Here is a 72,089-nt window from a genome sequence, read left to right on the forward strand (position 1 = left end):
CGTAATTATGTGAGGATTAATTACATAATAGATTTTAAGAGTCACAAAGAACATATGGGAAAGCAAATGTGAGGCCTATACAATAATAACATATATTTTGTGTTATAATATTTTTATTGTAAACCATTTAATGGAGTGTAAAAAAAAAGCTAAATATATTTTATTTTTATTTTTTCTGAATATTTAGAAAAACAAAATAATTTATGTTCATAAGAAATGAGTATTTTCTCGCATTAGTATTGTATTTTTTTCAGATTTTATTGTTTTTATTCCTGACAAATAAAAAAATAAAGTAATAGTTTTTAATCACATACAAATCAGGATTTCATTCTAAAGTGGGTACATCTGTGCATTAATTTTTTGTATAATTAAAAGTTCTCTTTTTTATGATTAATAGTATTTAATTCTAGAACTGAAAAATACAAATATTAAAAAAAAACATATTCACTTTCAAATTGTTTATTTTTTCCTTATTGGATTTTATTTTATTTTCACACATATTGTAAATTTTTTAGAAACAGTAAATCCCTTTTACAGTTTAAGATTTTTAATTTTCTTTTCTTCCCCTGATTTAACTGTATTTAATATCTCGTGAATGGAAAAATTAAAACAGCTTTCGAAACAGAAAAATGATGAATGACATCTCTTAATGGAGATGCCCTTCTTTTGGCCTTTCCTCATGTTCCAACAATATTAATTTTTATGGATTTATGTATCAGGTTCATGCTCGGAGGAAAGTGGGTCACTTTAATCTTCGAGAAAAGAGACCAACGGGGCACCTGGCTCATGTGGATCGGAGTTCAACTCCACTCCCGTGTGCTTTTTCTTCTGCATCCACCGTCACTTGTGATTAATCCGCTAATGTGCGCATGCAAATTCTCCAAATGGGCCTCCTCGGATTGTTTAGTAGCCCTCACCATGCATATGTATGAGCCCCTATATTTAGTTACTTCTCATCAGGGCGCAACGAATGAGAGAGTTGGGGTGAATGGTGGTTCAGAGCTTGGCTTCAGCCCATTTTCACAATGAACACAAATAACAGATGGACCAACAAACCTGCAACACTTCAACCCAAATGCAAAGTAGTCAAATGTTTCAATATGTGAGGCTTCCAAAACTAGAGTGTAGGGGTTCGCAAACTTATTGGGGCAAAGGGCACCAAACAGACCAAGCATTCTCTTATAATCGAAAGGCAATTAAACTTCCATGTGTACCTCTAAATATCATTTAAAAGGTTATCCTATTTTCAAGAGATTAAGTCCTAATGTTGCACTGACAAGAAGGTGGGTTTTTTTTTGTTGTTTTTTGCAAGAAAAAGTCATTAGAATAAAGTCGTAGAAAAAAAGATTATAAAGGAACACAATGTATTTTGTGATGATTGAAAACTACCACACGCTGTGGAAATGTCTTAACAATGTCAGTTTGGCAAAATGCTAACAAACAATGCAAAACCCCATTGACAGGTTAATGAATAGCATCACAGTCACACAACGGAATCCCAACAAAAACCTTAGAGCGATACATAAATAAACAAAATATAACTACGAAGTAGCATATTTTCTTTTTCCTTTGTGAAAAATAACTAATATTGCGGCAGCTTACTGAGTCACTTGTGAAGGAGCAGCACAATGTTCACTGAAGAGAAGCAGAAAATGTGGCATAATGGTTTAATTTTATTTATTCTATTTAGTTATTACCTTACTGTATTTTTTAATAAAGTATTTTAGTAGTATAAAAGAATTCCAATATTTATTATTTTAACTTATTAAAAAGCACAAAATATTTTTGTTGCTTGTTGGGGCAGGTTAAAAAGTATACATGGCATTTCCATTCATTTTATCGTATCTCATGGTATTATGATATTGAAATCAAAGTCACATATTTCGAATAAGTGCATTTCAAAAAGACAACATGAGCACTATATTCTATTGTTCTCTGAGAAAACAACTTTATTCATGCAGAGATGTCAGATTTATGGGGTGATACGTCACAATCATATAAGAGCTTCACTAGCTCTTCACTCACCTTTATATTGTGTCATTGTCAAAGACTATTTAGCCTATTTCGACCAAGTATGTATAGTAGAAATTACAGATATATTTTTTCAAACGTAGGGAATAAAAAAACAAAAACAAGAAAACGCAATACTCAATCAAAATACAAATACTTGATTGAAAAAAAAAAAAAAAACACTGAAAGAGATCAAGCAAAAGTCCACTATATAAAGCCCTTGTACGTTGTCCCGTGGTAATGCCGGGACACATCTGGAGTATGACGTTTGGTGGCTGCTATGAAGCAATCCTTCGATTAGAAGTAGGAAATTGCTTCTGTCAAGACCACTCAAGAGTTGGGGGGAGTGATGCTAGCTAGCTCTCTGGCTCCAATTGCGTCTCAATTTGAGAAAAGAGGGTTAATCTAATGTGACATCTTGATCACGTTGATCATGGCAGAAGAAGGCAGCGAGAGGGTGTTTTTTTTTCCAAAGGATTTTCTACATTCTACAACACACAACGGAATGGTTGTCGTGGATCCACTCGTTCCAAATCTCTGCTAACATGATAATGCGCAAAAACAATTTTTGTTTCGACACAATCTAACGAAGTGACAACGATGACGTAATGTTACTGTGTCGGGCGCTACATTAGTGTAGCAATTGAGCTAACCCAAGAGCCCACACCTCAAAATAACAATATAAACAATGGCGCTATATATCACACAGCTCTCCTTCCTTTAATGGCCTTCGGAAGAGATTCCATGATTCAATGCCTCTAACAAATAACAAACAAATACAGCCAAGTGATTTTATAAAACACTTGCGGACTTGAACTGACCAAGCCGACTCAAAAGAGAGGCAAACGTTCTCTAAGATAACCAGAACCGTACAGTTGCAATTGAGTGAATGCTCTGAGTGTATTTTGGAGAAAATCAACAACTGATACAAACTGGACAAAACAAATAAACTTGCCAGAACATTGAGAAGGACTTGCACAACACTGTGGGATGGTCATAAATTCAAATTTAAGACTTTTTAATGATCTGCTGACACCCTGCCTACGCTTCTCCGGCCGGAAAATAATCCCTGCACAAGCTCCAATTAGTCTCTCTGGAAGTTTAATAAGTAATGTCCAGAAAAAGGGGTTTTGCCGCATGGGGCCGAACTCTCTGTGGGTCACCTTTTACCTTAAGGACAGGGAGGAGTGAAAGCCTTTTGTTGAGGACTCAGGCATTCCGTTTGTAACCGTTTTAATGGCCACGGCCTCCTAGACGAGTGGTGCTCGCTGAAGGCACTAATCTACGGGATTAGTCCGCCGTGTCGGCCAAACAAACCTGACCTGACTGTGAAGAATCCGTGCATGTGCAAGTATACATTGACTCCATAGGAGAGCAAAGGCATAAGGGATGAGGAGAAGAGAGTATGCTGGGGTATGGTGTGGGGGGTTGTCCATCAAGAGATTAGCAGGGATCAAGCATTCAGGCCTACTTTTAGACTTTGAAAGGCTCTCCAAACAAGAGTCAGCCTCAGAAGGGGCGATTGATAGCAGCCAAGAATGAAAAGGTATCGGCAGGAAAGCTTAACAAATGCATAATGTTGACCACTGTGAAATGAAAATAAAAGGACGGCTTGAAGAGGGAACTAAAAGATATTTGGCAATCAATAGTCATTTAGCTAACAGAGCCAAATGAGGTGGCTCGGGCATCTGATTAGCCTCCTCTACACCTCCCTGGTTAGGTGTCGTGGGCAAGTCCCAATGGGAGGGGGACACTGGGTTGAACCAGGGGCAAGAATCCCTCCAGAAAAGTTGGATGAAGTGGCTGGGGAGAGGAAAGCTTGTGTGACGCCAGCTATTCTGAAGTCTCGACCAACCACAAATTTCCTTTCACCATTGAGTTATGGGATAAACGTTTGATTGTTTACATGTTTTGTCAGGGATAGACAAGAGTCCACTATATGGAATGCTCATTAACATTCGAGGCCGGTGTTTCCCCGGATAATCGATTATTCACAAGAAAAGATGGAGGTATGTGAGGAATCATTGCAGAAAATTAAACTCCACTCTTTGAGAGGTATCGTATTTTCCTTCAGCAGGGTTCTCTCTCCCCTGCTGCTGCGCACGTGATTTCCCCAACTCGGATACATGGGCAAACAAACCAATCAACCAATCAATAAACAAAGTCAGCCCCCTGGTGGTGCTGCATTTAGAAAACAGCGAATGATGAAGAGTGGAGTCCTCACAATGCAATCACTCTGATTAGAAGTGTGAAAGGACAACAAATGTGTTGCCAATTACAAAACAGCAAGCTATCAAATGCATGGGCGCAGACAACAATGTGGAGTGATCACGTCCATGTGAACTTGAACGCTAATCATCATTAAAAGGTGTCGTCTTCACTGTGGAGGCATATATATATATATATATATATATATATATATATATATATATATATGCACACACACATCTATATTTAGTGGCTTTGAAATGGGACTATTACACTTCTGATGACCAGGACGCGGTCTCACTACTTCGCAGTGACAAAATCATGACAGCCTACATGAAACTGGCTGACATTAAACAGCCATCAGCCTTGAGGTCTTGAACCGCAGGGGGTGTTCACATCGCCGGCTTTATGACAAGACTGCTAAAGCTCAGGGGCATTCCTATGGTTTAAACTCCAGTGAGTGTCCACTAATGCGCACACCATTTAAAAGCATTTACGAATGCAGTGACCGCAATGGGCTCAACAGGTTTGTCATTGCCACGCTGCTTTTGTTAGCTGATTCACAGTGAAACTTGCTTGCTAACTGATGAATAACAACAAGAAAAGACAACAGGGAACTTTTCATGCTGAGGAACTTTTTGACAGGTGGGTCCAATGGAGAGGCATTAAGATGTTGTTGCTCCTCTTCTCAATTGGGAAATGTGACCAAGAGTCCAATAGATATCATGTCTCAATTAGATTCCGGTTGCATTGTCCCTGCAAGAAGAAATACATACCTCCCTCAAATGGACACGTCCACTTTTCCATCAAGAAAAGCAGATAATATCAAATGGGGTAAAATTATAATCTCAGTTCATCAACACTATTGATCACACACTGACAATCAAAAATCCACTGCTGCAAACCAAAAGAGCAGCACCTACCAAAGTATGTGAATTAGCGTCCGACTCATTGATCAGACAGCCAATTTAATCTGACGATATTTTCTCTATAAATAATTTTGACAAATGTTTATTTTTTTTCTACATCTACACATTAATGTACAACAGAAGACAATGATAGTAACATTCAAATATTGCAATCACTCCCCCATCAAAAAAAAATAAATACTGAATTTTCTTTCTGTTGTAAAGTTAAACAAATATGTAATGACGAAGTATAGTAAAACTGTCAAATGTTATGCCACTAATACATATATTTTTGTTTTCAGCATGAAGGGTCCAAATAATAAGTTCTTTCATCTGTTTGATACTTTTTGATGAATTGGTTATCGGAAGTTTACTCTGCCAAATATCATAATCTGTCTAAAAAATATATGAATGGGTGGGCCCCAACGTAAAAATTCTCTTAGATAAAGTGAGAAGACACAACTACTCAGTCGTTAATAAGGTTATAATACCAACGCATTGATGCTAATTGCGTTAGCATTAAGCTAGCCTACTTTCAAAGAAAGAAAATAGGTGGTTATCTTTAATACACAATGCTTAATTCTTTATTTTATGTTTAGCTTGACAGCAAACTTCAAACCTTCTCATGAAGAATTGTCCCAAAGTTTGCTGCCACCATCTGGCACTCGGAACTCAAATTTTTAACTTCAAACTTTTATGTCGAAGTACCATATACCATATACTTTTTGTGTGGTGATGTGCTCTGACATTTCTCCCATATAAATGATGTGCCTTGGCTCAATAAAGGTCAGAAAACAGTGTTTTAGCCTATATTGTGCAAACGCAAGAGGATAAACTGGGAACAAAGGACTGAGCCAGTTGACCACCGTTATAAGGCAATAAACATGCCGCAATAACAGCCTCCACCCTCCCGGGAAGAAGGCTTTCCACAAGATTTGGGGTTCTGCCCACAGGGATTTGTTCCCATTCAGCAGCGTGAGCTTTAGCAAGCTTGGCTTCTGATGTTGGCTGATAAAGAGCCGCCGGTGTTCCAGCTCATCGCATGTGCGCAAGATGAGGTCCGAGCTCGCCGCGGGCCACTTAGCTTCTTCAGAATCAAAGAGCAGGCAAGCAAAACACCTCTAAGAGCCCGGCTTGTGTTCAATCTGAGAATGTGATTGAACGTCCGATATGGGTCAGGGGGGGGGGGGACAGTTTGATATATTTTTTTCTACTTCTACCAACCCAAACATGAAAGAGGTGATGTGCCCTCGGAGCGCAAACCTTAGCAATGAACCCAAACATACAGAATGTATTGAAATGAAATGTCAGCCAGGTGCGGGTAAACAGCACAGCCTGGGGTTACCATGGTGATGCTAACTGCCTCGCCACCACAGGGAGAGACGCAAGGGCTTGCCTTTAAACAACCGATGAAAACATGTTTCATAATGTCAAATGACAAAAATGAGTTTGACATCAAACAAATTAAGTTTGGATTAAAAACAACAACAGCAACAAGAACAACAGGTAGCTTGCTTACCTCAAATCCTGCATTGTGATTCCAGGTGTTGTAGACATGCCTTTCGAGAAGTTCATGAGTTTGAATGTAAATAACAAATAACCAACAGTATTGCGTTCCCTAATTACACATGATAATCTTATGACAGTGTTACATTTTTATAATTTAGTTTTTCATATCAATAAACTGTATTTATTTACCTAAAAAAAAATGCAGCATGTGGCTTGAAAATGGCCAAGCCAGGAAGTGAAACCTGGGAAGAGGAAGTGGATAAAGGCGGAGCCAAAATCGAGTCCGTCTGGTAATGACAAAGAGACAAATAATATCCGTTTCTCAAATTGCGTTCTTGTCCATTCTTATGTCCTTGTGATCGCGTGAAATGTCATCAGGTGCAGCCCAAGTCCTTCTTTAATTGAAAGTACAAAGAACGTGGAAGACCTGTATGTTCTTCTTGTCTGCTTGCTTAACCCAAGGGTGGAAACGGTTGATTACATGTAAAGACTTGACTAAGAAAATTTCCCAAAGTTAATTTTGTGTTGCTGTCAAAATTTCTGAGGAGGGAACTCACATTTTTATGTTATTTTTTTTGTTTTGTTTTTGCTCCCTTTTATCATTTTCCAGAAATAGATTTTTAGGAAGACCATACTCTTTGTTCTTGATATTGAGAATCAGCCAGTAGCCAGGATAAACAAGGATGGGCTGCCATCTTGGCTCTAACCTTCACACATTTAAAAACTAACCTTGCATTTAATAAAATTAAGGATGCGTTTAAAAATGCATTCCAAATCATTCCGAATGTTTCTGGGATGTATTGGAACTCTCGCACTCTCAGACGAGAGTTAGGACATCAGATTAAATTTCCAAATGCACCCAGTATTAAAGATAGCTGCATCAGATGCACCAAAGGATTGCTTCAATGGCTGTGATGTTTGTAACATTAGTAACTCCTGCCCTAAGGTTTTGTATATTCCGACAATAATCTTGTGGCAGCAATTTAAAAAAAGCATGGTAAATGTCTTAAAAATGTCAGAACCAGGAAGCAAAAAGCAGGAAGAGATAGGAGGAAACTAGTTGGAACCAAAATGGAGTCGAGTGTCTAAAAAGAAACGCTAACCAGAAGGGTTGAATTGGTTAATTTGTGTGTGAGGGTTTTGGGATCTAAAAAAAAAAAAAAAACCTCCTCTTTTCCTCAAACTTGTTTGGAATGTGGACATCTCTCAACATCAAAACTGAGTACAAAGACTCCTTGTATGTCCTCTCAACTACACACTTGCATTTATACAGACGGTGTGGCAGCCATTTTGGCTCCCACCACCTTCTCACACTTTGTTGACTTTGTTGTTGTTTTCATTAAATAAGGTTATTATTTGTTGCTGTTATTAATAAAATGGGACTATAAATCCTTTTCTTTTTTTTAACTCATGTTAGCATTTTTCTTTCTGTACGCATACATTGATGTTAGTTTTCTTATTAGTCAACTGCTAATCGAAAGGGTTTGACTTCAATATAGAAGTCTTAAATATCACATCAGTCACAACAGTGGACAGCAGTTCAAATGCACATAAAAAGTTAGCTTTTAAATAGCCCCTTTGGTGACTGATTCGAAACTTTGACAGAGAGTTTTACACCTTTTAGAAGATGTATAAATTGCACAGATGTGTTCAGTCTGCTGGCTGTGCTACAAAGGACACCCTAAAGTCATAATAACGGTTTAAATTACAGCGAGGGAGAAATCCGAGAAGATGACAATGTAATTTGGAGACGAGTCCAACCTATTTGCATAGCCGCTTTAAATATCATTTACCATCCCGCGGCTGATTGTGAATCAGGGATCTGGTTTCCTTTCTATATCTAAATATTAATAGTCTCCATTACACAGCAATGCCTTTCATCTCCGACTGCGCGTGGAGGGGATTAGATTTTAATCAAGGTTTTAAATATGACTTTCTATTCCTGCTGCCTGCAGATGGCAGCTAGTCAATTAATATCACGCTCTGGTTGCACTCCGACTTCGAAGCCCGATAACGTCAGTGTCATCCGAACTAGAAACAGTTTTTGGTGAGGAGTACTTTCATTACAATAGTCCCTCAGTTCTGAATGAAAATCCGCAGCGACCACATACGTTTGTTGTTGTATTTACTGATTATTCAATTAATCACATAAAAAGTTTATTTCAGAATACCAGTAAAAACATGTGAGCATGTGAGTACCATGCAGGTATTATATTTGTCCACTTGGGGTCGCCATACTTACTTGCAACACTGTCATATCTGTGATTTTGAATGTGTGTGGTTTTAAAAGGTGGGCCTGGTCTAGTTAGTGACTTTGGAATCACTGGGAATGAGAGTCTAGTTGAATGTTGTTAGCGCAGGTTAGCCATTTTGCGCATTGAGTCCCTGGGCGTCAGTTGTGGCTGTCGCTGTGATATAAAATGTATCGTCCGTGAAAAATGAACCTCGAAATGGCAAGGGAAAGGCAAAGGGAAGACTATATGTGCATTTTTGTTGTTCTTTGTTTTGAAGACCTAAAAAAAGTTGAATATCTTACTGCAGGAGTTCTCAAACTTTTAGGTCTGAAAATGTTCCATGACCCCTCTTATAAGACTAATGCCACAAATAATTCTCGTCGCAAATCCTAACCGTTTCGCATTTGAAATGAGTGGAAATACCATTAATCCATTCCCGCCGAAACTCAATAAAAAATTGTCATGTGTTTTATATAACAGTCAATAATAGTTTATTCATATTGCAGATGATAAAGAATATGTGCCAATTGTTTGATCGGTACGTCACAATATGTCAATAATTGATTGTAAATCATGCTATGATTCACACACCAAGGGCGGCCGCTGCCTTACTCTTCAGGCATGTAAACCGAACCATTACCTTAAAACCAATTATGGTGTGTACCAAATCTTTGTTGTTGTTGTTGTTGTACACTCCTTATGTACATACATATAAGGTAATGTGTTCTGTGGCTGCTCTTTGTTTGCGGTATTAAAACCGCATTGACCTCCCTGGTTGACTGACACACTTTAATCGTTTCAGTGCCGTCACGCTTCTCGAATAACATTGGGTGTAATCGCCAGTTATCTAGCGTGGCACACGCACAACAATAACCTCCTTGGAGTTTAGGCGCAATTATGAAGAGCCTGTTTTTGTCCTGCCTGTCGGCCCGGGGAACAAAAGAAAATGCAGCAATTAGATATTTGCTGGATGGCGCTGTGAGTATGCATCAATTGGAACTGCAGTGCTTTCCACTGATATGGAAATAATTCCCATTAAGTGCAGCTCCTCTGGGGAGGCCGGAGCATAATAAAAAATGTACAGCCACTGGTAATGTCAAGCCTGCACACCTCTTAAGCTTTTAGAGCCTTATAAAGTCAGAGAGGAGGCCCGATTTGGGGGTGCTCGGGCCACGGACATCACATCCCTACGGCGGTTAATCAAATCTGATTTAATTTCCTGCGTCTTTACTCATTTGCATAATGACAAACAGAGCTCTAATGGTTGCCAGTTAAAGCACATGCTATAAGCTCAGAGACCCAAAATTGAAGTGAACAGAAGAAAAAGATTCTCTTTGCATTGAACTGACTTTTTAGAAAAAAAATCACTTTCAATCTCTATTTGGAATTGATGGAGATTTAAAGTGATATTATTATATTATGGCTATATGAGTTTCAGCTGTTATGTACTATCATCGCTGCGTAAATACACAAAAAAAATTATAAAGTGTGGTAATATGGATTACATAAATCCACTTCGACGTTAAAACAAACATTTCACGTAGAACAACAGTGCAAAAAATTTTGAAGACTGACAAAAGTGTGTTGTCTATTCTATAGATGGATTTTCCTGCAATGTACAGTAAGTCCATCGATTCTGTTGCCGTATTGTGACATTATCAGTGATCAATTTAATTGGCTCAAATTTCCCCATTGTGGGACTAATAAAGGACATCTTTATCTTTATCTTTAAATATCCTGACAATAATTCCACCAATTATGTGTTTATGCTGGTTTGTCAAAATAGCTCGATGAGAAAATCTAGAATACTGTAAGCACACCCCCCTCTTCTATTGACGGACCTTCAAACACTGTCCTAAACAGAGTAGAGCGATGAATTTGGGATGGGAGCCAAAGACTACGGCTTCGGTTTTATCTGAGTACACTTTGTATAATAATAAGAAATAACTGATCATCCAACTCTTAATTTCTTTATGGCATGCCTGAAGGTTAATGAGATCGAGTACAGTTATGTGTCTGTATAACAGTGGAAGTTAACAGAATTATTTTATTTTATGAATAAAACCCAAGGGAAGCATGTAAAGATCAAACAGTGTTGGTCCAAGTGCGGACCCCTGTGGGATGCCACGGCTGGCTTTGTCAGCGAATTGAAATACATGCTAAAAACATGATCGGACATCGACATTTGGTTGCCTTTCAACTTTTTGCCTTTTTGAGAGTCTTTACTCACCTTCGATACAAAGTGAATGTGGTTTACTAAAAGTGCCGGGACATGCGGTCGAGACTGATGCTTTTGCCATAAAGCGCTTTGATTAGGGAAAATAATGCTCAGAATGCCTGCAAATGCAAGTCAGATTTATTGGAATAAAATGGGCATGTATGTGTGAATTTAATAGCAAGTCAAATGCTAGCAGGCACTGGCCAATGCACAGGGGGTCTTGATTCAGCATTCATCTTCATTACAGCAATCAATATAGCCAAATAGATTTTTCAAGCAATTCCTGAAACCCCATTATGTATTGTCTGAGTGATCAATATTGCTCTCTGTAAACATGGAGATGGAGGGAATACATAAAAAATGCATCAACATGGCTTTTTTTGTGAGTCTGCGTGGTGCCAAGGCTTCCATTATTATTGGTTTAAACAGAGTTGGAGAGATGCGTCAGTGTCAATAAGCCAATAGAAGGGGAGGCCTTTATTTGCACAAACTGACTATTATGGAGAGAGAAACGAGGCAGACTGGGCAGAACAAATCCGTTTTGTAGCTCCCCCGGAACATAAACATGGACACACACAAGATTGTGGAGCGACTACGCGGCAGAGTCGACCGGAACGTTAATCGGCGTAAAAGATGTCATCCCTCCATGTAACGGGAGGAAGTTAACATTAATTTGAAAGGCCTGTTGATGTGCTTTGGTAGGTGCTGCTGATTTGGTTAGCATTGAGGAGCATAGGTGGGAGGAGGTCACACATGAGAGTCTTAAATGTTAACCTTTATGTTTCAAGCAATTACGAAGTTACTGTTGGCGACTTTCGAGCTAAATTGTGACTCTAACGAAGCTTTGCAATGTTTTGCAAAGCTGTTGTTGCAGGTTCCATTGGTTTTGATGTCAAGGCAGACATGGGCATCGCTGTCTTAATCAATCCTGAATCTCACACGCCTGCTGTTATATTTGTTATTCTGTCTTTCGCCACGGAAGTTTGGTTCAGCTAAGAACTACTTTGGTGTTTTTTATGTGGTGGTTATGGTCAACATTAACCGCCTGTTGTCTCAATCCAATTAGACACGCGCATGCATTAAAACATACACACTGTAGACATTATTTTCTTGCAAAATGAGAGACTTTTTTTTTTCAGAAAATTGCATATTAGCGAGTCTTCCATGAATAAACAAGAATACAAAAATGGCAAAAAGGGGAATTCATAAATTATTTCTGCAATCAAAATTTACATTTTCCAGAGTTGCTTAGTTTTGCACAACTCTATTTTTGTCTAAATGGTGCTTGTCATCTCATGTGTTTAAACTCTTTATAACATCCATAACTTCCACTAACAACCCAAGCTAAACTCAGATCCTCCATGGCACACTAAGCTTGTCTCTCAGTCGTGACCAATTAATTGCACTAATTTCCGATTCAGACATGGTTTAACGATTAATTGGCTCGCAGGCTAAATCAGTCGATTAGAACTCTTCTAAAATTGGCCAATAGTTTTTTTTTTGCTGATATGTTTGTTTGTTTTGACACCAAAAGCCCAAACTTTTCTCTCCCCAGCCACATCTTCCGGAGAGATCCTCATGGTCACATGGTCTCTCCTGCGTGTTGTCCTCGGGGCCTCCTGCTGTTGGAACATGCCTGAAACACCTCACCAAGGAGGGGTCCAGGAGGCATCCTAATCAGAAGCTCGAGCCACCTCATCTGGCTCCCCTCAACGTTGAGGAGCAGCGGCTCCACTTATGAACTTATTTCAGTCACAACCCACATCCGATCCTTCTTTCAGCTCAGGTCCTTCTTCACTACGAGAAACCGGTACAAGTTTTGTGGACATCTGCCTCAAAACATCCATATCAGTTGGGCCCTAGTTTTCCATCATAAGGAGTTAAAAGGAGTTCCAGAAAGAACAAAAACCTGAAATAGGTGAGAATAGCTGGGGATGTGTTATTCAGAAAAAAATGCAAAAAAAAGTGAATTCATGAATAGTGAACCGTGGGGTATTATTATACTGTGTGGCGTTCCACAATATTATGCATCATTCCACCGCAAATTCCGTTTCCTCATTCCAATATAGTCACAGGGACTCCAGGGGACGGCCCACGGAATTATTATTACGAGTATTATTAATCCCTCTTAGTCTCAACAATTACAAGAATAATGCGGGCCATGAATATTTCAGACAGCGCTAAGGCGGGAATCGACTTGCACGCTTACACACACATGCAGACACACACACTAAAGAAAAAGCAATGCATGCAATATTAATGTTTCCATCATAAAATCTGGGCCCCATCTGAGCATGAGTGAGAATCCAATGAGGAGTCAATACTTCACAGGGAGAAAGTCCAATGAAGCGCGCTTGCGTGTCTTATTAGATCACTGGCAGGCACATATGAGAAGTCAGTGAGTTCCTTCCTGGGAGTTTTAATTAGAACACCAGTCACTCGACTTTATCTTTGTTTGAAGGGGGGCTTCCAGCATTCCTCAGCAGGAAGACAGAGGCCTGATTCCACCTGACATTACCGCTGGATTGTACCGCAAGCAAGATTCATAGTGATGAAAATTTTAAGGCCTGTAAACAAGATACAGATGCACTTGACTTAATCCTGCAAATATGCCAATGATATTTTTGTGTCCAAAAATATTCCTTGGCAAAGATAATAATACTCATTTCTCATTCACATTATCAGAGAGTCCAAAAATCTCTGCCACGGAAGCTTTGATTCCTCTCGTCTTGCCTCTCTTTGTTTACGTTCACTGGAGATTGCACTCTGCTGCCCCCTGTTGAAAGCTTCCCAGCATGACAAAATTGTTTTCATTATGTATATGGGGGTCACTCTTATTTTTTGCACATAATAATAATATCCATCCATCCAGGCACTAAACATTACAACAAACAACTAAATACCAAAACTTTTAGGACTCGTGAGAATTTGTGTCCAAACTTTTGACATGTGTCAACTCCATTTTCACAATGTTGTGTGTCCATGTTTGTTCCGTGGTGCTTGGCAATTTGCTGCATTTCTCCTTCAGTCATTCATTTTTTTAAATGTCTTTTGAACGCCATTCCCACTCAGAGACTCCTCCGCCGCTTCCACTTGATGAGCAACAATACAAATAGGCGACATATAACCTACTTTCTCGACAGTATATGTGCCTTACTGCATAATTTAGTCTTGTCATCGAGTAGTTTTATCTTATTTATTTTGGAAAACAAAAAATTCACTCGTGACAATAAAGGTTTCCGATAGTAACCCATTCCAGCCGACAATAATAATGCATGGATACTTTAGTATTCCTCATAAAACTATAGCTGACGATTGTGAGCGTGCAGAAATGAAGAAGCAGTCGTGATCCACAACGTGGTTCCAAGCAAGCCACACCCACTTCCCCCCTCTCCTTATAAGGCCTAGAGCGAGCGTTGGGCGATCAGATGAGACCACCACACTGGACATACCGCACCGTCCGGGAGGATTTTATTCTTCTCGTTTCCCGGCCAGCATGGATTTTCTCAATCACAACTACTTGAGCGCCAGGGGGCCCTACGACTACACGTTTAATTTCTGGAACGACTACCTGGGCCTGACCACGCTGGTCACCAAGAACCCCAAGCTGAGCATGCCCCACATGAGCCCCAACTCCATCACCGAGTCCCTGAAGGCAACGCTGGGGCTGGACGACGCGCCCGAGTGCGCCTGCGCCTGCGAGGGCGGCGCGTTGGAGGGCGGCGGCGGATGCTGCTGCTTCGGATGCCCGCCCGGCACGCCACCGCCGCCGGGTTGCGTGACGGAACTCAAGGAGCGCTTCTCCATACTCAACCCCTTCCAGAGCCAGCTGCCGGAGCGGGAGGCGCACGGCTGCTTCCCCGGCTTCGAGCGCATGAGGACCCGCGGAAAGCCGGCGTCCATGCGCGCCAAGCTGGAGCCCAAAATCTGCGTGTTCTGCCGGAACAACGGCGCCCCAGAGGAGGTGTACGGCTCGCACGTCCTCAAGACGTCCGACGGCCGGGTGGTGTGCCCCATCTTGCGGGCGTACACCTGTCCGCTGTGCAGCGCCAACGGGGACAACGCGCACACTATCAAGTACTGTCCGCTGTCCAAGGAGCAGCCCCCGCAGAGGCCACTCAAAGGCGGCCGGGCTGTGGGGGGTAAGCGGATGAAAATATTCTAAAAAAAAAAAAAAAAAAAATAGTGAGAGAGAGAGAGAAAGAGAGAGAGAGAGTGAGAGTGAGAGAGAGAGAGAGAGAGAGAGAGAGAGGAAGAGAAAGGGAGAGAAAGAAATAATGAAAAAAAAATCCAACTTTAAAGTATGATGAAGAATTGCACTGAACAATTTGCAAATGACTGTTTTGGTTTTATTTAGACTTTAATCCCATAAGGTTGAGTATTCATGGAGGGGTGTCCCACAAAATACATACAAAAAAAATCGTATTTAGACCAATCCAATGTAGGTCGAAATATTTTAAGCAGTTAAATATATATTTTTAAATATACTGTATGTTTGGTGTTAAATAAGCAACAAAGCAAATATTACTTTTTTTTTTTAATAACTTTTTAGTGTGGTCTTTTTTTTATTTTTAGGGTAGCCCAAAATTTAATTTTCTGTTTTCATTTGAATTTTTTTTAGAATAATTTCATTTTATTTTATTATGGTTTTATTTTTATATTTATTTTTTTTCAACTTTTCTATCATTGTGGTCCTAAAACTCATTCATCATATTAATTGCTATTCTTAGACAAATTAATACTTTTTTATCATTTTTATTTTGTTTTATTTTTTTATTTTTATTATTTTTTGCTATTTGGGGTCACCATGTTAACTTAAATTTTTTCTTTTTCCCACTTTTTTATATTTTTGGATATTTTTTTACTTTCTGGTGTGGCTATAAACCTCCTTTGTAATGTTAGTTTTTATTATTATAAATTGTCATATTATTATCATTTTTCTATTCTTTTATTTTCTTGCAACGGGCCCATGAAAAAAAATATTCGGCCGCATAATAGCCCCCGTGCCGCACTTTGGACACCACCAATGTATCCAGATCTATTTTTATAGTTCCTTTATCCACTCATAGATGCCTTGTACATCGGGTTATATTTTTTCTTTCCTAGTGTGTAGCCATTGGGGAGCTAATGTGTGTGCGTGCGTGCGCACGCGCATACGTGCGTGACTGTGCGTGTATGTTTGAGTTGTGTATAAACAAAACCAATGTACAGTAATCATACAAAGAGATGGACTCAAAATAGTATTTTGGTTAGTGGGAATTTGAATGTCATGTTTCTATAATGAGTATTTTTGTATATTTGGCAGCAAAGCTGACCTTTTTTGTTGTCGTCGTTTAGAAAACCAAAGTTTTGTTGGCCATTAAAAACCCTCCTGTTATGTTGCCGGTCAACTTGACCTATATGAAACTTGAGAAAGTTTAATTTTAAATATTTACAATGAAATGGTTAGGGGACGAGTTAATAATTACACTTAAACAATGTTTATCTTTTTTTTTTCAGTTTTGGACACCTATGATTACTAAACGTGGCCCAAATGAAACTTCCCTAGGATAGTAAGAGTTAATAAACAAGATTAAACAAGCCCTGGGTCAAATTGACCCATAAGAAATTTCTTCTTGGCTTAATTAAAATGTTTGATTTCACATATGTAAAATGAAATGGCTTGTCAAAGAGTTAATAATGACATCAACAATGCCGTTTCAGACACCCCAAACAATTCCGTTTGAGAAACGACTGAATCATAAAAAAACTCACCGGGTCACATTGACCCTGATGAAACGACTTTTGTTTGGCTACAGAAATGTATTATTTCAGTAAAACTATCTTTACTGAGATTTTTTAAAATTCAGTTTTGGACACGTTTGGTTAATTAAACATGCTCTGGGTCAAATAGACCCATATGAAACTTCTTGACAAAAATGGTTCCTTTCACAAATGGCTATGAAACTGATATTCATGGGGTTAATAATGACATATAAAATAAAAATGTTTATTGGGCTTTTTTTTCAGTCTTTACTTTTGGATCATTAAACTCACACTGGGTCACAATGACCCTTCTGAAACTTCTCAATGAAAACATTTTTTAAAGTCACATGGTTATTGGGATATCTTAATTCAGATTTGGACTTGTTTGGATACTAAAGCATGCTCAGGGTCAAACTGACCCGTATGAAACATCTTGACTTAATATATTATTACTGAAAAGAGTTTGTTGTGATTTATTTTCAATTTCTGACACTATTGTATCATTAAACAAACCATGGTTCAGAATGACTGGATGAGACTTGAAAACAAAACGTTTGAATTGGAATGTTTTCATGACTGAGTTCATAATGTAAAAGGATCACCCCCCCCCCAAAAAAAACAAAAAAACAAACACTTACGGGTCAAATTGACCCATGGACATTATTGCTGTTCCTGAGAAAACAAATGTAACAGGAGGGTTTAACAAAAGAATGTGTCCAGTCAGGAGTCGTTTGATCCCACAAAAGTTGACCGTGAGTCTGCAAAGAGGCGGGCCGGAGTGGGACACAAAACAATATGTCCTCTGTTTAAGGGAGCTGCTGTTCTTTTCATGCTAGGAATGTTTCATGTTTCCCCCCAGTTTTTCCAAGCCAAACGCCTTCATTTTTGTTTACATTGCCAAATAAGGGCATCGACACACTGGATTTCACGCTTCTTCTTCTTCCCACTTGGAGACAAGCAAATGAATGTCAACCACACCCCCGTTTTTCTGAGGAGTTCCCAAATAATCAACAATAATCATGCAAAACTGTTGCGAATGTATGCAGGACTGCGCTTGTCTTGACAGTTTACCAAAGGAATCAACGGTTACGGCTGGCATGCGTGCGTGTGTGCGTGCGTGATGTCAGTATTTGAACAAAGAGTGACCACAAGAGGGCGCTACCTCAACCCGATTTTTGTACTTTAAAGAAGAAAAAAACAAGACTAAGGCAGTTTATTGATAGAGTGCCATTTATAATAAGGGGTTTTGATAGTATTTTGGATCTTTGTATAACATAATTGTATTTCTGTTGCATTTAACACAACGAGAGAAATCGTTATTGAGAGCGTTGATGTGTAAATACTAATGAACATGCCCGTACTTTTTAGGCAAATATACTTTGTTGTTGTTGTTATTGTTGATTGTTTGGATTAAATGAAGACGTGATGATGATGGAAACACTGTTGTTATTTATATTTGACCACATTTCTTTTGGGCTGTATGCTGCTGTGCAGAAAAACAAACTCACTAGAGAAATAATAAACTGATTAAATATTTGTCTTTTTTACTTGGTGGTACGCTACGGGTTTTTACTCAACTGTTACTGTTATTTATGTCTATAATTCATAGCAAAGAGACAAGAGAAATATGACACAAATGATTAATGAATTGGATGAATAAATGGCCAATCAATTAATTGTAATTCTTAGGAGAGGTTGAGCTACAGAACCAAAGACCCCAATTCCATGTTAACTTCTTTCGATATTAAACGAGGAGAGCCTGTTCTTGGCTATTTTACTGTCAGATATACCAAATACTGTCACCTACTGGCGTAGCATGCACATTACAATGCTTTAGTCCTGAGCTTTTGGGGAAGAAAATACATTTTAATAATAAGAATAACAATATATACTAATTACAATGCATTACGTTCGTAAAAAAATGTTAATAGATTTTTTTTTCATTTCATCTTTTTACATTGCTATTCTCCAAAATGCTAAATTACGGCATTTTTAATCATTTTTGCAATGTTGTGGAAACAAAAAGCAAAAAGTAACTTCAGATTATAAACAAGAATAGTACTTATGTTCAGCTGGATCAAGTGTCTCTTTATTGATCTTTTATCTCTGTTTTGTACTCTTTTTCACTGCATTTATAGTGGGTTCCAACTGTACGCTGATTTTTGTTATTTATGGGTCAGCCTGGTCCTTAACCCTAACGTCAAATAGCGGGAGACCACTACAAGAATTTGTCATCATAACATTCCAACTTTTGTTGCATGCAGCCCAAAGCAACTCACATTTCCTCCAGCCTCAGCCCCGCCATTAAATATGGATGACGACTAAGTGGGACTGGGATTGGCTTCGGCGAAGGCTAACGTTGCAGCCCAGGCGTGTTATTCCCCCCAGGCCGCCACCTCCATTAGTGCAGCGCATGCCGGGCACCGTATAATCTAGTTAACCCAGCCACTTACGTGATGTGTATCTTACATGAACGTATAATATGCCTTACCCTGCTGACTTGAGTGCACAATAAAGTCTGACGAAGGGAGTGGAGGCTTTTAAAGGACAGATATGCTTTATTTTTCACCATTTAAAACAGTTCCCAGGGCTCCCGCTTCACATGCTTTTGTCAAAATCCAAAATGACAGAACGACAGCACAGTTTAAACCACATTTCTTGTCCTGCTGAAATAAGTCACCGAAAATTGGAGTGGGCTCACTGCTTTTTTGTCATTTTACAAGAAAGTGGTTCAACAACTGAGGCGCTGGTATTTGTCTTCAGTTTTATAGATGTCGAATCCCGAATAGCATAATCTTTGTTGCCTGAATGAAAAACAAACTGGGATTAGAAAAACTAAATAGCATTATGGTGAACATGCCATTTCTCTATTAATTTCTGTACATAACTTCAAAATGACAATAATGGAGTTAGCCCACTAAATTGTCAGGGATTCAAATTAGCCGTTTGTAAAGGGCTAGTCCTAGCTAATGCAAGGGACTAAACAGTGGAGCTAAGCCCAAAGTGGGAAAAAAAAAAAATCAAGTGTCCATCCATCCAACAATTATCTGTTCCGCTTCTCCTCACACAAATAGTATAAAATAATTTTCAATTGCGCAGGCAGCACTTCATAAATTACACTGTACTGCACTACAGTGTGCAAGGTCACATCACGGAATATAAGTAAGATAATCCTTTCCTCATCAAAGAGAATGTGAAAATCTTTTGAATCAATTTCATTTAACTTTCAAATACTAAGCCTCCCCTAAACCAAGCAAGAGCCACTTATCATAAGTTAACACTTATCTGTGCATTCGATTAAACTCAATGCAGCTCTGCTTACCTTTTGGCTGAGACATGACCTCAGGGTTGTCGCAGCATTAGGGGATGGGGGTGTTTCGACATGTAAGCAACTCTGGATGATAGTGTTTCACACAGACTCCGGTTGTTGCTTGAAAATGGCTCAGGATCTTCACCCTACCTTGCTCATAATGTGTGGGCTCCAAGACACATTTTCAGAAATAGTACGAGAAAATCTTAAGAGTGGCGTCCCAAGTTATGAGTTCTTCAAATTGCGAGCTTTGTGTTGCAAACCCAATTTGAGGTAGCAACGAGCTTCAAATACGGCAGCACTCGAGTGAAGTAAAAAAAAAAATTTTAAAAATGGAGCAATTGAGCCACAGTCATGGATGACTTTAAGGTTTTTAATGAACTGGAAAAAAATGAGAATCGCAAGGAGCTGCTATAGAAGCACATTTTGATTATTGGACTTATTTTTGTCTTCTAAAAGGCCTCCTTGTTTCCGCTTTCTTTTGTTGATGCTGCTAAGCTTTTAAAGGGTAGTCTAAAAATAGCCGACATTAAGAAAGTGCACTGGCAGTCTTTATCTACAATGAGCGAAATAAATCCGCGATAAAAGTTAATGATGAGAAGTAGTGTTTATCAACTCTGAAGCTAAAGTCAAAATGGTAGCTTAAAAACAAGAAGACACTGATGTTGAAAAATGAAAAAATCACAACATGGGGCTTGTTTATTTCTATAGGGTTTGAAGAAAAGACATTGGTATTTACAGGAAAGAAGAAAAAAAAGAAAGAAGGGAAGAAAAACAAGTTCCCTGCTGTCCTTTTTTATTTTTGGTGCAGCATCTAAGAATAAATGAGTGATAATAGATAAAGCGAGAGAGCGCCTGGACTCAATGGCGCCTTCAGGCACATGAAAAAGAAGAATATAGCTCACAGTTATTTGAGGGTTTCTTTTCAAAGTTTTATCGAAAAAAATATACATCTTTAAAAGGGAGGTTTGCAGTGTTAAAACTACTCAGTACATTTCATAGAGTACACTATAAAAAGCTTTTATTTGGTCACGGTAAACACAGTAAAAGTTGAGAGTAAAATATTCAGCGTAAAATTCTCTGAGTATATTTTATGCTGAATTTTATGCAAAAAAATTCACTCTCAACTTTTACTCTGTTACCTGGGACCAAATTTAGTCTGTTTACAGTAAAATGTAGTATTCTTTGAAATTTACTGTGTGCTATCAAGATTGGTAGCCTTACTTAGCAAAGCTGCACCCCAAGTAAACATTGATAATTAATTTAAATATAATATAATATAAAATAATATATAACAGCCACAATTGACGCCACGTCAATCAACACGCAAACTGGCGAGCAACTTAACAACAAGCCAACTCTACTCACTCATTCGCTATCTCTCGTGTCACTCAACAGGCCAGTCCTCACTTTTTAAAACCGCACACATTCTAAGTCACAGATACTACAGAGTACAATATGAAGTTGGCTACTCCTCAAAATGGACAAAAATGATACTTGCACCTCATAAGTGGACACATTCAGGCAACTTTTTTTTTTTTGCTCCTCCACCAAAGGTTTATTTTAAAATTTTGGACCGAATCACATTCTGCCATCAATAGAAATTCACTTAATTTTTCTATTTTTTAAAATCCTGTCAGGAAAATTACAGCAGGACTACACGTGGAGTATTTTAATGTATATATATTTAATATTACTGCTTCAAAGAACAAATCATTAGAATTTTTTACTTGGCGGTGACCTTCCAACATTGTACATTGACACACATAAATGTGCACACAGATATTTTTTATACAAATGAAGGACCCCAAACATTTTTGTTGTAATGGTCAAGACATTTTCGAGTACCAAAATAAAAACAAATGATTAAAAATGTCACTCACCATTGCGACACTTCAACGAGCCGTGGTGGCTGCCAAGGAAGACCTCAGACCGCTCCAATGTGATCTGCTCGGGAAAAGTTGGCCATTCAGTACAATACTTAATGCAGTTTGGGGACTTGTGACCATTTCATATCATTGAAAATTTATAAACTCAGGAGGGTTAAATAGTGGTGTCCATAGTTCAAAGCAAACATGATGAATCAGCATTTAGCTGTTATGCTGCACTCAAATGGAATAAAATGCCAACAAGACTTTAGTCAGTCCGAAGTGTAAATGTTTTAAATCCAAGTTGAAAACAGTTTTTCCCCAATACCTAGGGTAAAGGTGTTTTTAATAATTTTTGTAATATTCTTTTCCAAAATTGTGTTCTTCTGCTGTACATTCTTTGAGTAATTTAAGTGTAATACTTTTTATTTATTCACTAAATTCTTTGTGATTTTATTTTTTTTTGCACTGAGATGTGCATTGAATTACCTTGTGTATGAAATGCGCTATATAAAGCAGCCTTGCTTTGCCAAAAATTGTATTTGACCTCCTCCATTTGCAATGTCTAGATAGTATTTCTGACTCATTTATCTTCATTGAGTATAGCAGTTATTTTTAAGTGTTATCAAACATTTAAACAGCATTATATCTAATAGTGAGTCCAGCGCCTAGTTATTTGATGTGTACATTTATAAGGACCTATTTAGCCCTCTGACCCACATGACTCATGTTGACGCTGATAATGAGAAGTAACAGATCGGTAGTTATGGAGTATGGGTCCCATCACACAGGCAATAAGGACATCCCTGCCTGTCGCCTAGCAACAACTCCCAGAGATAAAATTGGACTGCAGCCAAGCATGAAAGTCATTCCACAGAGCAGGCACAAAAGCGAGGTGAAAAGGGATAGCATCTTTTAGAACCGGGAGGGAGTGAGCGGGTGAGGTGGGGCGGGCCCGAGGAGTCATATGGTACTGCTCAGTTTTTTACAACAGCTCATTTAATCTTTTGGGAGGAGTGTTTGTAATATATGCATAGTTAGGAAATAACCCTCACAATGTACAGATGAAGACCTATATAAGGCACTCGGGACTGGTGGTCAGCTAATTGCAGGGCACATAAAATGAACAAACCATTCGCAAAGTTGTATTTTATTGTATTGTATAGGGATGAATTAGAGATTTTACCAATGTTTTTGTCGGTATAATTTTAGAGGTTCTGTTAGTCTGTAGTGATAGCTTTAGCAGGTATGTCCCAGTACTTTTGTCCATGTAGATTAAGCGATACGCAAAGTTGTATTTTATTGTATTGTATAGGGATGAATTAGAGATTTTACCAATGTTTTTGTCGGTATATATAATTTTAGAGGTTCTGTTAGTCTGTAGTGATAGCTTTAGCAGGTAGTGATAGCTTTAGCAGGTATGTCCCAGTACTTTTGTCCATGTAGAGTAAGCGATAAGCAAACGGTCCAAATCTGTGTTTCTCTCGCCACTATTTTCATCTATACAGATTTATGGATTTAAGAGATCTGTCCCAGTAATTTTGCCCCTACAATGTTTTTAATTAAAACAAAGGTATGCCACATTATCAGTAGATAAATTGAAAAAAAAAAAGCACTCTTTTTACTCTACATCAGCATATGCAAACTACGACCCGGGGGCCACATGCGGCCCGTTAAACGTTTCAATCAGGCCCGCCGAACTTGAAAAAATTAAATAAGTAAACCTTGTTCCCTGCAATTCTGATGTGTCCCCACTAGGAAGTGCAATCTAAGACAGATATTTTGTTATAATGCGTTTGTTCAATTTCATTTAGAATTAAAACTTATTTTCTCTATATACTATGTATTTTTTTCTCCAAAGTGAGGTTACCCAAACATGTGCCCACTTATCTGACATTTGAACTCAATTCCTTTCACTTCTGGTAGAGGTGAAATGACCGCGCATCCCAATACTTGTGTACCTTTTGACAAATGACAGTAGTTCTATTTTCTTTAAAGCAACCAGCATATTTTTATTCACAATTACTCATTTAATTTACTCAGTTTTCATCGTGAAAAGCTTAAAAGGTGTGTCATTATGTTACTGGCTGTTGTTTGCTTTGGTTCATTCTGTACTTGCATATGAACTTCTCTTTCATCAAATTAAAGTGCATACGTACAAAAAAAAACATCCAAAGTGCTGTCAGGAAATCTGATGCTATTCCAGCTCAACAATCAAAGTGCGGGCTGGAGAAGGCAATTGGAGGATGTTAGAATTTTCCTCTAGTTCCAAAGCCAGAGGCTCCACTTCGTTGTCTGGGTACAGCAGAGATTCGTTCTGCTGCATTGTAACAGCTACTCCAAAAACAATGATTTATTATCTGAACCACAAGGGAGGGTGTCACTCCAGATTGATCCATCTTCACACCCATCTCTTACCAGGACTTATGTTTTTGCTTTGAAGCACTGCTGAGGAGAGGATATAGCCAAAACCTCAAGACCAGGATGATCGTTATTGTGCATTGACTCTGCATCGTTCAGTGCAGTCCCCTGTGGACCCGGGCTTTGTGGTTCCTCAGAATCTAACATCACCAAAGTAAGTTTCTTCTCTCGAATTTCTCCTCTATCCACATGTTGGGCCTTTTCTTCCTCTTCTCCGGAAAACATATATTGAATCTCAAGCTCTGTTTCTTCATTAAGGTGATCTGATTGGGAATCTTGTCCACATGGTACTGTTTGACTTGGGAGAAACTCCTCACAGACCTCCACTGTGTACTGCTGAAGGCTGTGGATGTTTTCAGCAGGTGGTTCCACATCTTCAAGAAGAATGTCATCAATGCAAAGCGACACTGTATCCTCCAGTTCTGCTCCCAGTGTATCGAGACCTTGTGGTTCTTTAAAAAAATCTAGCATCACTGAAAGAAGCTTGTTTTCCCTGTGCACAGAGTATTCAATAGTTTGGGGATGTCGTCCCACTTCATCAGAAAGAACCTGATCCACTTCAGCCTTCTGTGTTTCTTCAAACATCTGTTCTATTCTGTCCTCCTGATCCACTTCTCCATCACCCTTCTGACCATGTTCTACCCGTAGATCAAACATCTCTTTTATTTTGTCCTCTGTGCCCTCACCTTGCTGCTCTGCTTCAGAGCCTACGTTCTCTTTGTGGTTTTCAACAGATTGCAATGTTATTTGACTTTTCAATAACTCCTCCTGGGCCTCCAGGATTGTGTCCTTTACAATTTTTTTAATGGTTTCACTTGATGGTTGCATGTCCTCAAAAAGAATATTATCAATGCACAGTGGCTCTGCATCCTGCCACCCCTCAGAAGATTCTATCCACACCGTACAAAGATGGTTATCCTGGTGCTCTGGTGGCTCAATTAGTCTTCCTACTTCATCAGCAAGAACAAGATCTCCCTCTCTATCTATCAGCTGGACCTCTTTGTCTTTTTCCATTGACATTTGATTTTCCGTCTTGCTCCCCTGTCCTTCACTCCACTGTTTCTGGTATTCATCAAATCGCTGTGTTGTTTGACGTTGAACAAATTCTCCTTGGCGATGGATGTTCTCAGAAAGTGGTTCCACATTCTCAAGCTTCGGCTGATCATGGAGAAGCAGTGAGACCGCATCCCCGACTTGGGTGCTGTGTGGCTCATCAGAAGGTTTTACCTTCATGGAAGAAAACTGGTTCCCCTGATGTTCATGATTAACAATTGTTGTAGGTTTTACAATTGCAACATCATCAAGAACATGATTATTCTCTCTATCAGCCTCTTGAGTGTGTTCATGTTCTTCAGTTTTGAGCTGAAATGCTTCATCAAGCTGCTTGGACTTGGACTCTAAAACATTTTTCATGTTTGCATTGGATCGTGTTATTTCTCTTTGGAGAAACTCACCATGGGCCTCCAGTGTGTCCTGCACAAGGCTTTGATTGTTCCCAGCAGTTGCTTCCATAGCCTCAAGATCAGGATCATCATCAATGCGCAACAGCACTGCATCCAGTTGTTCAGTCCCCTTAGGACAGGAATCTTTTGGCCCTACAGGGTATTCTACCATCACTGAGAGAAGTGGTGTCTTCTGATGCTCATTGTTCACAAATGTTGTAGGTTCTATTAATACTTCATCATTAAGACCATGATCTTTTGCTCCTCCATCAGGCTCCTGAGCTTGTCCTTTGTGTTCTTCAGACGAATCCTCTTCAGTTGTAGCTGCCAATCCTTTATCAAGATGCTCATAGTATGCTCCTTTGTCCCCGTTTTCATCAGATGGCTCTGCTGTTAGACTTTGGAGTACCTCCTCATGGTCTTCAAGTTTGTCCTGAACAAGGCTTTGAGCCCTCTCAGTTGAAGCTTTTATATCCTCAAGAACATGAAGATCAATGTGCAGCAGTTCTTCACCCTGCAGTCCTTGGAAAGATTCTGCCCTCACCTTAGGAAGTTGACTATCTTGGTGCTTAGCATTGACAATTGTTGTAAGTTGACGTCCTACTTCATCTGCAAGAACCCAAACATCCTCACCATCACCTTGTTGAGCCTGTTCATCTTCTTCAGATGCCTCTAGTGCTTCATCAAGGTGCCCTGATTTGTAGTCTTTACATTCATTCAGGTATTCAACAGGTACCTGTGTTGTTTCACTTGGATGAACATGCTCATTAGCCTCCAGTGTGTCCTTCACAAGTCTATGGATGTTCTCAATAGTTGGTTCCACATCTTCACGATAACTATTATCAATGTGTAACTCTGAATCCTGCAGGCCAGTCCCTTGTAGACCGTAATCTTGTGGCTCTTGAAGAGAAGCTACATTCAAAGGAAGGTTGTTCTCAGGGATTACAAACAGAGATTTTGTTGCTGCTTCATTTGCAAGCAACCTATACTCCTTTCCATCAACCTGCTGAGATTTTCTCCATTCGGCAGACATCTCTTCAATTCTGGTCTCCAAACCAAAAAGCTGCACTGATTTAGAGGCTTCGTCTGATTCCTGTGGTTCATAAGGTCCCAGTATTGTTTGAATTTGGTGAAACCCCTTGTCCTGAACAGGTGTATGGACGTTCTCAACAGGTGATTCGATGTCCTCAACATTATGATCATCAATATGTTGTAGCTCTGCATCCTGCAGCCCTGTCCACATTGAACTCTGACCTTGTTGCATTTCAACAGACTTTACAACCAAAGGAATCTGGTTATCCTGGCACTCAGGGTTTCTAATTGTCGTATTTCCTCTTCCTTCATCATTGTCAAGAAGCTGATCCTCAGCTTCATCCACCTGCCACACATGTACATAACGTTCCTCTTTTTCAGAGATCTTTTTGGCCTCCAGTCCTACATCAAGCTGCTCTGATTTGTATTCTTCACTCCTTTCCTGGTTTTCATCAGCTTGCGTTATTGTTTTTTGAAGGTACTCCTCATGGGCCTCCAGAGTGTTGCGCACGAGGGTTTGAATCTTCCCAGCATGTGGATTAAAATCATCAAGAATATAATCAAATTGCAGTAACATTAGATCCCCTAGAATACTGGGACCTTGTGGCTCTTCTGGGAAATTCAACATCATGGAAGAAACCTGTTGCTCAGGGTTAAAAATTATTAAAGGTTCTCTTCCTTCTTCATGAACCAAAATATGATCCTGCTCATCGTCGTATCGCTGAGCATGTTCATTAGCTGTCTCGGAAATCTTGAGTTTCCCTTCATCAAGCAGCTCTGATTTGGTGTCTTCACCTTTTCCCTGGTTGTCATCAGCTTCCAGTATTGATTGACCGTGGAGAAACTCCACATCGGCCTCCATTATGTCCGGCACAAAACTCTGGACGTACTCAGCAGCTGTTTCCGCATCCTCAAGAACAGGAAGGTCATCAGTTTGGATCTGCTCTGGATCCACCAGTGTAGCCCCCAGTGTACCGAGACCACGTGGATTGTCAGAAGCATCTACCTTCACCAAAGGAAGCTGGTTCTCCTGGCTGTCATGGTTTACAATTGTTATAGGTTCTCTTTCCTCAAGAAGCAGATCCTTCGCTCCATCTAATTCTTGGGCTTGTTGATCATGTTGCTCGGACATGTTATCTTCAGTCTTGGCCTTCAGCCCTTCATCAAGCTGCTCCAAGTCCGAGTCCTCATTGTCTTCCAGTTTTTCACCGCACGGTGTTGTTTGAATTTGGAGAAACTCATCGTGGGCATTCAATGTCTCCTGCACAAAGTTTTGGATGTTCTCGGCAGCCGATTCCTCACAAGAGGTTTCGGAAGTGGTGGAAGCCTGAGAGTCACCTGGGTAAAGATAAATACAGTAGATGGTAATCTCTAGATTTATACGAATTTTGCATTGAACATAAAGACTGCTCACCTCGTTCCGCTTCCTCTTTAAGGCGCTGTCTTCGCTGTGCTTTCTTTTTAATCATAGCCAAAGCATTCAAACTTTCTTGGATTTTCTTCCGGTCCTGGTTGTCCCATTGCTCCCGCTCCTTGCGTTCCAATTCAAGACCGCCCAGAGCCCAGGCCTCGGCACAGGCCCTGTCCCTGAGGAAGACAGGCCTGTCGTCCAGGAAGGTGAGATGCCTAAGGCGGACGATTAGCGTCTTCCTATAATTGGGAATCTTGGTCACCACCTTGTTGCCCATCAAATTCAGGACCCGTAGTTCTGGCATGGCCTCCAAGATGGGGAGAATCTCCGGCTCATGGAGCAGGTTGTGTGACAGATCTAGAACTGTGAGGGCCACACATTCACTCAGGTGCTGGATGTCATGGACCACCTCCAGTTTGTTGTGGGCAATCTGCAGGGTGCTGAGCTGAGGGAGGCAAGAGATGTTCTCGATGGTGTTGATGTAGTTGTTGGACACATTCAGGGAACACAGTTTCTGCATGGGCGCAAGGTTCTCCAGCTTGTGGATTAGGTTCTGCTGCAGGAACAGACAGCGCAGGTTGATCTGCGCATCCAGGTTCTCAATGCGCTGCAGCCCATTGCTCTCCAGCCAGAGACATTTGAGCCCAGTGTACTCCTCCAAGTTCTCGATGGTGGAGAACCCTTTAAAGTGTAGGTAGAGCGTGTCGTTTAACTGCGGTGTGCAGTAGAGCCTGTTTTTCTTGCAGTGATCCTTCAGGAATGCCTTGGTCATCCGTGGCCCCGAGAATTTCTTCAACGGCTTATTTTCGTTGCTTTTTAATGCACCTGGCTTAATTTGTGTCGAAACTGTATTTTCCATAGTGTCCCTGAACTAGCCACGGTTAACTTCCGTATTCGTCACCGAACGTTTAGTCACTACCGTCTACGTTTAATGCCGTTACTGAGTCCAAAAAGTTGGTAATTAAAGCTCTCGGGCGCTGATATCTGCTGGAGTGGCGTCACACAGGAGTTATTTTGTATCAAAACGGCACGATAAGTGAGTTGCAGTGACGTCAGATAACGTAGGTGTTTGAATAAACGTCACAAGCGCTGTGACATCGGACCCCAATGGCGCATGACACCTGCTCTGGTTTAAAGATAATTACACGGGAGGAACATCCATGATTTCCGTCTGAACTTTTAGAATGGTTTGTCAAGTTAGTTTAGCAGAAGCTTACCTGCCGGTGAAAGCAAGAGTCCACGTTCCTCGGTAGGTATTCGTCCCGTTAACTTAAGAAAAAAAAGTCACCACTCCTTATGATTTCCAATCGCGGTATTAACTTATTCGCTTTCTCGGAGACAAGCACTGTTCACTAGCCAATGAAAAGCACGTATCTCCAAATTCGCTGGCAAAACATTTATTTTTTTGCATAACAGCAAAAATAACCCCCAACCTTTTCAGATAAAGGTGAAACACAATGTTGTTTAATTTTGCCTAAGAAACAAACAAACCAGGTTTGGAGGCAAAACATAATTTCTGCTTTTGTTGTTTTCGCTAAAAAAAAATCAAGACGAAGAAATAACATGTTTTGATGGTATGCTGCATTAAAAACAAAAAAATCCAACATTTGGAGAACACAAGCCAACATAGCTATCCACTTTTTACGCTTTTTTGGGAGGGGGTCATTAATGCTGATGTTTTATTTCATATAAATATAAAAATATTTGTGGATTCGGCCTTTGCAGTTGATGTTGTCAAGCAGAACGTAGACCTTAAATGAAAAGGACACCTCTCCAAACTTAGGAAGTGTTCTTTTTGTTTTTTTAAAAAAACTGAAAAAGAAAATCTAAATTTGGAGATACGGGCTCTGGAATGGGCAGTGACTATTAGAGTGTTTTCCTATGTGCAAAAATGCCACAATTTTTGCCATCAATACTACTGATTTATTTGATGACCATACTAATAAAAATGGTCTGTCATAACACCAACAGGTAAACAAACACTAAATAAACATGAAAATCCTTGGCGAAGCTACAAGAGTTAAAAGTGACACAATCCATAACAGCAAGTTGTTCATAGTCTGTTTTATTCACATGCTCTTAATGACGTGACGCTGTAATGAATGTGTGAATTAAATTGCAGCTAAAAAGTGGAGGTATACAGTCAGAGGACGCCAGTGAGCATGCTCCTGACAAAAAGACCTCTTTGATTGGCCTGCTAAGAAAAGGACTCGCAAGAGCTTCTCAAGCAATTGGAATTAGCATCTAGCTTAGCATTCTAAAAGAAAATAAGAACATCTTGCTACTTAAAGCAAGACTCTAAACATCTGACAGTTAAAAGACTGTCGCTGCTGCCTTTTCATTCCAACCCTCACATACTTCTGCTTCAGGAGACATGGTGAGTGTGATAAAGGCTTTTTGGGGGGGATGTTTGGCATTTTGGAGCGGCAGCATTATATCGTAAGTGCTTGCTCGGTTTGGCATTTTTATTTTATTTCTACAAACAATTTGGGAGGAGTCTGACTCAATTGGTATGTTGTCCAATTTTCAGTTACCTGCACCGACAGTCAGTTCAGTTCAGTACTTGATTTGAACCCTCTCCGGCACAGCGGTCACCACTGTGGACAGCTATTCGCCAATAACGAAGAGATACACTACTATTTTTTTCTTTTGTTGAGGAAAGTAAAAACAGTAAAATAGTAATAGTTGGGTTCTAATAACCAGAATTGTGAATAATTTAAAGGACCATATTGAAGTTGCTTTGGAGATTCAATTTTAATATATTTGTTTCATAAACAACAAAATCAAATTATTGAGATGCTTTTCCATACTCAAATGTGCTTTAGGGTAAAAAAAAAATAATTTACAAGTGCCTGACACTTCCTGACACCAGCTACAAAATGACACCCCCAAAAAATCCTCAGGAGCCCACGCCTGAAAAGAACGGGAATCCGTTTTGTTTTAAAGCCGCCATATTAGTGGATTTCCGCCATTTCCTCCAATGGTATTAATCTGATCGTCATTTTTAGTTGTCGAAGTTGTCTTGCAAGGGTAAACCTGGTTTTGTTGAAAACACAAAAAAGATTGCGGCTCTGTTTGAGAATGTTGCAGTCGGTGCGGACTAAAATAATACCATGCGAGGTGATTCAAAGTTCCTTCTTCCTTTCCAAGATTCTTATAACGACTTCTTTTCCTTCCATAGCGCGAGTGTATCTCGATACACGTGGGCCAGGCTGGCGTCCAGATCGGCAATGCCTGCTGGGAGCTGTACTGCCTGGAGCACGGCATCCAACCGGACGGTCAGATGCCCGGCGAAACGGCCCACGGAGGCGACGGTTCTTCCAACACCTTCTTCAGCGAGACCGGGTCGGGAAAACACGTCCCCAGGGCGGTCTTTGTGGACCTGGAGCCCACCGTCATCGGTAACTCCCCCATTGATCTGTTTAGTGAAAGTTTTAACGACTCACAATGATCATTTCTATAGACGAGGTGCGCACCGGAACCTATCGTAAGCTCTTCCACCCGAATCAGCTGATCACAGGTAAGGAGGATGCGGCCAACAACTACGCCCGCGGACACTACACCATCGGCAAGGAGATCATCGACCTGGTTGCCGACAGGATACGCAAACTGGTGAGTAGATTTCTGGAAGGTACCAATGTCACCGACTCAGCTGCCTGGAGAAACAATTGTTTTCTATAAATATCTCTGGCCTTGCAATGTGTTTGACTTAGTGCTATCTTTAGCGCTTAGCATTTCTGAGAAAAACAAAACGCTCCTTATCGCAACCCGATTAGGCGGCAACATACAGCTGTGCCTTTAATTTGTTCAATGGCTCTAGTTGTAACTCAAAACATAAAATGATTTGTTAGAATGCAATAAGGTCAGACAATTATGGAAATAATAATTACCATGATCATTTTGATTGAAATAGAAATCCGTGCAGTTTTGGTGATGTTTTTGCAGTATCGTGTCAAAGTCCGAATTTTGGCATCGTGAGAACACTCTTTTGTGTATCGCCAGGCCGACATGTGTTCCGGCCTGCAGGGTTTCCTGGTTTTCCACAGCTTTGGTGGTGGTACCGGCTCAGGTTTCACCTCGCTGCTGATGGAGCGTCTCTCCGTGGACTATGGCAAGAAATCCAAGTTGGAGTTCTCCATCTACCCGGCCCCTCGGGTGTCCACCGCTGTTGTGGAGCCCTATAATTCCATTCTGACCACGCACACCACCCTGGAGCATTCGGACTGCGCCTTCATGGTGGACAACGAGGCCATCTACGACATCTGCCACCGGAACCTGGACATTGAGCGTCCCTCGTACACCAACCTGAACCGGCTGATCAGCCAGATTGTGTCGTCCATCACCGCCTCCCTGCGCTTCGACGGTGCCTTGAACGTGGACCTGACGGAGTTCCAAACTAATCTGGTGCCCTACCCGCGCATCCACTTCCCACTGGCCACCTACGCGCCTGTGATCTCTGCCGAGAAGGCCTACCACGAGCAGCTGTCCGTGTCCGAGATCACCAACTCGTGCTTTGACCCGGCCAACCAGATGGTGAAGTGCGACCCACGCCTTGGGAAGTACATGGCCTGCTGTCTGCTGTACCGTGGCGACGTGGTCCCCAAGGATGTCAATGCTGCCATTAACGCCATCAAGAACAAGCGCACCGTCCATTTCGTGGACTGGTGCCCCACCGGTTTCAAGGTGGGCATCAACTACCAGCCACCCACCACCGTGCCAGGAGGCGACCTGGCCAAGGTGCAGCGGGCTGTGTGCATGCTCAGCAACACCACTGCCATCGCCGAGGCCTGGGCCCGCTTGGATCACAAGTTTGACCTGATGTACGCCAAGCGCGCCTTTGTGCACTGGTATGTGGGCGAGGGCATGGAGGAGGGCGAGTTTACAGAGGCCCGCGAGGACATGGCCGCCCTAGAGAAGGACTACGAGGAGGTCGGCGCCGACTCGGTGGACGACCTCGGAGATGCTGAATATTTTTAAATGTAAAACCTCATAAGATGATCGGGAAGCTTGGATTGGTCACTGTGAAACGGCAAAAGTGGATCGGGACTAAAGGGACGAGTGCTTTGCCAAATGTCCCTCATCGATTCATTGTGACAATTAAGGATCAATGAATATATGAATTGATACTTTTGTATATATTGATCCATATAATGCTGCACGGTTTGATTAAAAATGGTTTTCATAAACTAAGAAGTCAATTTACTTGGTGAATCTCTTCTAAAGATTCTCTTCCTTTAATTGGCAAAAACTACACTATGGAAAACAAACTGACAAATGGAAATTGTTTGAAATATTTTTTTACATTATGACAAAAAAAAAACTAAGAAATTTTTGTATTTAGATGGGATTGTCAGAAATTTAAATTTAACATTCAAATTAGATGAAATTGTTTAAAAATACTTTTAAATATTTAACAATCAAATACTGTCTAATCTGAAATAATTTGGAATTCTGACATTGAGCTAGTGCAAAACCATTTAAAAAAAAAAAAATTATTTGCAAATGTTATTTTTTTTTTCGGATCTGGGTTTTTTTTTTTTTTTTTTGTCTTACATTGAATATTAACTTGACTGGATGTTCAGGAATGTTCCCGTGAAACAGCAAAAATGGATAAGTACTAACGAAATGTGTGTTCCCCTAAATTTCCCTGATCGATAGATTAATATCGCCCGATGTTTTTATATTAAGTGTGTAAATCTGAATGATGCTGCGGTTTAATTAAAAAAAAATCTTACCAAGCTCTGGAATTTATATATTTATATATTTCTGATATTTCATTCCATATCAACTTTTCTTGCCATTAGAAAGGAAAAACCCTTAGAAATCGTGATGAATGTACTATTTTTGTTCTGTAAAAAGCAGCTTCCTGTTGAAAAGTGTTTGCTTTTTCTTGTTTGGCTTCCAGGTGGCAAACAGGAGCAGCGAGCAGCAAGGGAATTGTGGAGCAACAGTGACACCAAGAGGACAAGTCAAACAATGACTGTGAGTTTCCTTTAATTTCATTCCAACAGCACCCTCTACGGGAACTTTCGAGTATCACAAAAGAAATTTTTGTTGAACATATATATAGCTATAGTTGAAATTCTTTAGTATTTTGGTTGCGTCTTAATAATTTCTAAACCAAATTATGGATCGTGTATTGGTTGAATTTGAATAAGTTTTTGACTTAATAAAATGTTGAAGTTGCAGTGGATTAAAATGATTTTAATGAAAAAATATTAAGATGCATGCACTATTGCATTCCCTAGGCATATGATCCTTAAATGCTTATTTTTTATTATTTCCCAACAATTTAGTGTCATTATTTTTCTCTGACTTTAAAAAATTTAAACTTCTAAAAATATATATAATTTGAATTTATCTGTATTTGAAAACGCAAGGTTTTTACTGTTGGTACACATACTATTGTATGTATGTATGTATGTACATATATTTGCATATGTATATGTGTATCTACATTTATATAATTAAGAACCTTTATTTTTCTCCCCAGCTTCATAAATTGTAAATTAAATTATGTAAAAAACGTTTTGTTTGGAATTCCACTACCTTGTAATTCTCCACATTGCCATTTGGTGTCAGCATGTCAGCTCTTTAGTACAACACTGTCATTGCAATGACTCGCAAACCTTTCAAGTCAAGTATGCGCAACAATTTTGACTGACTAATACATTAAAATCTGAACCTAGGCAAGGCATCTTTATACCGCACATTTTGTACACTAGTCAACTGAATAGACTTCAAACAAGTAAAGACAACACCTATAAGCATTAACACAACAGTTAGGGACATCAAGAAGCATTGCAGAAAAAGGAAGCGCCTAACAAAATGACTAAAAGAAGGAACATTGGTACACAGCTGAAAACATTTAAAGTAAAATACGTAGGTGTCTAAAATATCTAAGTAGTAATAACAGTTATAATAATAATAAAAATGTTAATGGGACAGTGTGTAAAGATTTGTACGCATTCTATTAGCTTACCGCTAAATGGCACTTGAATCTTCACACCTTTAAGAAGACCTTTAAGGTATGGGATAAAAGCCTATATGTATTTATAAGTATTTACTCTTGGGACTGACTTCACTTCTGTTTGCAGCTTATTCTATTTGTGTGCAGCATAACAGCTAAATGCAGTTTCACCATGTTTACTTTGAAATCCACGAATGTCTACAGATCTCAGAGCCCGAGTGGATTAATATTCTTTCAGCATTTTTTTAATGTATTCAGCACCCAAACCTTGACTTTTGTTCAATTTTAAAGATGCACAATGTTTTTTATTGGATATATTAGAGCATAAAAAATAAGGTAGAATAAAGATGTATTTTTGAAAATAGCTGATGTTTCAAATGTTTTTTCTTTACTGAAATATTTAAAAAAAAAATAAGATCTAAAATTTAAAAAACAATCACACTAATATGAAAAGGAAAATACTTACCATATTTAAAAATATATTCATGAGTTTTTTTAATTATATTATTATCTTTTATAATTATATTTAAGAATTGTTACAAATATTCTTTTGGAATACCTGAAATCTGACAATTAAAGGCTATAAAATGAAAATTTGAAAAATATGAAACTGTTGTTCAGAAAGTAATTGTCACATTGAAACAATTCCTATAATATTTTTTTGGGGGGAGAGCCCGTATATTTTGTAAATAAGATGGAATTTTGTTAAACACTATTTGTTTATATCTGGTTTACAAAAAACTAGATCTACGATGCGTTTGTAAATTAGCTACAATATTTAAAATGTATACGTGAAGATGCTATTATTTCTTTAGCTGTTTAAAAATGGAAAGAATAAAAACGCAAGTGCCAGCCAGTGTTTGAATGGAAGCATCTGGCGGGGCGTTTAATGGCTCACTTAACTCGGCCAACTTAAATCCGGCCCGCCCCGGAGAGTCCGCCAAAGGAATTCACCACCTCTTGAGATATTCCACCTACTTCCCCATAATAGCACTTTTTCTTCTTCTTTTTTACGCCCCCCCTGGGGCCCCCTCCCAACTGCAATGAATGTCAACGCAATATGGCTGCCGCCTGGCTTGGGGAGGGGGATTGACTTGTTTCCAAACACTTAATTCAATTTGTCATCGCTGCCGCTGAGACGTGGGGGAGCTCAAGTGCTCTAATTTGTGTTAATGAGGGCTAATAAAGTCATAGCCCCCTATATTACTGCTAGTGGGGGCTGCGGGGAGTGTGTGTGTCTTCTCAGGCGACCTCTCCTTTTTTTTTTAAATTAGTTGCTTGTACAAACAGTATACTAATCTGCATGCGTTCACAGTGAAATCCTGTTTCATTTCACAATGTGCTGTACATCAATTATCATGCCCAAAAAGTTGTCTCTGCATAAAATGCAGGATTGAAAGGGGATTGACATTCCATAATCTCCAGTAAAAGGATGATCCGAAATACTGTGCTTTCTGTTTTCAATTGTTTACTTATTATTTTTATTGAATCAAATCTGCACAGTGTCAGACCACATAGTGTGCAGTCATTTCATGGTCGACAACGGAATATAAAGTAAATGAGGAAGAACAAAATAGATTTATGAACTGCACTCAAAAAAATGAACGCGCAGGACCACAAACCCAGAACCTGCCATGGACTGGGATTTAACTTTATAGAATTTGATTAGAAAAAGAAAACACTCAGAGCAGTTAAAATAAATGGAAAACAGAACGTGAATCCCAAAAAATCCCTTACAAGAACATGTTCTATGCTGGCCCGTTAGTCGAAACATGACATTGTGATTGATATTGCGTTTGCGTAATATGAGTTAAGCAGAAAAATCCACCTGTTTTCAGCCATGTCAGCCGACGGCAATTTTGTCACTTCTATCGACTGAAAATGACATCATAGTTGCTCAGGCTCACCTGTTTTCTGAAGCTGAGCCATGATTGGTCGTTAGCCGAGCCCTCAGCAACTGTGATGTCATTTTCAGTGGACAGAAGTGACAAAATGTCCACCCCCTGAGATGGCTAAAAATTGGTGGATTTTACTGCTTAACTCATATTCCGCATGTTTGACTTGACAATGACTTGTGAAGGCGCATAGAACATTTTGTTGCAAAGATTTTTTGGGGGTTGACTTGCCCTTTAAGTGTAATGGGATTTTCTTTTACCCAGTAATCTGGCTAATAAAGTCATGGCTTCCTTCTATTCGAGGTGGGTGCCGGGTGGACTTGCGCGAGTTACATGCACGTCGTCTCAGGGGGCCTCTCGCTCTCTCTATTGTGGGCCTAATTAGACATCCTTTGTGGAGATAATACCGCCGCCATATGGCCGGGCCTTTCCGGGGGTGTCAGCCAGAGGGTCCGTGGATGCCCCCCGCAATACCGCCTTGCCCCGCCCCTCGCTCAATCGCACCGGCGGGAACCATCTTCCTGCTTTAGCTGACACCACCAAGACCCTTTCACACTTGAAGGAATTAGTGAAAGATTGATGCCCTCCTACACAAAACATAAAATAGACAACCGTCCCACCCCACCCAGCCACCATATTGTCGCTCTTGTTGGCAACAGAGGTCAAATGTCACTTTTTGCAAAGCTATGGCTGCAAGGACACGGAAGATTTCCAGAGACAAAATTACAGTGGAGCTTCTAACGTATACAAAAAAAACAAATTTGTAAAACATCTCATTGTATTTCTAAATATAAAATATAAGTAAAATTAAAATAAAATATTAAATTGCTTTCTCAAAAACGACATATTTTTTTCTTTAAAAAAATTACCCTTCTCAAATGTGCAACTTAAAAGTTTTTCCTAATATGAATTCCTATACGTTTCTCAAAACTCCGGCATTCCTTTTTTTAATTCTCAAAAACAGGAGACTTTTATAAAATCATATATAAAACTTCTTTTCATTGATAATTTACAACTTGTACATGTATTTCCCCCAGAAAATTACTTTTCTCAAATGTGACTTTCTTGAAAATGTATTTTCAGAAATATTAAAAATTCTTTTTTTCTCATGAATATCAAACAAATGTAGAAGGTATATTGTAAAAATTCTAAACATGATAAATATGAAAATTTAAAGCCATTTTAATCAACAATAGTAATCATAAAATGATCATGTAACTTTCATATACTGTCCACAATAATTTTGTAAAAAAATTGTTTTCAAATATACAATTAAAAAAAGAAAAAAGAATGGAAACAAAATGTTTTTACATATATATTTTTTTCTTTCTCCAAAATGATATTTCGTAATTAAACAATGAAAAAAGGAATTTTCCAAAACATGAGAGAAAAACGTCTTTTCTTTGATTTATTCATTTTCCTTTTCAAAATATGACTTTTTAAAAAAAAAATGTATTCATTAATCGAGGTTTTTAATCCTGTAGCGTTTTTCTTTTCAAGCATGCAAATGTCAACCATTGCGTTTATTTTGTTAATAAGGTTTGTGTGTGCGCGTGTCAAGTGGCCCGTCCTCCTCCTCCTCCTCCGTCGTTGTCGTCGTCTTTCAAGCGGTGAGCGCAACCCTTTGCCGACCTCCAGCAGTTGGCCTCCTTCACGCCTCTTTTCATCCCGCCCAGCAACAACAACGTTGTCCAACTGCCCCCGGTTACCCCATTCCCCCCAACACACGCACACACACACACACACACACACACGCGCGCACTCTGACAACATGCACAAGAATGGCCATGTGTCTTCATACAAACAATGTGTTTGAAACACACGCTGTTAACAAGATTTGCTTTAACAAGGCGCTCCCAGTTTACCAAAACCAATGTTTATCAACCTTTCTGGTAAATTTAACCAAGGCCCAAACCAAATAAACAATGCACTCTATGCAATAGGTAATCAAATTCTTCTTTGCACAATCTCTGGATTTGACCCCTCCTGTCAGGAATATTTGCATTTTGTCCATCAATATGTATAACCATCCATTTCTGAACCGCTTCTCCTCACTTATATGTTAAAATGAGATAATTAGTCACAATAGGGAGCTGATTTGCGCAAAGCAACCCATAAAATTGGGGGGGTCAACCCAAAACTTAGGTTTCGTACTAAATGACCGTGAAAGTCATTTCAAATTGACCCAAGGAGCAGGATGATCCCTTGTCTGTTTTTAGAGTGCTTTCTTTTTTAAAATGTTTTTTTTTTTTCTTGAAAATAGAGTCCCATGTTTTCTTAAAATATCTGATGTCGATCATGATCATTTTAATTCCTTGAAATTACCCTATTTTCATGAACGTCTTTCTGTCAGAAATGGTCATAAAGTGATTTTAATTTGTCTCGAAATAAAAACTCTAATATCCTCGTTTCATTGTTTTTTTTCTTCAGTGTAGTCCATGTACAGTATACAGTGGTACTCCTTCATAGTAAGAAATTGAAGAGATTACAACTTGGAAGTGAAGCGGCTTCCCGGAATGCATCGTTTTCCGGCTTTACCGTCAACCAAACGTAAGTCAATGTCCTCTTGTGTGCATGAATTTAAGCATAAAACTCTCGATCTTCATTCCTGACATTTTTCCACACACATGAAAAGTCTTAAATAGCTCCAGAAAAATCACTCTTCTTTGAAAGGTGTTATTGTAGCTGTGAAAGTTGTTCTTGGACTCCACTTGTGCGCATACTTCACAGCCACTTGGCCCAACATCCTCTTCGTCTTCATCTTTTCGTTTTTCTATGATTTATTTTCCGCCCCTCTCGTTTTGGTGTAACGGCCTAATTAGGAACCCAACTGGACCGCGGCCGTGATAGCGCTATGGAACCTGAATGGAATCAGACACAATTAGGAAACGTATTAGTTCTTGTCATGTTCATAGCGGTAATACAATAAACATGGCTCCGGAATAATCTCAACCAGAAGGGGGGCCGGGGTAAGAGTTTGGGGGGAGCAATAATGCTAACAATTGAGTTTCCCTGAATACGCCTGTACAATGTTAACGTACGCCAATAATATGCATCCTGCCAAAGGTGCTGAGCCACACTTTTGCTCTGTAAAAAAACATTTACACAAATGGATCCTTTTCGGGAAATAAATACAAGGGCAGCACATCACGGTAGAGCCAAGATTAGTAAGATAATATTTAGCCAAAGACCTAAATGTTTTGTTTGGGCTGGTATCAATTATTAGTTGACAAAGTGGCAGATAACTGATATTCGGAGCCGATATTCATTTACAGTAAAAGGGACAATATTGTTGTTCAAAATGTTAAAGATGCATTCCGCAGTATTTTGCCCCCAAGTATCTTTACAATTGCCTTTTCTTTTGACCATTTACGACTCATTCATTTGATAAATAGCAGATTAACACTTTAGTTGTTCACAGTGGGTTTACTTGCAAGCCTCTGGAAAATGTTCTGACTCTGGTTTGAATTTCCCGCGCTCTTTGTTGGAGTGACGTCATGATGTGACCAGAATTTAAGTGGTGGAGAGAACTAAGATCAGTCTTGACCTTTTTCTTTTACTCCAAAGGGGAGAAGAGATGATATTGTCATTTCGAACATGCATCATGCTTGCGAAGAAAGGAGTGTGCAATTTAATTTTTAAGCCGCAGATGGCTCCAGTGATGAGAAATACAACATCATGTGGAGCGTTTTAAATAATACAAAGTCCAGCACTTTGTTTAAATGTTTTTAAACATAATATTTAGTAAACAGATTTTCGGATTGGCAAAATGTCATAGAAAAATTTGGTTGATCTTAGCCAATAGACATTGTTTTAAAATTCTAACCAAAGAGGGAGGTTCTACCTTTAGCAGCTTATAAAGTTCAATGAAAATTTTAACGAATAAATAGCTTCCTAAAATGCCTTTGTTTTAATGCAAAGAAAAAGTGTCAGAAGTTCCCAGGGTCTGCAATTCTTATTAAGTTAACTGAAAATTTAGATAAGTAAATAGTTGGCTGAAGCTTAACTACACAGTTTTAGGAGTAATTTTATCGGCCGTGGGATAAAATAAAAAAAAGAAAAAAAACAAATATATATATATATATATATATATATATATATATATCCCTGTAAGTACCATTATTGTCTATCTATATGTGTTGCTGCCCCATTTGTCTTCCAATATCCATTGCTTTAAGGTATAAAACTATCGCAACATTAATGCTATGTGTTAGCCTGTCTATGGCGTTTCCATTATATGTTAGGATTACACGAGTGGACTTTTTCTTTAATTGATTTTGAAATTTTAAATTCTATAAAATCAACTCCTGTTTTTACTAATTCTCATGTAAACATACTATCCTATCGAAATAGTGATATTTGACCTCCTCAGAAAAAAAACAGCCTCCTGCTGCTTCTTAACACCTCATGGTGGCGTGAACACCCAGATAAGGACAACTCCTTCACACTAGAACACACACACACACACGCACATAGTCGCCGGGTTAAAATAAACGTCAGCACTGAAGCATATTGCACTCCTGCTAGCTCCTCTCTCTCTCCACATCCTTTATTCACAGGCGCGTAATTGGTAGTCAATTGGAGCTCCCCCTTTGCCCATTGTGAGCACATTTTGCTCTTGACAGAGTGCGGAAGATTAATGGCTACGAGCAGCCGAGGGAGCCTCGCCTCAGCGAGCATGGGCGCCCTAAATTCATTACGCCAATTTCCCCCTGTCCTGCGCTCCCTTACGCCCAACCCACATGCTGAAAAAAATAAAACTAGAAATTGGTGGGGAGGGCTGTAGCGAGTCACGTGGTGGCCGTGGAGGATGCGAAAACAAAAGGTCTCCCTCAATTAGATCGCTTTACCAGTAAAAAGAAACACGATCAGAAGCTGAAAGGCTGCATAGCGCCATCTGCAGTAGTGGAGCGAACCCTGCACATACATGATTCAGCGTTCAATCTTTTCTTGTTATTTTTTGTGCTGAGCCCAAGGCCATGTCAAATTTAAAAATGCAGCTTTGGCGCCATCTAGTGGCATCTTGATACCAAGGAACTATGTTGAACTGAGGCAAGGCGCTTCATTTAGTCAGGCGATTTGCATCAGGGCTCAGCACCTCTCTCACTGTATTAATAGATTAATTCAAAAACTGTCACATATTATCATCACAAAACACAGATGTGTATTGGAATGAGACAGCTTCGTTGAGCTCAACTCTTTGTAAGTCAGGCAGGAGCCAAGTTTACCCTGAGTTGTTAACGGAAGTTGCAGTGTCGTTACACCATCGGCATTGGTCTGGCATAATTTTTGTGCATTTTTGTTATAAAAGCAAATTATCTGTAAGACATTTATTTATAAATGTAATATTGTAACGTGAATTTGAAATATTATCATAAGCCTAATGGCGTAGCTGCCAAAGTCGGAGTTGAACATTAAAGAAAACCAAAAAAGCACAATTTTTAATCAACCCATTTATTTTCTTTTATTGGTATTGTGAGTTTTAAATTATCATTGACTTTGGCAATTATGCTATTAAGTCAATGCTTAGGAAAAATAACAATGTGGTTGCTATAATGTGTATTTAGAAATTATTAATATAATGTATAATTTAGGTTCTTATGCTATTAGAAACTGCTTTGGAGTTGAAGTCCATGTTGTGTTATTTTTAGAGGGGTGCACATCACTTACATGCGTTTTCGCTCTTCGTGGTCGGGCTTGGTCAATAGCCCCGGCAAATTGCCAGTTCAGCATTAACACCATTATTCAATGAAATGCAAACAATAGCCACCTCACCCATCTGCAATTAAGTAAATACAACAAAGAGACACCTTGAATTTTTGGAACTGGCCAAGTTCTTTAGTAGCTTGTAATTGTCGTGATTTATTTCCGCTGTCAAAGGCAAAGAGCCCCCATCACACCCGGCCTGCATTTTGGGAAACGCTACACTGGGCATGCATGACGGCCATGGCGCCGTGCCCCAAGGACTCGTTTGAGGGGGGGGGTTGTGGGTTAAAAGAGGACTTGGGGGTGGTTGGAGTCCAGTGGAGGATGTCAAGTCACAGTGAAGCTGTCCGTCATCCTCTCGACATATTGCGACATCATGGCACTTTCTGTTTACACTCCACACAACTAGAGCTGAGTGTTCGCTATTGTTGGGTCATTAGTCCTTTCTGTCATGTAAATGTCTGAATACTACATCAGACCACGTCACACTTTGAATCTCATGCTTAACAAAAGAGTTTGTGCTCTCCCTGCAACGGCACAAAATAGTAGGTGCATCCGCTCTCCCCTGCACATCCCCTTTAAAAATAAAGCAACAACGAAAAAAAAGTGGAAATGAAATGAAAGCCCAGAGGTGGGTACTGCACAGTGCATCCCTTCTCACTTGCGCACACCCTTTAAAACGAGTCCCCCCCCCGAGTTTTGGGATTATAGTTTGTCATTGGGAGGAGAGAGGTGAAGTGGCAGTAAAACAGGCCAAAATCCAACTAGTGCAAATACAGAAGTGAAGAAATAAATTGAGATTTAAACATTTCTTCAGCGGTAGCTGTTTTAATTTCCAGGTGTTGGCCACTCTAGAGCACTGGAGCCTGTCGAGAGAATGCTGTAGAACCTCCTGGTGTGTTCTTGGCTCTTGTAGTCACCAATAAACAAGCTTGTTGTGAGTGTAAAGCTCAGGATGGAGCATAAAGTACCAGTAAGTCAGCAAAATAGGAAGGTGCGAAGCAATGTAATATTTTATATGGAACAAAATTCCCCGGTATGCACACCACAGTTTTGGGACTCAGCAGTCCCACACAGCAGTCTTTCTCAAATTGTTTAAGCCACATGAGGATTGGTGCACCCCATTGCTCCAAATTCTTTTCATATGCCATAAAGACATCACACTCACCAAATTTTATATTCCAACTGATTGCCGTTACACTTTCAATGTCACGCACCCCCCGGAGTGCGTGCGCCACAGTCTGGGAATTAGGGAATAACTTTAAGGGGGGCTTGCGGGTACTTTTCAAGCCAGCTCATAAATCAACGCAGGGCCGATAGATTAATCTAGTGGTGTAATGTCAACAAGGTGCACAGGTTCAATTCCCATTTTCACAGCTCCTTTAAGGTAGACAGTGCAAATGTTTTGTATTAATGTCTCACTATCTCCGGGTTGGTGCAGGGGTGTGGAAGGGTTGCAGTTAGGTGAAGGCCAAGTTTATCGAAGTGAGTAACAGCGAGCCTTCATAAAGATGTCACAAGAAGACACAAAGTCTCAATTTGGGGGCCGAGGCGCTGCCAGCCAGATGTGGAGGCGCAGAGCAACGACGGGATCGTAACGTCACCCCCAACCACCCCAAGCTATCGCGCAGAACCGCCGCACCCCCGTTTGAAGCGGTCGCCAGGAGGTGTTCAGCCATCCTTAACGACTGGCGATTTACGACAGACGAGGAGCCAGAGGTCGACGTTAGCGCCGCTCGGACGTCTTTGTCGGAGCTCTCTGTCTCTCGGCGCCTTCACCCCCGCGCTCTGATTTTATTCGTCCTGCTCTCCTCTTTCGCCGCACCTGTTTGACACCTTGACTCCGTTTACAACTTTTGTCAAGCCGCCGTTAAGTATTCCTGATGACGGCCGCCGAAACATGGAGCTGGCCTCCGCTACGGGATCGATGATATCTCCTATCACAGTTTGCCCGTGCGTAAACAAAGAAATTTTAACCAGTAGGGGTGTAGCAAAAGACAATTCAAATCGTGTTTAGTGAACATTGAAGACATTTTCAGGTCGTGACTGATTGTAGCGTTCATGTTTCTGTAAATTGACAATTTAATCTGAAATGAGCCACCTTTATATGTTTTTGTAAATGTCAGTTTAGTCTTCAATTAGTGCATTCATGTTTTTGTAAACAGCAAAAATATTTTCAAGGATTCAGTGAACTGAATTGAACTGAACGGTTTTTGTCATTTTCGATAATTTTGAGTCTTCAATGAATCTCGTGCATCTTTTGTTAAAATGAAAGATGATTTTGACGTCTTTAGAAAATATTGATCGCGATTTTGTGTCTTAATCTAACATACGGAGACATACGTGTTTTGAAAACAGTTACGATAGTTTGGGCCTTGATGATTCTAACGTACATTTTTAGTAAATATTAAAGATATTGAGTCTTCAACAAACCCAGTGTACATGTTTTTGTGAACACGTTTTGAGTTATCAACATTTTCCATGATAGAGGTTTGTTTTCCAAAGCTTTGTGCAACTTGAAATATTGTCATTTTCAAAATGTTCTGAAATTCTGAAAAACACGTCCAACTTCCTGTCTTTATACTGCTTTGTGGTGCAACATAGCTGTCTGCCCAAATTTTCCAAACTGTTGTAATTTTTGTTGTCATTGCGTGTGAAATCAATGATTATATGTTAAAAGTTAACAATTGCAGTTTTTTATATTGAAATAAATGAGAATTTTATTCAGATGTTACATGGTTTCGCAATGTATTTATTTGTTCTGAGTACAGGAAGAATGCTCTGTAAAGTGATGTTAAGTGGAAGTGTTGTTTGACCCGCCATTGACTCAGAGCAGCACCAGATGGCCTGGTGAATTCATATTAATCATAAAACAAAACAATGAAATATGACCCTAAAAAGAGCATATGGACTCCAAAGGGGATTCTCTTGCTCTCCAATTAGATGTGTGTATCCTCTTGTGTTTCACTGGAAATTAAATGTTGAAATCGTACTTTTATTTCTTTTTTCTTTTCTTTTTTTTTTTTTTTTTAAGTTGGAAGTATTTTTTGCGGCAAAGGAAATTGATCATTAACTGAGATGGATGTGGGCCACCCTCTCGGAGGCTGTGCTGGACTACAAACATGGATGTTTTTTTTTTTCTTTTGTGTGGTAATTTCAATATAATGACACATTCACACTAATACGCGAGTTCTTATTAGCGCCCACGCCGCTACATCTGTGTCCACTTTGTATATGGCACACAGAAAGACCACCGTTTCTGTTTTCTTTGCTAATGAATTGTAGCGATGGAGCGAAATTACACACAGATTGGAAATTATGAGCAATTTTTGATGCGCTGGATGTAGAAAAATGCATCTGCGGGCGTTCATATTTGCTATTTATTGCCAAGAATGTGTGCAAACGCAGACGGGGGATTTAACTTGATATGATGGAACGTTTTTTTTGGGGGGGGGTATATAATTCAGAGAAATTAACCAACACGCAACAATTATTGTCACTTACTATAAGATTTTTTTTTCTGACTTTATCATTTTTATTGTGAATTATTAAAGTGCCAAATGTTAAAAAAAGTATTTTTTTTTACTTATGACATCTGCAAAACAACAATGCATTTTGTATTTTTGATACTTTAATATTTTTATTTGTTATTAATATATATTAATCAATGGTGGCCTATTATTATTCTTGCCAGACATTCTTCTGTTTACTGTTATTATTATGAGTTGTAGTAGTAGTAATAATAGTAGTAGGAGTATTAAATTACAATGTTGAAAATGCCACGGAGGATCTCGTCCGCGTGTCGTTTCAGTCATGTTTACAGTGCTGCTGAACATGTTATCATGTGCCCACTAGGCATAAAGTCACTGAACATGTATACATAGTGTAGTGATGCTCAACATGAGACAACATGACTGCGAGTTGGAGTGGGGTTGGTTGTCATTTTGGGGGGTCACCAGCAGGGGTTCCTGGATGGCACCATGGCCCATATGGCCTGTCACTCAAATTAGAGGCGAGGTGATTTTTTTCCGTCTTTTTTTTTTTTCAAAGGAGCAACTTGACGCAGGACTGTCTCCATGGGGTGTCTGCGGCTGTCTGGCACTCCCGCCCCCTAGCAACTGTGACCCCCCCACTCATGAGTCGTTCCATGTTTAGCGTAGCAGGCCCACTAACAAGCTAAAGCCCATGACCTTGAGACGCAAACATGTCGTCAAGGTGACTAACCAGCTTCTGTGTTTGTTTGAAGGAATTACATGTTCTTATGAATTTTGACATTAAGACAATAAATACATGCCACTGACAAAGAAATATGAACAATAAACATTTCAGTGCCGTATTTTTGCAAGTAGACATTTACTCAATTGTAGATGAAGAGTGGGGTGAGGTGTTGAAAATAAATGTCACCCACAAATGAGTCAATAAAAATTAGCGGTATTTACAATTTACTTCAAATGAAAGCAAAGCAACAGCAAAATGGCAAGCATGCTTCATAAAGAGAGAGTCATACTTGACTCATAGTATTTGTCAATAGAATCTAAGTTGTTGACTCTAAGTTGTAATTGATGCTAGCTAAGACCGATAAATTAGCTTACTAGTTAGCCACACTAATTCACGAGATGACTTTTCGGCTACGTTTCTTAGATACATTAGTACATAACTAGATAGCTGCGATGAATATATAGATACGTATGTGACTATCTATAACAGATTAGCATACTGCTTAGCCATGCTAGCTATAACTGTGTCCAAAGCGACATAATGTAGATTAGTTTAGTAAACAGCCATGCTAGCTAGCTAAAGAACTAAATAACTTATTGCAAATATATCGATATGCTAACTAGATAGGCAGAGATGCCTGTTGTTAGCTACTATTAGCTTGACAAGAAGACAAATGCTAAACACGGCTGTGTGGATTTCTCAACCCATGATGTCAGCATTCCTTTTTTCTCTTCTTTCAGCTGCGCTCCTTTGGTGCCGGATCATGAATCACGGAAAGTGAGCGCCATCGCTCAGGTCAGCGACCACTCAGGGTGTGACCACTTTAAAAGGACATGTCGCCACCAAGGTAACTCGCCCTGAGAGATGACCTCTCATATCATTCGGAAGGAATGAAGATGTCCCGTTTAAAATTACAACATCCGTAGTCGATCGTCGACCACTCGTAGTCTCATCCGCTTGTGTCATTTGTCTTTAACGCGCTGCTGTACTAACAACCTCCTTCCAAGACTCTGGATTCCTGGAGGAGGCAACAGGCCATGAGCTGACTGACGAGGTTTGACAGCTCGAATGTCATTGCTTCGTCCAGGAAAAAACACGAGAACGCTAATGATGCGGTATAAAGTTGAAAATATCCTGCTCATTTCAAAATGTTCTGGATAGAAGTGGTCGAAAAGAGTTCCCTCCGCAGAGTTCTCCCTTAGAGATACGTAGTGTGAGAAGCTCGGTCACCCGGCAGGGACTCAGATTAGAACTGCTGCTCCTTTATTGAGATGAGCCAGATGAGGTGTCTTGGACATCTGACATGATGCCTCTTAGACATGTGCCTGGTGAGGAGTTCTAGGCACGTCCAACCAGTAGGGGGTCCCAGGGAAGTCCCAGGACATACTGGAGAGTCTCCCGGGGGGCCTGGGATTGCTTCATCTCTTTGAGTGAAGTGGCTGGGGAGAGAGATGTAAATGGATGGATGGATTTCAAAATCTTATGGTTTGGCCTGTCACATATCCATCCATCCATTATCTGAACCGCTTATCCTGAGTAGGGTCGTGGGCGTGCTGGGGTCTTTCCAGGCTGTCTTCGGGCAGTCTCCTAGGTACACCTCGAACTGGCTGCCAGCGAATCAGACTACTCAATAAATGGTCATCTTTTTTGTTTACAGACGTCATCCACATTCAGTCGCGCTGCTTTGGTCCCTTGCCTGTCAGTCACCGTGCTTGCTGCTGTGCAAGTTGTCACTCACGCCTACATGCACACTGATGGCGGAATGACTTTTGAAAACCGTTTAAGCAAAAGTGGCACTATTTATGATCACGTAGCCTAATGCTAGTTGGTGCAACCATGCATTTGGCTAACAATGCTCATTTTAAAGCTAAAATCTGCAGTTAAAGTACATCATGGTGTTTTGAGTCAAAAAGTCAAGAAATGTGTCACGTCACAATATTTATGGACCCCACTGTAGTTAGATCAACTTCCATCCTAGTTAGCTTTTCATACATACATCATGTATAAATCCAAATACTTGGTAAGGAGACTAATTTTAGCAGAGAAGAGAATAAGGGCACTAAAAAAACAATATTGCAAGACATGCTAACAAACAACAAAGTCAACACCAGTACGTCACGTTTCAGTTGAGTGCCTTTCGCACCCCAACTTCTTCACCCCTTAATGATTTCTCCAGATTTTCTGTCTCTTCTTTTATTGTGACGATAAATCTCATGTAACAAGCTGAAAACAGCCATAAATCTGGACTGAGGCTCAGATTGCAACGGGCCAATCCTCCTGGGAGGAGCGTTGTAAAAGAGCTGAATGTGGGTGACAGTGTTACTGTTGTTATTGTGGCCTGGCAACTAATGTGTCTTCTTTCTTTCTTTCTTTTTTAAAGACACCACTTAACCTCGAGCAGATTATTGCTGTGTCGTCAAGGGCTGAGGGACAGACTAACAAACAAAAGTAAAGAAGAATAATGAGAGTTAATATTGGTACCTACATCTCAGTAAAGAGACGTGTCATCCGAGAGGAGACTAAGGGCGGCAACAAAATGAAGCGCATTACGCCTTAAAGTAAATAAAGTTATTTTATTTTTACTCAAGCTTTGATCCAAGAGGACACAAAGCGCAGCAAACTTAACAAAAAAAAACATTGCAAGACATGCTAATGGGTAAATGTTTTTTGATTTTAGAAAGCTATAGAATGAGTGAAAATACATGTAGTAGACACCTTTTAGAAATTAGAAATCCCTTTATTGTCATTGTACTCAAGTGTGCAACGAGATTATTGAGCGCTGCAAGAATTGAAACAACATCGAGAAAATAAAAGGATGAGGTAAAGATGGGTATTTACTTTTTTGGTAAAATTAACAGCGAGAAGACTAAACGAGTGTACTGGTATTTACGAGGAAGACAATTTTTATCTGGGACAAGGCTCAGTGAGGCAAGAAATTAGCTAATTAGTTCTAAAAAAGAATTTAAGAGGTGAAAAGTAAATACTTATTTGTAATGAGACAAATATTCAAGAGGAGACCCTATTTAGTTACTGCCCTTAGTCTCCCCTTGGATAAAATGTGTCTTCTTACCGATAAATAAAAAGCTGTATTTATCCTCGTTATTTGTTGTACTCTGTCCTTCTGTTTTCTTGCTGCCCTTAGTCTCCTTGTGGATAAAGGAAAATTTCTGTATTTATGTCTCCTCTTTTTTATTGTGGTTTGTTTGCGGTAACTTTTCACACTGCCCATAGTCTCCTCTTAGATACAAATAATATACTTTTCTAGAAGTAAATACCTCTTTAATAGATCATATAATAATGACCCTTTTTGTAATTCTTTTTTTTCAAGCAGCTCTTAGCGTGTCCTTGGGTTAAAATGTGTCTTCTTAGGGACCGGTATTTACCCTTGTTGTTCTCCTTTTTTGTTGGTGTGTTTTGTGCTACATTTTCCTGCTGCCCTTAATCTCCTTTTGGATTTAATTTGTCACCTTGAAATGATTAATCACTTAAGCGGTGATTGCTTATGGACGTGGTGAATTTTGGGCCATTGTCAGGGTTCATAATGGTTTGCACAGATTTTTGCAGACAGTTTTTACTTGTCGTAAATAATTTTTCATGTCGAAAAGACGTTTATTTGAAAAAGTCCAAACCCAAACTTTATGTTTGCAAACATTCACCGTTCAGTGATATACCAGCTTTACTGACAAAGCACACTGAACAGTATGACACATTACTGTATTATTCTAATTAAAGTATGATTCGTTACATGAATCCATTTTTGTATGAGTGTCCCAAAGAATGTGAGCGTGTTGCGGCCAACGAGTGTGTCAGAAATAAGAGAGCATAATTGTGCTGGCGGTAAAAAATGTAAAATAATAAATGGCTGCAGCATGAGCAAAGAATAATATTCAATCAAAGTGGGCCTAATACAGACTCCTGCATACTTGGACTTGATTAGCGGTGCGGCCTGCCAAAGGTTTTTTGGAAGCCGCAGATGCCTTTTTGTGGTGGCTTTCAATGAGATGAATTAGAGACAAAGGACCGAGTGGACATGGCGTCTGCACATCAAACACACTCGGCCATGGCGGTCATCATCCTCATCCTCCTCCGCGGGGCGACCAACAAGGTGTCCCAGCAAAGATCCAGAGCGAGTGTTGATAGACGCACCTCACGCTCCCCCTTGGCCCTTCGCTAATTCATCTTCCCCGGGAGCGTCCTAATGAGCTCCAGTTGTTCCAAAGCAGCCCCGTCAGGAAATGGATGTTTGGCCCAGGATCAGTGCTTCTTCAGGGGGCCACTTATGGGCTGCTACCCCCCCCCCCCCCGTCCCTCCACCGCCGCTTCTCCTTTCTAGTCATTATCGGGATACTGGATGTTCTTTTACTTTTAGCACGTCACTTCCTTTGTCCGCTGCAGAATTTGAGAGAAATTCCCGTTAATAGTCTTCTCACCTGTACATTAGAGAGAAAAATGTCTTTTGCCAAATCTGAGTGTGAACTTAAATAAAAAAAATACAACTAAAAGTTGGTTTCAAATGAAGTAAAATAATTCTCACACAGTACTCTACAAAATGCACTATGCATAATATACGACAGCGAAATATTAAAATAGCATAGGAAAATAAAGTACAGTAAAAGTCATACATTTATAAATAATACATTTGATGAAATGATTGTAAATGTGTAGAAAAAAAGGACAATAAACGTCATTATAAAATAAAAAATTTGATAAAAACAATGGAGGGGAAATGAGAAAAGAATGTTGGAAAAAAACAAGTGAAAAAAATTTAAATTAAAGTTCCATTACATGCAAATAAATTGGGGAAAATATCTTTCAAGAACTGTATAAACAAAAATAAAGTATATTATAATATTGAGAAATTAATACAATAATGATTGTCAATATATTAAGAAAATGTCAAATGAAAATAAAATGCCGCATTGACCGAATGAAAGAAAAATTATCCTACGGGTCTATTAAAAATTATAAATGAATAAAAAAATTAATGATTAATTAAAATGGTGAAAATAAAATGTGAGTAAAAATGGAAAAAGTTGAAATTTAAATAAATCAAAATGAAACAAAAAGAAAAAGTAGAAAATGTTTTTTCAAAAAGTTCAAACAAAGTAACATTTGATTGAGTCGCACGTTTGACATACCGGGAAGTGCTTGTAATATTTTGTGGGGCTCATGTCGCAAGGCAAATATTGGAAACAGTTGTCCTTCCCACTCGAAAATAGAGCCAACGCCATATCAAGCATCCACTCACTAAATCTTTCTTGTGTTGAGTTCATGGGAGGAAACAACGGCCACAGCTGCTTATCTCTCCAATCAAGTTCTCATCAATTTCTGCCATCAAACGACGCCGCTTTGACCGGGGGAACTCAATCCAGCATGTGACCGCGTTTTGAATTGTAATCATAATTCATAATGGATAGCGAGCAAACACTAGACCGCACTTATTGATTTATACGCCGATAGTTTTGTCAAACACACGTTGGCTGTTCCGGGCGGAGAGCGAAATAATATCCCGTCATTTGTGCAATCCATCGAGTCGTTTTCGCGTTATTGCCGGGAAGACGACGAGCGCCTTCAGCCAACTTGTCGTTTTGATGAGCTGTCTGACGACGTTCCTTTCTTTTTCTTTCATAAAGTCCACATTAAAAAGTCATAAAGAGGCCTTCTGTCATATTTGGTTGCCACGACGATTTGCTTCTGTCGCTGCGACCTGGTGACTTTGCTTTGCTTGTTTGCTCTTTGCTCTGTCTGCGCCCTCGCAAACCAAATAGTTAAGTAGCTATTGCTGTCTTTTTCTTTTGGTTGCTTGTCTCTGTTGTCTCACAGAACAAGGTGTTGTGTTGCGGATCTCTCTTCTCTTTAGTCTATGTGCTTCTACAATTGCAATAGTGGAAAAATGTCACAAATTGTTATTGATTTTTTGTTGTCATTTTTACATCTGGTGTCTGCTCTCTTTTGTCTGTGTTCGTGTGTGTGTGTGTGTGTGTGTGTGTTGCAAGGGGGAGACAGTGGTTTCCTTTCATTACTGGTTGTATTTCTGCTTTCTGCTAATACTTGATTCCTTCTGTCCACAAGAAAGGACTTCTTTACAGTCATTAGCGCTTGTAATTTGATCCCAATCATCACGTCTGCTTTTAGTCAGTGTTGTTATTTTTGCGCAGGCGTTACAAAGTGTCCTCACGTTGAACTGTTTGTGCTGTTTACTGTAACTAATGTCAGCAGAGCTGGAGAAGTGCTCTTTTTTTTTTTTTTTAGATATTTCTCAAGACCGCAATTGATGATGGCGGCCATGTTTGATTTTGGGGGTGTTTCATGAATGCGTATCCCCCCCCCCTGTCAGGCCGCTGATGATTTGCTCCAGGAGCCATGTCGGAATGCCGTATCTTCCTGCGGCCGATGACAAATACATGACATCATTAAAGGTTATCCCAGGATGTGGAGAGGCCATTGCCGTGACAATGAACAGCCCGTTTGATGTCATAAAGATGTATCCGTGTGTGTGTGAAGATACAACTACATATTCTGCTGGCAGCACAAATATTTTGACGTTGCTTTCTGGCAAGTACAAACACATAAGGCATCACTCTGCATTGGCTTTTTTTAAATATTAAGTAAAAAAAAACAAAAAAACATTTCCGCCCATTTGCATGTGATCCTGCACACTGACCTCATTGCTGGATTATTGGTCGCTTTCCAAGTCATCCACGGAGCCAAACTTTTCACAGAGCAGTGTACTCTTCCCTATGGAATTGTTCTTGTTTTTTGCATTGGAATGAACAAATCGCTGATCCTTACCAAACAGCCTTTGGGCAGAGGTCATTCAGTGAACTCCGCCAGACAAATGAGAACAGGGTTATCAAGAGATTACTTTGAGGTGATTGGTTGGTTTACTGAAGTAATTACTTCAGTTGGCTCATTTGGTAATTGGCTGGTTAATAGATTGTCCCGTTGGTTGGATGTGTGGTTGCTTAGTGGGATGGTTGATTGGCTGGATGACTGGCTGGGTTGTGGTAAATTGGCATGTTGAGATGAGAACAGGAGCAATACAATTCCACTTTCCAGCATACACAGTACCTGCCTCTTCCCAACGCTTGCAAGCATGAAATTCCCTGGGAGCGCGGTTTCAAAGGGTCGAGCATCAGGACACGAGAGCCCTGTGAAGTCAACAAGCATGAAGGCGGTCTTTGGCTTCACAAAGGTTACACCGAGCGGAGCGCGGGGAGGGTGGATTACATCCATCAGCGCGTATACGTGCTCACATCCAAAAAGGCCCCAGTGTGTGACCAGAAGGGGTCCAGACGGGCCACGAGGGGGCTTAAGGCCCGCCTCGTAAACGCAGCGTGATGTTAAGTATCAAATAGTTACGGCTTCGTGACAAAGATCTGAGTGGGACGGACAGGGGCAATGGCGGTCGAAATGTAAACACGGTGGCGGTGATAATCGCAGCTGCCCGTGGTCATGCTGCAGGAAAAAAAAAAGAGCCAAGTAAGCTGTGACGCTCGTAAATGCGCAATAGGAAAGCAGCTGCCGTGTTGTATGCTGTTTGAGAATGCCGCAAAATCAACAACAATCATGTCAAGAGTGTAAACGTTGACAGTGGGACATAGCTACAATTAATGTATTTTGCATGAATAGGCACTGGACGGGGATGGTTAAGTTAAAAGATGTGCGTGTGCACGCTTGTAAACGTGTGTTCAAGTTCAAACATTTTTCCGTTGAATTTCTACGTTTGATGAACGGGCTGATTTACTCGAACGCTCATCATGCAGAGCTGAGTTGTGCTTTTCCTTCTCAGCGGACACACGTGTTTATAATCCACTAATGTCTCCACAATTGTTGAAAAGGAAATATCAGAGACATTTCAAACCGACGTAGATTGGAATGCGGTTCATTTTTTTCTCTCCCCCTTTTCCGTGTAATTGACGTCCTTGGTGAGGAGGCGAATGTGAATCCAAGTATTTGATGTTGGCCAGCGGTTGGCACGTCTTTCGGTAATATGGTACAGGCCCGCCGAGCATGTTAAACATGCGGAACTGACAAATCAATGAAAGACAATCAGTCTGGTTTCTGTGGCTTTTCAGAACACAGCATGAGGACATTTCCCAAATCTCAAAATTATCATTATTATTTTTATTATTGCTATTATGACTCCAACCGCCAGCGATTAAACGTGACAAATTGATTTTAATTTGCCCATCTGATGGAATTTTGGAATGTTCTGTTCAAAAGTTCCCATGAATAAATACACTGTATATTAGATATTTATTTATTTATTAATCCAATCTTTTGTTTTATTTCATTGCACTTAAGATGCAAGCCGCTGCGACTTTTTCCAAATATTTAAAAAAATGTTGTTTTTTTTGTTTAATTGTGCTGCCATGACAAGGGAGAGTTTATCACGGTGCTGACAGGCGACACATAACAAATGGACTCTTGGTGTGGCTTGCATGTGTGTCTGTGCGTTAAAAGACAACAACAACTGCGTGAAATAAAATATTCTCCGCTTTTCTGGCGGGGCGTCATTATCGCTGGGGTGTCGGAAGCAGGCTTCAATATCTATGCGCGTGCGTGTATGCACGTGTGTCAGAGTGCACAACGGGAAATGCACGTTAAGAGAGCGTGACGGTATGATAGGTACAGCACTGTGAGTAGTGACAGCTGTAATTTTTACTCGGACAAATAACACTGGTCAACACATTTTGACTCCATTTTTCTAATTAGAGATGCAAGGACAACGTTTTTTTGTGCTGATTTCATCCAAGTGACTGTTTGCACGCTTCCATAGTTGCTGCTGTTTTGGTTAGCAACTGAGTTGTATTGTTAAAAAGGCTCCTCCCTCATTTTATCACCTTATCTTTTTTTTTTTTAACAAGGTTTAAAACTTGCCAGCGAGCCCCCCACTTCCCCACACATCATGCCGGCTTTTCATGATCCGTGACAGGCCCAGGAAACAAATCAAAAGCACCAAAATGCAAAGTAGCTTCACTGACACCGGCCGGCCCTTTAAAGGAAAGAAGCAACGCATTCTTGTACAGGCTTATATTTTCTGTCACGTCCCAGTGTAAAACAAATGCACCGTCGCTCACTTCCAGCTGTCTCTTCTACGACAAGCGCAGCAGGACAGAAAGTGCTACATCACGGGGACTGTGTAAAAGGATGCATTCCAACATGTCATTTGGGGGAGAGAATACATTGGTCAACATTACCTTCACGGGAGACCCTCGAAGTTACCCTCCATGCTGGGCCAGGCCCCCGCTGACTTTCCCACAGTCACTACAACTTGCGTGTGAACTGAACATTGTCATTTGGGTATGTGCTCCATACAGTTGTGCATGCAAAAATATAACAGCTGTAGATATAATCAAACGGATACATTGTCTGACTTGGTTATGATTGTTAAATTGTAGATAGATTGGTAGATCAATCAGTAGGTAGACTGATGGGTCATTTTTTTTGGGAGGCGGGGTGATGATAAATGTTTTTTTTCTACTACATTAGATCCCCTCATATTTGAACTTGAGCACATTTTTGACCAATATTTATTTATTTTTTTCGAGGAGGGGGGCAACATCCGGTTTTCATAAAAAACATTAGAGGTATATTATATGGAACACGTAACATCGATGCTATGTGTTAGCATATCGCATTTTGCATTGTGTGTTATCATTAACAAAACAGAATTTACCAAGGCAAAGATATTTTTTTTTAATACAGTTTTCTTGCTCTCACGCCCTTGCATGTGCAAAAAGAGATAAGAGATTTACAGCAGCCAATGCATTTATCAGTCATTATCTAATGCTGGAAGAACAGGAAAACTTGAAAAAAATGAGCTCACTCACTTAGAATCTACTGCCAGCCACAGCTCACGCCTCGACACCCACAGTATTTTGTATTTTTTAATGTGTTCAGAAAGTGTGTTTTAATCAGTATAAATGTGTTTTAATAAGCTGATTTTTTCCAAGTGTGTATGAGGGCCAAAACTATATTAACCATTTTTATTTGGTCTCTCTAGAATGCAAAGGTTCACTTATTGTGAGTGGGCCTGGGACCTAATCCTCGTGATAAACAGGGGTTGACTGTATTATTAGTTGTACGAATACTATATAGTGCGTGATTCCCACCCGGGTTAGGTTCCTGTTCTGGAACAATCAGCGTGTCCTGCCAATGGAAGCCATCCAACAATCCGCTTTGCCTCAGCCTCCCAGTCATCACTATGTTAAAACAGACATCGGAATGGTTGGGTTTGGGAAGCTCATGGCTCAGCTGTCAGGTGTCCTTACACTGGCTTTCTAACAAGCACAGGTTACAAGACACACTTCCCAGAAGTCAGCAATACCATCTCATACAATAGTCTCCATTTCAGACTTCAGAGGAGGTGGGAGTGACGGCTATTTTGGTCGGGGCATAAACCCTGGACACCTTCCAGGCCTGAGGAAAAAAAATATGTAATACTGACTTGAATTGATGAGCAAGCGGGCAGCCTTAGCACAGCGCACAAACGTATCCGCTTTGCTTGTACATGGGGATTCATAGCCGCTGTCTCCTGATAATGCAGTACAATTTAGTAATAAAAGGATGGATGGGGTTAATAAATGTATTTTAACACTGTTCCTGAAGGTGATTACAAGGGATGGATGGACTATTCTGAAGACAATACCCAACTTGATTAGGATGAATGGATGGAGTAAAACGTATGATGTCAGACCGTACCTAAAAGGCAACACTTGTTTGATATGGATGGATGGTTGGATGGAGTGAGCAAAACTATATTTTCCCAAAGGCAACCCCAGACTAGATAGATAGATAGATAGATAGATGGATATGTATCTCAGCTGCTGAATGAAGTCATCACCATCGCATTGTCATGTGTCAACAGAGATGTTTCCCAAAGCAGGAATGAAGAGCATTTGGAGGTCACAGGGCCTTGGGGGGCCTTTTAAATGTTAGTGTCTGCCTTTCAAGAGCACTCGTGTCACCTAGAAAACCTCTCAGAGCTCAACAGATGAGTGCATGCAGCTTTTTGTGGACAAAGGACGGGGATTCGGATCGTTGTGAGCGGTGTCCTACGGACTGCTATGTTAGCGTGTCGTACTAATAGTAGCTAGCTGAGATTTTTTTTTTAAATAGAATTGTTTTCTATGATTTGGATCCGAACAAATGTTTTTGCTGTTAAAACAGAAGCATCCCTGTAAACTCATGTGTTTGCTTCTGGCCAGTCGCGAAAATGATTTCTATTTCTTTTAGTGGACAAATATTTCAAGTGTCGTACAATTTAGCCTAACTGTTTTTACTGTTGACAAAAAGGAGCACTGATTGAGGATGTCAACGTCTACGTTAGCTTCTTGTGCTAGCCGCTAGTAATGCAGAAATACAATAATTTGCTTTTTGCAGACATAATTTGAATTGATTTTGATCTTTTTTGCTGTTTGACAAAAAGAACAGAAAATGTAGGCTGCCATACGATACCTTCTTGTGTTAGCCACTAGTGTTGCTGAACATGTTTTTCTTTTGCTTCTTTTGACTTTGATTTGGAGATTGTGTCTTGTATTTATTGTGTGAGCCATTTCATTATTTTACTGGTTGATAAGAAGGCTCGCCTAATAATCTCATAGTTACGGCATGAGCGTCACATTCTAGCCTCTAACGCAGCTTAGCAAGTTTGGTGCTCTCCTTTTGGCTTTTTTTTTTTAAGAGGGAGCCCAAAAGACAAAAGAGATGTCAGATCATGTTCAAAAAAAGAAGACGCGTGTCTGCAGCATGCTGTCTTTGACATCCAAATTTAGACTACGGTGCCGGTTTTCGCGCTAAAGTTTCAGGACTAGTCCAAAGGCCTTTGCACTTGGTGGGGAAGCAAATCTTTGACAGAGCAGGAAAAGTCTTTTAAATCATGTTTGTATAGCTGCGAAAGAAGTAGATCCTCCTGGTTGTGTCTGTTTGCTTTAGCTTTGAGGAAGCTCAAGCAACCAAGCCTTCTTTAAGCTGGTCCCAGCGGGCTGCTGCGCTCGCTTTTACAGTGTAATTCCAAGAGTGGCCCCTACTTTAATATCGACTCGGGTGTGTCATCCACTTGAAAAATTAAACACCTTACTCAAAACAACGACTTTCTTTTGGTTGTCTCCAGAATTTCTTTTTTTACTAATCCGAAGGATCTCGTTTAATAGATGAAATCGTTCACACGGGGATTTTAAAGAGTTACCCACAGAGCCCATTGGAACTTTGTATATAAAAAAATAAAGGCTTCCCCCAAATTAAAAAATCCTTTTCAATTTCATTTAATATAACAATTTTTTTTCCACATCAAATAGTATGCATAATATTGACCATTTGTCATTAAATGCATCTGCAAACAATAAACACCTCTCAATATTTCTATGCATTCTTCCACAATGGTCACACTTTTATTTTGTTTCACAAGGCCAAGTTCACTTGACATATTTTCCAATATACCACTAACTTGCATTTGCAAAAAATTAAATTTGCACCTCACTCTGTCTCCGTTCTTGCTATTGTTATGTATTTATCCACAATAGTCTCTTTTTACTTTGTTGTAAATTTTAACTTTACCCCCTTCCTAAAAAAAAACTCCCTCCAATAAACCCCTTCATAAGTAGCCCCCCCATTTGCAGCGGGGAACAGCAATGTGGGTCAAAATAATGAAATATTCTGATAACTGTTGCTAATATAACGGTTGCTAATAATAACGATTCGACAATCTTTCAGTTTGTCCAGTTTAAAATGAGGAATCGAACCCAACGTTTACATGTCACAATGTTTTCAGTATTAGGTTGCCGCATGCCATGTAGCATCGGCGAGGGCACAAGGGGTTAAGGGTGCAAATGGTGGCCCACGATCACCCGGGTCCGAGGGGCTGGCGCCAGGCGAGAGAAAATAACCTGGCCGCAGTTGTCAGGGGGCAGGGGAGAGTGACAAGGGGAGACTGTCACACTGCCACTCGGATTTCAGGGGCTGTCATCAGAGAGAGGTCGTTATTGGGACACTAATTATCTCAGCACGCTGCACCACCACTGTTAGGTGCAAATCTTGTGGTTACAGCTTTTCTGGTGAAGCAGCATGTGGCTTGCTAGCCAAGGTTATTGTTGAACGCCAAGTGATTGTAAGCAGTTGTATGTTTGTAATTACAATCATAAGGTGAGGTTGTTAGCATCCAATTGCATACTTCACGTTCACGGCAAGGATCAAATTTTGCGAGGTTGTATCCGCCAAAATTGTAAATTTGTAATCCCGTTCACAATTTAATGCTTATAGCCAGAATCACATTTTCATGTTTGGGATCTCGATCACAGGTTTATGTTCATAATTGAAACTATAATTCTTTTTTTTGTGGTCACAATTGCAATTGGTCAATCAAGATCACATTTCTTTTTGTGATTCCAATGTTATGTTTGCAATCTCGATTACAATTGTATGTTTGTAATCATACTTGTATGTTTGCAATCATATATCAACAAAAACGGTTTGTGGTCGCAATTGTAAGGTTGTACATTTATCAGGTTCATGATTTACCATTTACGGTCACAATGGCACTTTCATTTTCGCAATCTAGATAACTGTCTTTATCGCTATTGTACTTCTGAATTGATCACAGTTCTACATTTTTGATTATAATTGTATATTTGTGATAATGCTCACAATTCTATGTTCGCGATTGTTTGTCAGAAGACCTTTTGCATTCTGCACTCCTTTGCTATCTTGCAAGATTAAAACCAAAAGCCCAGTTCTTAGTGCTTCCCCGGAGTTTATAGCAACTATCAGCACTAGTCTCTCTTGTGCCCCACAAGACCAGTGGGACTGAAACCTCCATCTGAGTGAGCTGAGCTCGCTCTAAGCATTCCCGAGACCTTCATGCCACATTTTATGTCCTGGCTCAGGTTTCCGTCACGGGCTTACGTTGTCTGGGCGGCTGTTGCGCGTGACCTGTGCTCAGGCTTGAGTTGTGCCTCAAAGAGCGACCGTAGCGTGATAACGATTTTTATTACGACCGTGTTGCGCACCGGATTAGCTTTGAACCCGAGCTCATATTGACAGCGTGGAAATCTTGCTGGAATTTGCATTGTATAGGGGTAAGGATAGGCGACCTTTGACCGGTGGGACAAATAAGTATACCGGTAAGTATAGCTGAGTACATGTGACAATAAATCCTACCTCAGTGGAACTGTCGTAAAACGTGCTTAAAAACAAGACCTCTGTGTTTGTTTTGCTTTTTCTTGGACTTTTTAGGTCAGCACTTATCAAAGATAACCTGGACTGTTTTATTTGAACAGTGGCGCGGGCTTTCTCCTACCTACATGACACAAACTCTGTTTATACCATGCTGAGAAATATTTTTGTTTCAACTCCACAGACTTCCACCGTGTTGGTCATTCTTATAATTAACCAAGATTTAAAGCCTAATCTTTATATGCCACTCAAAAGCTGTGCTGATCTCAAATCAAAAGGGATGCAATGCTGCTATCTACAGTGATCTATTAGTCATTACAGTGGAGAGACACTCTACCTGCAAAACGTACTTTGCAAATATATTCGTTAGTAGCAGTTAAGGGCCAAATTCCATTTGACGAATATTAACGTCCATGGCAGTAATTGAGTTAAAAGTGGTTTCTTTTTTTTTATTTTTTTTTTTACCCCGCCCTTTTTTTTAACTCCGTTTAAAAATGACATTCAGTGGAAGACATTGAGTCAGCGTCACATTTCTTAGTTCTGTAGATCAAAAGCGTTTTTTATAGTTTGAGTTCCGATAAAAGCAACAAATATTAGCACGCAAGTCACTGTTCTGCTTGACGTGTTATGTAACAAAAAGCTCAACTTCTCAACTTTTTGGTCAAAGCCAGCATTTAATAATTACTAATGAATTGAAAAAAGGTAGAAACAAACTTTTTAATCTGGTTAAAGACGAGAATCTATTCTTTGTTTTGGTAGGGTTGATTCTTAAATTGTCAAAAACACAACATGGATCCTGAACAGTCAACTTACAATAAAACGAAATTATTAATTTATTTTTACACTTGTATAACATGTAAAATTGCTCACATGAAAAATACTTTAAAGTATAATTATTTAAATAATAAATAAAAATTATTCTAACCTCTAGCAAATCACTTGTGTGACAGATAAAAATGTTAAAAAATTGCATCTGTATTCGACCAAAAAAAAAAAAAAAAAGTCCCTCCCGATAAGCCCTTCCCACGTTTCCCTGTCACGTCACATCAAAGTGCCCGTTATTAATTGCCGTCTTTATACCACCATTCTAAGTGATCACGAATTTGCACTGTAATATTTATATATGCATCCAAAACCCAATTACTTTATCCCAGAGACGCCGCTAAAGATCTCATTTGCATACCGCCCATCTTTGTGAAGGTTAAACGACGACAGCGAGGCTGGGATACGGATTGATTTCTTTCTTGGCGTGTGCTCCGACGGTCAGCAGAAATGCGATAGGGTCAATTAATTGATGAGGACTGGGAAGGATCAACCACCACCCTCACTAAGCCCCCCCAAGTCAAGAGCGCCCATTGGCTAATTGAGTTAGGTGGATTTCAACGGGAAACGTCCAGCATATCGCGCGCTTTAGTCCGAGTGAGAGGATTAGTTGGAGGACATAATTATACCGTGTGAGACACTGACACTAAGTCAGCATCGTTACCTCCAACAAGGAGGGTAGCGCTATTTGCTTATGTTTACTATCCATGCTGCAGTTTTTGATATAGCAACGGGTAGCACTTTTTAACTTAATAAGAGAACGTATTCATTAAAGAGCCTCCTTGGCGTGTTTGTAAACATGAAGTGGTCATTAAAAGAAAACAAGACAGAAACCAGATACTTTTGAAAACAATCCTGATTTTCTTTTTCTGAATCCAAGAAATAGAATCTGTGAGTTTACGGAACATTTTATATTCATTTCGAATACAAAAATTTGTATAATGTGTGGGTTGTTTTTTGGAAACTCAATCCAATATGTATATTTTTTATTCATTTTTTTCAAAATGAAATCTCAAATATAAAATCAATCTATTTAACTTTACTCGTTATGCCTTATCAGAGAAAAAATAAATATTAAAAAAATTAAAAAACATAATTTATTTTAATATTTAGAATGTATTCATTTTGAATGAAATTAAGTTTATTTCATAAGTAAAAGAATATGTTTTGTTTTTTTGCATGAGATTTTATCCATCCATCCATTATCCAATTCCCTTCTCCTCACAAGGGTCGCGAACGTGCTGGAGCCTATCCCAGCTGTCTAGCCCGGCACACCCTGGACTGGTTTCCAGCCAATCGCAGGGCACACAAAGACAAACAACCACTCGCGCTCACACTCACACCTAAGGCCAATTTAGAGTTTGCCATTAACCTACCATTCATGTCTTTGTAATGTTCTTTACCTTCTAATACATTCATTTTGTTTCTAAATATGAGAGGGGGGAAAAATCCCACATTAAGAAATAATTCTTTCGCACCAAATCATATGTGTCACTATTACTAGCACCCCTGATGTGAATACAGTCCCCTTTTTGCCAACAAAACAGCATCTAATCTTCTCCTATAATGTTTCACCAGATGGAAGAATACGGAAAAAATGCTCTTCCACCATTCCTCTTGGCTCTAAATCATCCAGCGACCTGGGTCCTCTCCTCTGCACTCCCCTATTGAATTCACTCCACAGATTTTCATTGGGGTTGAGGTCTGGGGACCAAAATGGCTATGGAGGAACACAAATCTGTGTCTGGTGAAAAATTTCCACAATTTTCAGTAGGCTTTTAACACTTGGGGAGCCAATAATTCTGAAGGACACCGTACATACTTTTTTTTTTTTTTTTTTTAGAATATTCTTTTGCAAAACTATTCATTTTATTTTCTCTTTCGATTTGTACATTACATTTTGTACTTACAGTACATGAAATAAAATTGCATGCTTTTTATTATTACAAAAAATAACTTTTCCATCTTTAACATACATCCATAAATTATGCTGAGTGTTACGTTATTTCTCACACTCAAAAGAACCTCCAGAGGTCCACAGACCCCAATTTGAGAACCACTCCACCCCCACCCTCCTGAAAAGAAAATGAAATAAAAATAACATCATTGCAAATGAATCCGATTGACAGCGACCACTCGAAGAACCCGCCCCTCCCTGTGTGACTGGTGTCAAGGCCCAATAAATCATCTCGTATCAAAGCGGCCTTGTATCGCTTCTTACATTTCAACATGTGTGGAATCAGAGCGCGTCTGTCATCGACGGGTTCGGGGGAGGAGAGTCATTCCCGGTGTAATGTGCAACATATGTGCCATTGACTGGCCCCGAGTTTACCTGAAACAGTGTAGACCTGTTGACCACAATCAACAAGGCGGATAAGCACCGAGAAGGGCGAAAGTACTCACACTTTGTACTTAAGTCGAAGAAGAAGACATACTCTGGTAAAACACTGCAAAGAAAGTAAAAGAAAAAACTTAGCAACGGTGTTGAATCAAAATGTCTTTGTTTCAAGTGTGTGTGTGTGTGCTAATTTATAGTTATGTATAGACCGCTCTAAATCATGAATCTAATCCTAGACAAATCAATAAATTTAACTGAAACAACCTGGTCATATTTTTCAAAGTTAGATGAACAGCTTAGTAGAACAGTCCATACTGACTCAACTTGACTTAACTAAAACTTGAAGTCATTTAATTGCTAATCGACTGTTTCAGCATTAATAACGCAGACTCCAAGAGTTGGACTCATTTGGCTTCCAACCGTCTGGGGCGCAGTGATGGTGTCCAAATGTGAATGCATGAGCAAAAGTCTCAATGTGATTGGGTTGCGTTGATATTGAGCTAACAAGAGGAAAACTATAAATGACATTGACTATCATCAATTTAGCGTTAACTCTCAAAAAAGTTCAACATTCAACCCCCTCCAAAGTATAATTTTTGTCTGTGTAGATGAGTACAAAAATCAAGCGTACACAATTTTTTACTGTCAATTATACAGTGCACACAAAATAGTTGCCCTCTTTTAATAAATTCTCAAATAAGCCCACAGATGGGGGATGCCGTCAGTTTACCTTCTTCTACATTTGTGCATTTTCTATGTCAAGCCATCGTTAAAAAAGTAACACGTCCATTTTGACATTGTAAGGATTGCAACGTACAGTTTTCTGTTTTCAGATGTAGAGAGTAAAATCAAAATTGGTCAGAAAAAGCTTCAATTTAAACAAAAATCTGCTCACGTATAGTAACAAAGTACTTCTACTTGCTACCTTCGTCTACTGCAATGAACCACAGGAACGTGGACCCCAAACGGACTCGAAATGGCCTCCAATTCATCTTCATGATATTAATGGGCTGCACTGTCATGTCAGGTTTTAAGTTCCCAACAAGTGTGCGCGTGTGTGCACGTGCATATTTGTGAGTGCATGCACGTTGGGGTGTGTGTGAGTGGTGGCCATACATTCCCCATCGCAAGCCAACTCTCCAAGATCCTGCAGCTTTGTATTCATGCCTGACCCTCCATCTTGCCTTTTAAAAGCCACCATTAAGAGTCTAGGAAGGCGTCATTTAGGAATCCGCTTTGGTTAATGTGGACGTTAAAAGGGGGAAAATACATCAATAATGTATTTACAGCAAATGTTGGCCAGGAGGCATTAATTTCCTGCAGAAATAAGGACGACATACTACGCAATTGCCTTCATTTGCACAATGACATTTTTGGAATAATGACACCATCCCGAATACCTGCCACTTTCTTGAGTCAGTTTCCAAATTAGTCACTGTGTACGTCATCCACCTAAGACAAGCAAATGCCTCCCTCAAATGGATGCGTGGCGCCAATTAGTTGCTTAATGCGTCCTTGACCTAAGAGAAATAAATGCCTCCTTCTATTCGATGCACAGCCCCAATTAGATACTCATTGTGCCATCCACTTAAGAGAAATAAATACCTCAGTCAAATAGAACAATGTCCAAATTAGTCACCGGGTGAGTCCACCACCTAGGAAAAAAATAAACACCTCCCTCAAATGGACACCTAGCCGCAATGAGTCAGCAGGTGCATCGACCACTTAAGGGAAATACAGTAAATGTCTCTTGAGGGAACCAAATGTCTCTCTCTAAATTAGTCATCGCTGGTTGGGGCATCCTTTTAAGACAAACACACAGCTCCCTCATATAGAAACTGTGCCCAAATGAGTTCCCACCTTGCATCATCCACTTAAGCCAAATGAATGAATGCCTCCTTCAAATAGAGAGCAGGCCCATATTAGGAACATCCTCCACTTAAAAGAAATATAATCATCACGAATAAATGACGTGCCCCAGTTTGTCAGCAGGTGTGTCATCCATCGAGGAGAAAAAAACACATGCTTTAAAATAGTCGCCTGGCACCAACCAATGCCTCATATTTGTCAATGGTGCATCATCAACTTGAGATGAGTAAATGCCTCCCTCCAAACAGACACCTTGCTCCAATTGGTCGCTGGCTGCGTGAGCCACTTAAGAGAAATAAATGCCTCCCTCTAATAATGGCCAAGCCCAATTTAGTCACTGCATATGTCTTCAGTTGAAGAGAAATAAATGGTTCACCCAATTAGACGTCTGGTCCCTATTAGGCGAACTTTTGTTACCACGACCACCACGGCAGAGCTAGGATGTTGCGAAAATGTCATTCCGAACAACCACATTGCATCCTGCTAAAGAGCGTAGCATTTTAGTAAGAACGGTGGGATGGGAAAAAGCCGGATTTCCATCCGGCGAGGAGTACAGCTGCCCTGCTGTCTTGAATTTCCTCCATGCTGCACTTTCAAAAAGAGCAGATTGGATTTCCATCGCACATTTATTTTTTTGCCGCTTTAAAGATTTATCTGCACGTCATACTTTTCGATAGCCGCCTGGCTTTTACCGTAAGCGGCGCTACTTTTTGGAAAAGCGCTATTGGTTTCACATATGGCCGCTTGGCGAGGGTTTTACGCAGCTCTGGTTTTTCCACTTCAAAGGTGTTGGCTAGAGGCGAGGTCAGTTTTACAGCTGAAGGTGAGAAAAGCAGCTCTTTACTACCCAGATACAGCCGTAAAAACAGGAAGGTTTGCTTATAAATCTCATGCCGACAACTGCGAGCCTTTCAATTTAAATTCATGTCAATGGTGAATAACAGAAATATTCTTTACAAATGTTATCCCGACAATTTTGTGGACATCAACCGATTCAAGACATTTGATATCTAAATCATTTGCTATTATTTTCCCCGATATTCACACTTTTCCCATAATTATTTTCCACAAGAAAAAAAAACTATTTTAAATAATAGAGAAATTTAGCAAATTCACCATGCTATTATTTTGCACATTATCAGAAGTCCCACTTATCAATCAATGACGTCATCAAAATATTCAACTCAATTAGGACGTCTTGAAATAAATTTTCGTCAAATTCATCACTTTTCAACCCATTCATATTATTCCAACATCAAAATATTCAGCACATTTAGAAATCTTTTGAGCAATTCGTCACAATCCCATAATTCAAATTAAAGGAGAAATTGTACAAATTCACCTCAAATTCAACATTTTCCCTCCAATTCAAATTGTTCTAACTTCAGAATGTTGAACATTCCTAAATATATTAATTTAGGAAGAACTCATATTAATTTAAAATGTTAACACATTCAAACCAAATTCAACATTTCTCAACCGATTCTAAATATTCCATGTTGAACATTCCAAATATTATTCTTGGAAAAATTCTCCCAAATTAGTGGACTTGCACAATTTTAATATTTCTTAGCAGATTCAAATCACCCAAACCTCAAAATATTCAACTCATTCAGCACATTTAAAAAAATATATTTTTCACATTCCCAGAATTCCCACTTTCTCCATAATTCTAAATGTTTCACAAAATGTTTCAAAAAAATAAATTAAGAGTACATGAATTACAATACATTGATTCAAATCAATCTTCAATATGATCAACACTCTGAAAATTGTTTCTTTTGGAAGAAAAGTAACACATTGTCACTTGGCGAAATTAACATTTTGACAAATTCACCTCAATTTGAGCCTTTTTCAACCAATACAAACCATTCAGATGTTCAACAAAAATATACACATTAATTACCAAAAGAAAATTCCCAAATTAACCGAGGCATTTCACAAATTCAATTCAAACCAATCTGAAGTCCAAATGTTGAACTAATTTCAACCCCGACATAGTCGCGGTTGCCGACGTGCGTTTCTGCGGCATGGTGCAAATTCACAGGATTATCATAAATGACGAGTAATCCGAGGCTCCCTGGATTGGGGAGATCCTCGGGATTAAGAGTTCAAATTGCAGTTGACGTCCCGGAACAGCCACTACTCCCGTTTCCCGCTTGAAGAAGCGAAGCCGAATGCTTGGAGAGGTGCGCTGTGGGAAAACTCGCCCGCTGTGGATAAGATAAGATAAGATGTCGAGGGGAAGTGACTTCTCATTTTTCCCCCCAATTAAATGTGGAAATGACTAAAGTGTCTCCTGGGGAATGTTCCAATTCCAAATAAGTTGTTTTGATTTAAAGCATAAGCAGGAAACTTTTTGTCTGACTCCCGTGCTCCCCCTACAGGCTTAAATCAAATGCAACAGTCTGACCTTTAACATGAGCTTTATGACGTTCTTAAACAATACATAAAAATGTTACCTAAAAGAGAATCTGGAACATGGTACAAGAGAGTCAACGTGACGACCCGACTGTGCGTCAAGGTTGCTGTCCGTTTCGTTGAAACATTCCCACATTGATCGGCCCGCCCTTGATACCGGCGCTGCCCTTTGGGCCCGAACGTCCGTTAACAAAGTTAACCTCGTCCACGCCGCGCGGCGTCTTGACCCCAGGCAGCGGTGCGTACGCTTACCTCTGCATAAAAGCATCGGGTCGTCGTTATCGGATGAATCAAGGCTGTCACAAGGCGCTTGCTTGGATCACGTAAGACTCCAGTGTGCCTGAAAGCAAACACACTGTGAACATGAGAGAGTCTCCTCATTTCAAATTTGGAAGGTTATTAAAGGGCTGATTCAGGCTTTAAGAGGCTAATGATTAATTAGCACATGTCATTTAATGCTGGTATTAAAATGACATTTTTACACACAAAACAGTGTTTTAACAGTTGTAGGCTTTCATTATTTTTTTTTTTTTATTTACACTATCAAAAAAATTCACTTGCTTGCCGGAAAAAGAATGAAAATGAAAGAGAGGAAAAATACATTTTAGATTTAAAATGATGCATTCATCCGTTTTCTATAGCCTCACTAAAATTCAAAATGTAAACCTGATATTATTTTCATTTAAATCCACAAAAACACTAAGACACTTAAGTATTTTTAAAAAGATAAGATATATATGATATTTACATATATATATATATATATATATTTGATCTTTAATGACAGCGGCTACATAATTTCTGTGTGTGTGCATGTTTGTGGGTACATGTGTGCAAGGGTGATGGAGGAGATGCAACAAGGGAGACATGATTGTCACATTGATTAACTCTTCCTTGTGACAATAAACTCCGTACCACTGGGAGCCTGACACGTCTGAAACACATGCACATACACACACACACACACTCACGCAAACCCCCACACACACGCGCTTCACATACTCCCCGGGGTCCTGGTGGATGCCGCTATCCCAATTGAGCTCCATTTCATAAATGCATTCACTTCATTATTGAAAAGGAAACTCAGGGGCGTGTTTGGCCACTTAATCCATTTATAGCGTGTGTGTTTGTGTGTGCGTCGTGCGCTCGGTGGACATGACCCGACACTCACCATGAGGGCTCTCTCTCCAACACCCCCACTTCCACCCCTCCGCTGTGGGGTCACGGCAGGTTAATGAATGATTATTTCTCACTTTGTAACACAATGGGATACCGCTTTAAAGGGCAGACCCCCACCCCTCGCACCCCTCGAGCATCCTCAGTGCTATGGGCCAGTGTGAGAGGTGTGCTCGTCAGATGCAAGTCCATGAATAAGTTAATTTTTTTAGAGCACTCCTTAGAAGGCGCTTGTTTCATTGTTTTTGCATTTTTTAAAAAATATTTTAGTATTGTTTTTTTTATGGGGGCAGGGGTCTTGCTTTTGTACAACAGTTCTACAAGAGGCTTTTTTTTTTTGTTATGGGGAATAAATTACAACAAATTATGGTTTGTTTGCTTATTTAATCGGTTATTTTGGATCCGCCAATAGTTGGCTGCAGAAAAGAGTGACTTTAAGCACAGAGTTAGCCGTTAATGCTAATTAGCCAAAGAGTCAGCGACAATTTTGATTTAAAAAAAATAAATAAATAAACAAATGAAGCTTATTTTACTGTTTCACTTCCAAAGAGAGCGAGAGTTGGAGTCAGGCCACGCTATTATATCACTTTGCGGATCATGATATGTGGATATCTTTATGTGTTCATATGAGCGGCCCTGGAGGTTTGCAGCGACATCTCCAGGCTTCTCTCCTAACCTCCGTCAACATCTGACGACCATTCATACTTTGAATCAAATGTTAGTTCTGGAAATATGTCTACATGTTTAACAACCCACAGTAACTTTCGTTAACCATTTCCTGATGCTGTCGGCGAAATCGACGGCTTAGATCATCTGTCAAGAGGGGTGATACGGTCAATTTAAAGTTCCAGTTCTGTTAGAATTTTTTTATTATTGGAATGACTCATTTCAAATCAAATTGCTTGGATCGAACTAACTGTTGTATAAAAAAAAATACATAAATGAGGGATTTATGGCCCCCTTTCAACATCCCAACAGTTTGTAACCAGACTTTGGGAGTATCAGAATACATGTGACGGTTTTATGTATTTAGGATACAAAAACAATGCAAACTCAGATTTCAGATACATTAAAAAAAACAAAAAAACGCTGGATTACATTTGCCATGTGGACAAAGAACAGTTTATTTGAGCTTTCACCGTAACAAGTGCGTAATTACAGTGCGTATCTGTGTGTTTGTGAGTGTGTTTGTGTGTGTGTGTGCGTGATGTGCAAAATTTGGCTACTGCTGCAAATGTTGCCTTCATAAGATTCATTTGTCCTCCTTTTCCCATTTCACTCGTTATAACAACACTTTGTTATGGGGCAAGCAAATTCATTTCTCTAACAGTATGAATAAAGTGTCCAATATCTCTTTCTATCCATCTATCGCTCCATGTGCATCTGCCTAACTGATTTGAGGTTTAAAATTTCAATTTGAGGTGCTCCGATTACCTCCTTCGTTCCAAATTCCAGAAAATAATTAGACATTGGAAATACCAGAAAGACCAGACAAATAAAATACACACAATTCATATTAATTATTAATTTATTTTGTCTTCATTAGCATATTTGGTATTGGATAAATCCAAAAGTAATTCAAATTAATCAAGTTGCATTACTTTAATAATATGGTATTTCAATTATGTTGCTAACTGTTTTTTTATACTAGTAAATTTATCAGAAGTCCCAAACCTGTTCGGAACAACGTTTCAGTCAGTATATTAATTCAGCAAATTGCATGTTGGTTAAAATTTCAATAGTGCAGAAAAAGCAAAATTACACTTTACTACTTTTTTTTTCCATGCACAATGTTTTGAAGTGATTTCTTGGCTTCTTAGCAGGAAGAGAGGCCTGCGCAGAGTGTTATTAGCATTGTGACACACGTAAGCGTGTCCAAAGTTCTCGGATGTGTGAAACCATCCTTGAAATGGTGACAAGCCCCTCATAGAAAATGAATGATGTTAGCCGAAAGAAAAACAATCAGCGGCGCGTCACCGCAAAGCAGCTACTACTGTGATGAGAGATAAATCAGCCCCGAGCTATTGTTTTTCCGAGCTCCTATTTGCAGTCGGAGGCCACTTTCCTGTGCACGGCACTCTGTAAATCACTTAGCGCATCAAAGAACTCCAGTGTGCCGCCCTACCCAACACTGCCGTTCAACAATAGGGGGGTCGTGCCAACGTGCGAACGTGACAAGGATG

The 72,089-nt window shown here is 39.7% G+C and overlaps 3 protein-coding genes and 1 long non-coding RNA gene across 4 annotated transcripts; 2 read left to right on the forward strand and 2 right to left on the reverse strand.

Moving 5' to 3' along the window:
• Window positions 1-14,495: 14,495 nt before the first annotated feature.
• On the forward strand, window positions 14,496-18,368 carry nanos1 (nanos homolog 1). Its single transcript, XM_088294928.1, has one exon. The coding sequence runs from the start codon at window positions 14,584-14,586 to the stop codon at window positions 15,250-15,252; it is 669 nt and encodes a 222-aa protein (XP_088151054.1). The 5' UTR covers window positions 14,496-14,583; the 3' UTR covers window positions 15,253-18,368.
• Window positions 18,369-20,206: 1,838 nt separating this feature from the next.
• LOC148338513 (uncharacterized) lies at window positions 20,207-29,636 on the reverse strand. The gene is made up of 3 exons (XR_015842807.1): window positions 29,534-29,636; window positions 22,026-22,089; window positions 20,207-20,311 (listed from the first exon to the last, which is right to left on the reverse strand). It is a non-coding gene; the product is annotated as an uncharacterized LOC148338513 (long non-coding RNA).
• LOC148338514 (uncharacterized) lies at window positions 24,042-29,401 on the reverse strand. The gene is made up of 2 exons (XM_088293053.1): window positions 28,320-29,401; window positions 24,042-28,243 (listed from the first exon to the last, which is right to left on the reverse strand). Exons 1-2 carry the CDS (start codon window positions 29,173-29,175, stop codon window positions 24,435-24,437), a joined length of 4,665 nt encoding a protein of 1,554 aa, XP_088149179.1. The 5' UTR covers window positions 29,176-29,401; the 3' UTR covers window positions 24,042-24,434.
• On the forward strand, window positions 29,187-33,629 carry LOC148338515 (tubulin alpha chain-like). The gene is made up of 4 exons (XM_088293054.1): window positions 29,187-29,565; window positions 31,498-31,717; window positions 31,780-31,928; window positions 32,319-33,629. Exons 2-4 carry the CDS (start codon window positions 31,600-31,602, stop codon window positions 33,291-33,293), a joined length of 1,242 nt encoding a protein of 413 aa, XP_088149180.1. The 5' UTR covers window positions 29,187-29,565; window positions 31,498-31,599; the 3' UTR covers window positions 33,294-33,629.
• Window positions 33,630-72,089: the final 38,460 nt, after the last annotated feature.

Source organism: Idiotropiscis lumnitzeri, chromosome 4 (genome assembly GCF_059441095.1).
Source record: "Idiotropiscis lumnitzeri isolate Australia: NSW breed Sydney's pygmy pipehorse chromosome 4, RoL_Ilum_1.0, whole genome shotgun sequence".
Taxonomy (NCBI): domain Eukaryota; kingdom Metazoa; phylum Chordata; class Actinopteri; order Syngnathiformes; family Syngnathidae; genus Idiotropiscis; species Idiotropiscis lumnitzeri.

Coding starts and splice junctions, on each gene's coding strand:
- LOC148338515 (XM_088293054.1), top strand. CDS start 31,600: ATGCCCGGCGAAACGGCCCACGGAGGCGACGGTTCTTCCAACACCTTC. Junction 31,718..31,779: donor CCTGGAGCCCACCGTCATCG/GTAACTCCCCCA, acceptor TCATTTCTATAG/ACGAGGTGCGCACCGGAACC. Junction 31,929..32,318: donor CCGACAGGATACGCAAACTG/GTGAGTAGATTT, acceptor GTGTATCGCCAG/GCCGACATGTGTTCCGGCCT.
- LOC148338514 (XM_088293053.1), bottom strand. CDS start 29,175: ATGGAAAATACAGTTTCGACACAAATTAAGCCAGGTGCATTAAAAAGC. Junction 28,244..28,319: donor TAAAGAGGAAGCGGAACGAG/GTGAGCAGTCTT, acceptor ATCTTTACCCAG/GTGACTCTCAGGCTTCCACC.
- nanos1 (XM_088294928.1), top strand. CDS start 14,584: ATGGATTTTCTCAATCACAACTACTTGAGCGCCAGGGGGCCCTACGAC.